This window comes from Nuphar pumila, chromosome 10 (genome assembly GCF_984573655.1).
Source record: "Nuphar pumila chromosome 10, dmNupPumi1.hap1.1, whole genome shotgun sequence".
Classification (NCBI taxonomy): Eukaryota; Viridiplantae; Streptophyta; class Magnoliopsida; order Nymphaeales; family Nymphaeaceae; genus Nuphar; species Nuphar pumila.
This window is the reverse complement of record NC_143258.1, coordinates 81265594-81337682: the sequence shown is the minus strand read 5'-3', so window position 1 is coordinate 81337682 and position 72089 is coordinate 81265594. Positions and strand designations below refer to the sequence as shown.

The 72089-nt window shown below is 38.2% G+C and overlaps 2 protein-coding genes and 1 pseudogene across 4 annotated transcripts; 2 read left to right on the top strand and 1 right to left on the bottom strand.

The window, feature by feature from the left end:
* The first annotated feature begins 40505 nt into the window (after window positions 1-40505).
* LOC149827020 (uncharacterized) lies at window positions 40506-54774 on the top strand. Its single transcript, XM_090020201.1, has 17 exons — window positions 40506-40565; window positions 40839-40969; window positions 41862-42058; window positions 42229-42314; window positions 42407-42502; window positions 42690-42819; window positions 43907-43965; window positions 44113-44226; window positions 45291-45358; window positions 45451-45547; window positions 46313-46387; window positions 52908-53006; window positions 53276-53419; window positions 53496-53525; window positions 53628-53690; window positions 54134-54211; window positions 54599-54774. Exons 2-17 carry the CDS (start codon window positions 40851-40853, stop codon window positions 54641-54643), a joined length of 1500 nt encoding a protein of 499 aa, XP_089876327.1. The 5' UTR covers window positions 40506-40565; window positions 40839-40850; the 3' UTR covers window positions 54644-54774.
* An 8417-nt stretch (window positions 54775-63191) lies between these two features.
* On the top strand, window positions 63192-68009 carry LOC149827019 (HECT-like ubiquitin-conjugating enzyme (E2)-binding protein). Of its 3 annotated transcripts, none has more exons than XM_090020198.1 (6): window positions 63192-63743; window positions 64311-64392; window positions 64523-65575; window positions 66034-66297; window positions 67178-67333; window positions 67630-68009. In XM_090020198.1, exons 1-6 carry the CDS (start codon window positions 63293-63295, stop codon window positions 67658-67660), a joined length of 2037 nt encoding a protein of 678 aa, XP_089876324.1. In that variant the 5' UTR covers window positions 63192-63292; the 3' UTR covers window positions 67661-68009. The 3 variants fall into 3 exon arrangements, with proteins under 3 accessions (XP_089876324.1, XP_089876326.1, XP_089876325.1); XM_090020200.1 differs by having other exon boundaries at window positions 67178-67409; XM_090020199.1 differs by having other exon boundaries at window positions 67178-67480.
* A 1724-nt stretch (window positions 68010-69733) lies between these two features.
* On the bottom strand, window positions 69734-71524 carry LOC149827018 (pentatricopeptide repeat-containing protein At4g21065 pseudogene; annotated as a pseudogene).
* Between the last annotated feature and the right edge of the window lie 565 nt (window positions 71525-72089).

The window sequence follows — 72089 nt, the reverse complement described above, 5'->3', positions numbered from 1 at the left end:
GACCTGCACGTTATCGGTATTTCAAATATAACAATATATTATTTCTGCGGGGTAGTACTGTCACAACAATTCAACTCAAATAGACAAATATTTCCTCCGTATATATCTAAAGAGAGACATCGAGAGAGAAAAGAAGGGAATAACCCACGACAGCTTACAGTGAGCGAAGGGGGGATTACGAGTTGTTTTCCCAAATCTGATGCAGATGCATCCGGCATGGTCGCTTTGCTAGGAAACGAAACTTGTATCGAGTTTTTATTGATAAAAGTTATGATTTTTTAAGCCTTGAATATTTATGTAATTTATAAAAAATTTACACCATCAATTTTCAAACCTTATAAAATCCTACCTGTGCATCGGAATCGAATGATGCAAGATTCTATTCCTATAAAATCAAACATGTATATGGTCAAATTCAAGAAAAACATAAAAAAAAAACCTTCAAAAACCCCATAGGCAGTGGTAGGTATAGATATAGGCAGCTTCTCTCTCTCTCTCTCTCTCTCTCTCTCTCTCTCTCTCTCTATATATATATATATATATATATATATATATATATATATATATATATATATATATATATTCTCACATCTAACACCATAAATGTGATCTATAGGTTTTGTTTAGTGGGAACCAGCTTTTGGATCATCGGAATCTGATCTGTATACAGATTTTTCCGTTGATCTGAAATCAATGGATATGAAAGCATCAATTTTTTGGCACATAAAAATACATTTTTTATTAAAAAAAACATGACCAAAGAGTTGATTCTCACTAAATCGAGCATGTTTAACACATCTAACTATTCAAATCTATCATAAAACACTTCAAACTATGGGGCCTAACAGGGGATAAAGAGAAAAGAGGACCTAATATATATGTGAGTAATGTGTTCCTTGAGCCCTTTTTTTCGTTAGGTCTCATTAGGCCCCTTTAAAAATCAGGGTTTTAGGTATTTTTTGTCACGTCTAACACCGTAGATGTTATTTATAGGTTTTATTTAGTGGGAACTGACTTTTGGATGTGTGGAGGTTTTTCTGGTGATCCAAAAACAATGGCCATGAAGGTACCAATTTTTTTGGCTCATAAAAATATGTTTTTCATCCAAAAAACATGATCCAAGAGTCGATTTTCACTAAATCAAGCATGTTAAACACATCTAACGGTTCTAAAACTTATGGGGCAGAATGAGATAGAACAAGAAATGGAGCCTAATATGTTTAATTTTCTCTCTCTCTCTCTCTCCCGGGCTGGATCCCCAAAAATGCTTTATGGACGAAGGGACCATCTCCGAGGACCAAAGTATTGGCTTGGTTGATTCTTCATGACCGGATACAAACCCATAACAATATCAAGAGGATGGGGTTTCAGTTTCTCAGTTGGTGTGTGCTTTATCGACAGGTTGAAGAAACTACACATCTATTTTTGTCGTGTGAAGTGTTTCGAGAATTATTTTCTAAAACTTGAAGGACTCTATCAGTTGTTGTGCAGGAGGGCTGCTTTGTGTTAGATCTTATCCTAGGCCCTGTTATAATTAGATGCGAAAAGAAGTGGAGGACTATTTGGAGAGTTTGGTTATTTATAGTGCGGTGGTTCATATGGATGGTCAGAAATGATGCTACTTTTTGAGATATCCCGTTCAACCTTAACCGTTTGACTCATAGGGTCTTGGCTGATGTGTATGCTATATTCTACATATATCTCAAAGACCTACCTCTGCCACCAATTGATCCCCATCTAGATGTCAATGGTCCTTGATGAGTTTTTTGTTTTGTGTTCGGGTTTTTTTTGTTTTTTGTGTAATTGGTGTTTTCACGTTTTGTTGTTGTGTTTGTGCTTGTGCTTGTGGGACTCGACGCTTTGTTGAGTTTCACTTTTAAGTAACGTTGGTTGATCGCTTTTCAGCTCTCTCTCTCTCTCTCTCTCTCTCTCTCTCTCTATATATATATATATATATATATATATATATATATATATATATATATATATATATATATATATATATATATATATATATATATATATATATATATATATATATATATAAGCACCCTTTAATAAAATACCTTGACCTTGGATGAAGATGTGCTGTGGCTCATTATAGCATTCCTTTTGCTTCACTCCCTTTGGATCCACCAACCATCAAGTACTTGTACTCCACTTCCTTGAGATCTGTCCACCATTAAGCGAAAGAATGAGTCAAAGTCAAAAGGTTCATGGCAATAAATAGTGATAAATATTGGTAGTAATATGAATAAGTTTAACAAATAATAATAATAATAATATTATTATTATTATTATTTGATGATGGTGATGATGCAAAAGAAGATAGATACAAATTTTGTTTTTTTGACAGTATAAGATGAAGCTTAAAACAGGCACAACTATTAGGGTAGCATTACGCCAGAAAGCTCGTTTGTTTTTCGCGCTCTATTGCCTCAACTTGCTTTTTGGCTTGCTGTAATTGGGCGTTCTTGTTCATATTACTCCTAAAATTCCTCCTTTTTACCAGCTATCATGAACATGCTTTTTCTTTTGGTTTGTGTAGTACCTTTATCATTTCTCGTGCTTGAAAAGCAGAAGCAAGAAGCACCACCTCTTACCAATGGGTGCTCCGCGTGGTTGGTAGGAGCTGCACGTCTCCTTGTGGTGGGTGGGACGTTGCAGGTTCAAAACCCAATGGTCCGTTCAATAATGATTGGTGGGGTCTGCCTAACTCCAGCTTGCATTAAAAAAAAAAGCACCACCTCTTGCAAATTAATGAAGAAAAGAAAACAAATTAATATTCGAAAAAAGAAGGGCCTCTTGTGTACATACACAAATACATAAGTACGTATCAGTATTAATTTGTTTATTTCTAAATCCAAAACCGAGATATATGGCTCAATTAAAGAATTGAATATCACGGGCCATAAGGGCTCTGCTCATCTGGTAGGGACAACTGGTGAATGTCTTCAAGTTGATGGGACATCACTAGTTCAAAACATATGGACAGCTTTTGCTGCAAAGTATCATGGCATGAAAAGCCTCAACGGTTTTATCAATCGAGGGCTTGCCAATACGCAGTTGGTGATTTGAGGGTTTTTCCCCTAGCCTAACCACAGAAAAGAAAAAAAAGAAAACTCATTTGTAGACAGAATATCTTTGATGGTATCTTTGTTCAAAGAGTATATTTCTTATTTTGATGTTTTGCCGTTTCGTTTTATATTTTTATATCGTTTAATTGAACCATAAACCATTTACTTTCGATATTTTGGCGTAAGTACTTCTTTGTGTTGTCAGGGTAACTGACATGTTTACCAACTAAATATGATTACTGGTATAAACCAAGATTTTCATAGGTTTTTTTACTCTTTTTTTTTTTCAAACATTTCATCATACTGATGTGATCTAGATGCTTGGTTTTATAGAAACGGACTCTTGGATCATCCAATTACGATGTATAAGAAAGATCTTTTAAAGGTTGAGGATCAATGGCTTAGAATGTTCATAAACATTCACGAATAAAAAATCGCATTTCTTGATCGGATTATGATGATATAACAGTCGATTCCTAACAAATGGACTATGTCGAATGCATCTGCAGGGTTAGATTTGCAAAAAAAAAAAAACTATGAAAACCTTGATTCATACCAACAAACATATGATTAGTAAACATATATATTCCAGTTTTCCTGTGTCATCATACCTAAAAATTGGTTATAATGTCTATTTCATGGGAACTAGACCCTCATGTTTAGGCATTTCAGTCTTTTTTTGGAGGTTGGAGAGTCCTTTTCAGCGCAAGTTGTCAAAGGGAAAGAGCACATACGGAGCCTTTTGATGAAAAGAATACTGTTGTTCCCTAAAATATGCAATGAGAGTGCACACATAATAGCGAGCGAGACAAGGAATATAAGAGTGATTACAACATGTTGGGACCCTAGCTGTATTGATTAATTCAAGCAAAATGACCTTATAAATAGCTAGTGCTTGGAATTTTCATTGAAGACAAGGACATGTAACCACATGCCCATTATAGGACAATAGTGGGGAATAAAGAGATCCACTTTGGGTTTAAATATAGTGACTTTGTGAAGTGGGTGCTTTATAATTCATGATACCAATTAAAAACGGTGAATGATGCCATGAGAAAAGGTGTTGATAAACCCAATGTACTTGAGATTTGAGCTATCAATCTTGAAATCAAAAGCCATGTTGATGCATGTTAGCATGATGAAGGGCTAAAATCACAAGCTCATACTGCGAATAGTTTAGCCAATGCTGTAGAAATATAAAATAATAATAATAATAATAATAATTGATCGCTACACTATTAAGCACTATCACCATCAATACAACTAGTGCCTAAGATTGCGCAAGATGTGCTGATGTTCTTACGACATGTCTTGGTAGTATCTTGTCAAATTATTATTATTATTATTATTATTATTATTATTATTATTATTATTATTTGGATAGGCAAGCTGGGGTTGGGCAGACCCCACCAGTTACAACGTACCATTGGGTTTTGAACCTGCAACGTTACAGCTTCTACGAAACAAGGAGAGCCCCGTTTGTAGGGGTGGCAATTTCTGACACGACCCGCCAACCCGACCCGCCAACCCGCCTCTTAGGCGGGTTCGGGTTGGGCTGAAGCCAACCCGTTTAATAAATGGGTCGACCCGCACAACCCGTTTATTAAACAGGTCGGGTTCGGGTTGGGGGTATGCCAACCCGCCAACCCGGCTGACCCGTTTAATAAACGGGTTAGGTGGGTGGGTCAACCCGCCAACCCGACCCGTCAACCCGTCAACCCGCCAACCCGTCTGCCCGACCCGCCAACCCGCCAACCCGACCCGCCTACCTGCCAACCCGATCCGTCAACCCGCCAACCCGACCCGTCAACCTGACCCGCGAACCTGAAAACCCGTTTACCCGACCCAACCCATTTATTAAATGGGTTGGCGGGTCATGTCGGGTTACCCGTTTATTAAACGGGTCGGGTTCGTGTTTGCCACAGCCGACCCGTTTAATAAACGGGTCAGGTTCGGGTTGAGGTATGCTGACACCCCAACCCGCCAACCCGACCCGCCAACCCGACCAGATTGCCACCCCTACCCGTTTGGTATCTTGTCAAATTAATTACTTTATTAACATCCTGTTACTAGTGGACACTGGACACCAATGAACCCAGATTAAGCAAGATGTTTGAAAGTTAACCAATCACATTGGGAAGCGGATCAGGTCATGCTGAACATGAGCGCTTTTGCTCATGCTGACATCGTGGCAGTCTGTTTGCATTTTGGATGAATGCCACGTGGTTTTGTTGACTTTTGAGCTTTTTAAAATGCAAATCGGATGGCCACGATGTCAGCATGAGCAAAAACGCTCATTTTCAGCATCACCTGATTCGCTTCCATCACATTGGGTATTCAGTGATATAGTTGGATTGTAAGGTCGCATATCATAACTGAGGGTCTTGGGATTGAACCAGTAACAAATCTCACTCATATATTGAATTTATCACAAAAAAACAAGATAATCGCAAAACAAAATATAATAAAAAATATCGCTAAAACTGAATATCTCGCAAATTTATCGTAAATTTTTGAAAAATGCAAGAAATACACGCCATCTTTCGATAACGTGATTTTGTTTCATATAGCAGTCATTCAAAGTTTAGAAATGCATGGTAAGAAGCATTTAACGCCCTCCCTCCTCAACTCCCTTCGATATGGGACTATTCAAATAGTCCATTAAACATTACATGTTGCATATTGTTTCCTGTAAGCTGGTCTTTCATAAACGTCACACTGTGTTATATAATATTTTCTAAAACCACTTGATATTTCATAAAACACTCTTTACCTTATTGTCTAAATCAGCCTATGTTATATAATATTTTCCTAAACGCCCCTTTGTCCAAACCAATCTCTCTCTCTCTCTCTCTCTCTCTCTCTCTCTCTCTCTCTCTCTCTCTATATATATATATATATATATATATATATATATATATATATATATATATATATATATATATATATTCAACTTACTGAGATTTAATTTCCCAAAATTTTCCTAAGAAATGCTTATTTTTTAAAAATCTCCTGTGATATTCTTTTGCCGAGAATATCCCAAGAACAAAATTTGTGACTATGGTTTGAATCACATGGAGGTTATCTCCCACTTGCCTATAAAAAAACAAAGCAAAGTAAAAAAAAGAAGAAAAGAGGGAAAAAAGAAAGTCAGCCCAGTTGTGTTACAACTGCGAGTTTTTATTTTTGGATAACCCAAGGAAAACCCCCCATCACCAATACAACATCGGCTGACCTCTGGTTGGTAAAACCCTCGAGGTCTCCCTGCCAACCAGGGAGTACACCCAGCTTTCAACCTTATGACAAGGGATGCCACCCATAGGTTTTGAAGTTGTGATGTCTTTTCAACTTGGTGATATTCACAAGTCACCCCTACCAGATACAACTGAGAGGTTTACTATGCTTTATTTATGTCAAATAATCTGCCAAATTTTCGTATTTAATTGTGAAAGTTATTTGAGTTTTTTTGGCCATGTTTGGAAAGTATAAAACCAACTTGGTGGAGGGACCTTCACTGTGACATTGAAATGTAGCGTCATGGCTACGTTTTTAGTTGTTGCAAGAGATATGACACGTTTGCAAGTAGGAAAATAGTGGGGAAAAAAAGTAGAAAAGAAAACATCGTAACTTTTTCATTCATTTTAAATGATAAAAAAAATTGAAAAGATTTTTTCATAAAAAGTTTGATTTTTGATAAGAAAAATTCCTCCCTTGTTACTCTTTTGCTCAAAAAAAAAAGAAGGAACGATCAGCGGCTCCATCGTCCAGTAACAATGGATGAAAAAACAGTTCTCTCTCTCTCTCTCTCTCTCTCTCTCTCTCTCTCTCTCTCTCTCTATATATATATATATATATATATATATATATATATATATATATATATACTTTTGGTAGGAAGCTTATACTATCATTATTACGAGAAGACAAACAAAAACACATTCCTTTATATAATTAACATGCTTGGTCCTCTTATTTATCTTATTTTTAGTTGGTTGACAATGAATTAATAGGATCTGCCTAATCCCATGCTTGCAGGTTGAAAGTCATGGAGGAACTACTGTCATGGTTCCTATATCAGCTGACTTACCATACACAAAACTAGTGAGCAATTTTTTTTTAAGGCAAGTTGGGGTTAGGCAGACCCATTAATTATTATTTAACTTATCAATGGTAGTGTAACACCTCGGATTTTCAAAACAAAGTTAAGTTAAAATTTTCATAATTTTTTTTTCTTTGAAGCAGATATTAGAAAAGCTTTTAGCAACAGAATCAAACGATAATGAGTCGTCAGTTTTAGAATACTTTGGGCAAGTCACAGATATGTGGCCAAGTTCTTCTTAACCACCAAAGTGTTCTATTTATCAAAACAATTTGTTTATTACAAATATCATTGCTTGAAAAAATAGTACTTAGTTTTAATAAAGAAAGTAGTACAACCCTGTCTAGAGAAACCTTGAAACTCAATGCCGCCTTGCTCCGCATATCGCAATGCAGGTCCAACACCTGAAATCCTCATTAAACGAGGTAAGAACTACTGATGGTCTGGTAAGAAAGCAATCATCTACACATCTATTCAACTCAAGTAAATGCATTGACCAACTAAAGGTCACAGTTCATAATAACGACGCTCAAGTCTCCATGACTTAGCGTATATCACAAGAGTTTTCTTTAGGCTATAAGTTGAATACTTCGCTAAAATCTTCATGACTTAGCATGAGCCTCTTCAGGCATGTGATTGCATCTCTCACTCAAGTATGCATGACTTAGCGTAAGCCTCTTCAGAGTTGTGATTTGAATCTCTCGCTCAAGTCTACACGACTTAGCATATGCCTCTTCAGAGCTGTGATTTGAATATTGTGCTCAAGCCTCCATGACTTAGCGTAGACCTCCTCCGGGTCTTAGTTGAGATGTCAAAGCTCAAGTCTTCATACTTGACACATCTGTATCCTATGAATCCAAGTGTGAGTTCATCGAGCTTAACCTGACATATGGATACAACATGAGTCTTCGCCTAATCGGTTCAGTAGTATATCGATCAAGACACCTTCACTAAGGTTATGCAGGACTTGACACAACAATGTTCATTTACTCATACATTCAATACATCGTTGAACATAGAGCTAATGCATTGTTTCGATATTAGCATTTCACCCTCTGATACGCGGGAGAACTTTTATTCAGGCATCAATATGATGTTCTGAAGGTTGATTATTTCATGTATTTTAGATACCCTAGAGACCTGTTGACTCCATTCATGTTAGGGTGGTAAACTCAATACTGAGAGAACCCTAACAGACCAGTTTAGATACATCCTCTACTTGTAGTAGTTGGGTTCAATCCTTAGATATATAAGGATAACCACGACCTCAAACCCCTTGAGTAACTGAGGTCACATTGAACTCTGTCAGGTTCATAATCAAATACATGTCACTCAGGTTGTACCATCATCGTCTGCCATGGTGAGCAATAGTTCTGAAGGGGTTTGTCAGTCTTACGATTACTTGTCGAATATGTTCTTGCCATTCGGACAAGCCAGTGCATTACGCATTGAGGATATATGTATCCGGCCCCATTCAGTAATCCCCCTAACATGGTCATCAACCACGGGGTTCATGAGATATTTAAGTTTTATTCATATGCATGCTTAACTGAACTCTCAACACTACGGCCATCACAAGCACCTCACCTCTTTTGGGTGGACAACGTACTCTGGCTCTGCGGCCCTTACGAGTCTAGTTGTATAACAATATCTATGAACATACATATGACCTGATATCAACGGATCGACTGCTCGGTGTGAATCACCGCAACAAGTACCTGACCTAGTTAAGGCGCAACAACTACTCTGGCTCGACGGCCCTTACGAGTAAAGTGCCCTTACAGGCAAACATGGAAATGAGCCACTTTGGCAGTGTTTCGATAACATGATATCCTCATGCCATTCAACTGGTTCCAACAACTCTTCTGCCAATCATTTCGACAACACTTCCCCTACTTTGACGACAGAAGTGCGACGAACCTTTCTACATTGTAAAAAGTACTTGACGAAATATGGGTAGCACCTCCTCTGTATGATGGAGTAACATGATATGCTCTTTTCGAGCTTAGTTGAGCTTCTTCAGAATTTTTTGTAGCACTTCATTTTTTTAACCGAGAAAGTGTGTGTTTTTTTTAAACTCAGTGAGCATTCTTTTCAGAATTTCTAACAACACTTTCTCTCTTTGATGGGAAAATCGCTACGTTTTAACTCAAGAATGGATGTACACCATTGTACGTACTTCACATCCATTGAGATTTGATAAAACCTTTTGCCATATCTAGGTCATACACAAGTGACTTATGTCTTTACGAAAAAGCAGTTTTGTGCAAAAGCGAAGCCTTTTCAATAGGAGCTTCATTCATCAAGCAGAATCTTGATTGAAGTGCAGTAAGGGAATCACATTGATAATTTAGAGTTGATCTTCATTTGAACGCTCATTTATGTGCACTATATGTAGTATAAGCAGAAACTTGTGCTTTATACGGCGATGACGTTAATGAGTGCATATACATATTGTTTGGAGGGTGAAACCGAATGAAATATCTTACATATATAATTATAGAAAGCAGGAGCCTTGGCATCATTCGATGTGATGGCAAGACAAAATACCTAATGTAAGTACGCAATATAAATTACAGAAAGCAGGAGCCTTGGCATTATATAACGCGATGACAAGACAAAATATAATATACACGAGAATCAACATCCAATGATAGTCATAAGGCGAGCACGTGAACACCAAAGAGTCCTAGAGGGCTCAACCAAAAATTAGAGAGAGGTATCATTTTAAGAACGCATATACTGCGCATTCAAATATATATATCTGATGATAGTCACAAGGCGAGCGCGCAAACACCGAAGTGTTCTAGAGGGCTCAATCAAGGACTAGAGTGAGATACTACTTCAGAAGGTACATGATATATATAAAAAAGCAAATACTTGAGAGAGATGAATCAATGAAGCAAACTTACTTCTGATCGGTGAAAAATGGCTCCAGAACACTTTGACTGCTTCAAACGAGGTTCAATCCTTCCTTCGAGATATCAGACTAGGTCAGATGAGTTTTACTTAGTTGAGAAAGAGGAAGAGCAGGTCAAGCTGTTAAACATAAGTGGTTTGAACCAAATTGGGTTCGGTCCAAGTCAACTGGGTCAAGCAGGTTCAGACTTAGCCAAAGTAGGTTGGGTTTGTGTCAAGTGAATCAAACATGGTTTGGGGACCAAAAAAGACTTTGACTTTGACTAAACCCAACTAAGTTCAAGTCAAGTGAGTTTGGATCAGGTCAGGTGGGTTCAGACCAAGTCAGGCAGGCTAGGCTAGGTAGGGAAGGTTTAGGAGAGAGAGAGAGAAGGCAAGAGAGCGGGGTTGGCGATTTTATGAGAAGAGAGAGATTGGAGAGGGTTATTTATAGCCCAAGCCTACCTCCTCTTTAGATTTTTCTAAAAAAATTCAACCCTTTTTTCCCCTTCTTACCCTTGGCTTTTCAGAATTTCCAAGAGGTTCCTTTCAGGTGGGGCCCACATGGAATATTCTGTAGGTCCCACAAAATATTTTATGAGGAATATTTTTGTAGGTCTCACCAACATTTTTGTGGGTCCAGCAAAAAAAATGGGTTTTCGGCAAATTTTTTTTTTTAAATTCTGAGTACGCCATTCTCTTCGTATTCACGTAACTAAGAAAGTTGACTCATACAAATCTCTTGATTTTATTCAGAGAGAAAGTTATGACTCCCTGACGGTTTGAGCATATATTCGCGAAGAGATGAATATCCTATGTATATTTGGTTCGTAGAAATCGATTCATTTTGCATTTCGAGTTTAACTGTTATTTTTACCTGAAAATGCTTCATGAATTTATTCAGAAAGATACTGAAAAATTATGGGTCTTACAGGTAGGAGTGTCAGCTGACCTGGTGTACCCGAACCTTGACCCAAACCAAACCCTATAGGGTCTGAGTATGGTGATAAATAATAGGACCCGAGTTCGGACCCAAAGGTCTGATTAATACATGGACCCCGATATAGTTTGTAATTTTTATACCAGACTCTGACCCGAGTTTCGATTAAGATCCACAAATTTTCAATGTAAAAATGATAAAAAGTATGATTTTACCGAGTATGGTCAGAGTCTAGTTCATGTATTTCTTATCGGGTCCGGGTATGATTTTTCTTATAGTAAACCTGATTAGACTCGAGTCCAGACCCGATACCATACCCAAAAATCAAGTACAAGTCTTGTATCACCTGAAGCCAAACCAAACCCGACCCGTTGACACCCCTAACCACTGGGTTTTAAACCTGCAACATCCCACGACAAGGAGGCGTCCTACCAACCACGCGGAGCTCCAGTTGGTGGAGCAGTGAGCACTTGCAAGAGGGAAAGCATCAACCCTTTCTATTTTGACACTAATGAATGTACTTGACATGTTCAAAGATCACTTTTACTACCTTTCTTCATTTTAGAAACAGACACACACACTCATATTGAAGTCATGAGCCTGACCCTAATAAGCCGAGTTGAGTTCATTTGAACTTGATCAAAGTCCAAGCCAAGATATAAAAGGACAAAAAAGGTAAACTAAGTCTATAAGGGAGTGACTTAGACATGCCTAGAGCTCTTGAAGGCTTAATTTAGCCATATCTTTTTATAATCCATATCATCCTGTGCTTGCAAGTTGGTCCCACCCGATTAGTTTATGGGTAATCTTGTTGGGTCAAATCATGATCCAAATTCAGATTCTCATGCTGAGCTCACTTTAAGAGGATATAGACCTCTTCTTTTTTAAAGTTTCTTACTAAAGGAGGTTGCCAAATTATTTGAGGAGCTGAGAACTGAACCGAACCGCTCATGGCTTGGCTTGTGTTAAACAGGTTATTCAAACTTGTGAAATAGGCTTGGCAAGCCAAACACGAACAATAGGTGTTCGGCTTGTCTTGACCTATATAAGCTCGTTAAATAATAATAATAATAAATATATTTTATATTATAGAATATAGATAAAGTGTTGGCTTGCAAGCAATAAGTTTTAGACTTCAAATTCAATTGTTTATAACTTTGAAACAAGGTATGCATTTTGTAAAAGAGCAAGCTTAATCTGGATTAGTAGGTTTAGTGTCCAAATTTTGTTATTTTAATTTAAAAAATGCATTTTTCTTGTTCCCAGTTCAAATTTGGCTTATTTATCTTGGGCTTGGCAGTTGCTCAAGTCGCCACAAGATCAAGCTCAACCTGAACAACCTCTGCTCAGTTTATTTACCTATCCTAATTGTTTTAGACCTTGTTTTGTGGTTTTCATGGGGTCTTGGTTTAACATTATGGTGTTTTATAAGGGAGAAGGCCCAGGCTTGTCTCCTTATATTGGCCAGTTATTCAGATCACAATGGACACTTTCTCGTGTTTCAGACAAGGTCATCGGGTGGAATGTCATCGTCCATCAGTCAAAAAAAGTGGTATCCGATCTGGAAATGGTGGATCTGGATCTGCTCGGCCTGGTGGAGGTTTTGGAACAAAAAAACAAAGAATATTTTGGTATGCTGCAATCTCTCTCATCCATCATGAGGTCGAAGGTGACATTTTTCTTTATTTGTCACTGATGTGCTCTCATGCCTACAAGGGCTTCGCTTATCTAGTAGGGGCGAGTTTTGAACGTCACCAAGTTGATGGGACGTCACAAGTTCAAAACTCACATGTGACATCCATTTTCGCAAGGTCAAAGCTGGGTGCACTCTCACATGGGAATGTATGGTCAGTGATTAGGAGGTGGGGGTTCCTTTGGATTATCAAAAAAAAAAAAAAACTGACATGCTTCCTTCCTTGAGGGGTTATTTGATCGTGAATCCCATGAGTCGCGCGGGATGCCGCGGCCGATTAGATCATGTTTTTTAACAAACGCGGGATGCAGAGGATGCGCAGAACACCGTCCGCTGCATCCAGCTTTGGGGGTAAGGGTTGTCCTCTCTCTGTCTCTCTCTCTCATCCACTCCGTCAGCTCGTCGGCCGGAGCTACTGCGACCTTATCCACTCTGCCAACTCCATCCTCCTCATGAAAGCCTCCTCCCAGTCTATCTCCGCCAATCCCGGTCGCATCGACGCCACTATCCGTCCCTTTCCATCGAAGATAAGGGAAACGCCGGAGAACATTTGGGGGTTTCTTGATGAATCTATGTTACTCAATGCCGCTGGTTGCGCCATGCCTTCTTCCGTAAAGAAGAAAAAATAGGAACAATAAGGAAAAGAAAAAAATGACGCCGATTGAAGGAGAAGGGAGCCCTATGCTGTCGAAGGTAGGGAAGAAAGAGAAGGGAGAAGGGAGGAGTTGGCTGTCGGATGTGAGAAGGGAGAAGGGAAGGATGAGAAGGGAGAAAGGAGGAGTTAGTTGTCAAAAGAGGGGAAGGAAGAGAAGGAACACTTGGTAGAATCTTTTTTCAAATTGTGATTTCCTTAGATGTAAAGGAGTAACTATGTGCATTTTAGATCGTTGAATTGAAAGCATGTCCTGTCTGATCTGAAGTTTTGCTTTGTGAATTTCATGCAGTGTAAAATCGGCATTTTTGGAGAAAAAAACGGAAAATATAATTGAAAAAAAAAACAGACATTTTTCTCTTATGCTTCATGAAATTTGGATGCTCCGGACTTCTTAAATCAAATATGATGAAATATCATATGTGCCTCTGAAGTTTGTATTCCTTTTGACATTGACATCTTCATAGTTGGTGAGGTAAAATTTCTTATCTGGCTAGGTTTATTTGTTGGTTTGGAAAATTGCTGTGGATATAATGAGTCTGGGTCCAACCCACACCCACAGGATGACCCGGTTTGACAGCTATTAGTGGGTCACATTAGTGGCCACACAATGGGGTTAGTGGGTGAGAGTTACGTGAAGGTGGAGAGACCACAATCTCCCATTATATAAGGGGATAAGATGCTACGGAGATGATGAGAGATTCGTAGCTGTAATCATACCCAAATCTCATATCCAGTTTATGTGGTATAGGGTTCTGCTCATTGTCGATGTAAGGTCTGGGCTCATTGTAGGCATCGATCAGTTGAGGAGAACGTTGAATTTTTTGCACGCGCTCTATAGCGAATACATGTACGCTTTTTGTGTTTGTTTTACAAAAAATGCCAACATTGGGTTATGGGCCCACGCTCCACACATTCTGCTATGTGTGCTGGCATGTAGGGCCTTCCAGTGTTTTGTTGTCATTGTCGCCCTGGGGCAACTTAACTCGCAGGTTGATGGCGAGAGTCACCATGAGGCGACTGTTAATTATTCCCAGCAAACTATCGCCATGAGGCGACAGAGTTTTCGGCAGATTGTCATGGGGCGACAACAGAGTCATTCTAGTCGATGACTATCCATCGCCATGGGGCAACATTGGTTGCCAGACGACGACAATTGTCGTCGTGGGGAGACATCCATTCACGACAGCAGTTGGCTCAGGCAACCCTCTATATATAAAAAAAAATATGCAAAGGGTCGAGGGTTTAACCTGCGTCGTTGGGTAGCAGGGAAGTCTGTCGGCACAAGGAGTCGTCGGGGGAGGGGGTTTTGCCGGACCGTTGGATTGTCGGCGGAGTGCAGCGAACTCCTTACATGTTGCGCTGGTTGCCGAAAAAAGCAGGGTTGAAAACCCCCCATTTCACCAAAACCTTCAGCCGTCGGGCTGGGGACTTCAGTCAATGATTTTTCGCTGGGGAGGTGAAGGGGCAGTGGCGGCCTTGCCGGCACCGCTGGCTGCCAGGCGACATCGTCGATTTACCGGTTGTTCTGGAGGCAGGCCCATAAAAAAAAATAGTAACCCTTACCTGTCGCCGGGGGTGAGTTCATCGGTGGATCGGGTTGATCGTTGTGGGGCAATATGTCGGTAGGGGCGGCCGTCGATCATCGGCGGCTTTGTCGACACCGCTGGGGTGTCGTCGGGGGGCATTAGTGATCCTCTAGTGCACTAGCTGTCGTCGCCATCTAGATCTACAAGTGTCGGGGGTGTTGCCAGCGGTACATCGCCGGGGGGAGGGGACCGTCGTCGGCTGGTCACCGGTGTCGATCGTCGTACAGCAACGTGGGTCGCCATGGGGCGACGAAGGGGAGAAACCCTTCGGTTTCTCAGTAAAACGAAAACAGAAACCCTCGATTTCTATTTTTTTTGTTTTAAAGTTGTTAAGGCCGGACCCGGGTCCCTTGTTCGGACCGGGTCTGACCCGGGACCACCGGGTCCAACCTGAGACCACCAGGTCCAACCCGAGACCACCGGGTCCAACCCGAGTCCACGTGGGATCGGGTCAGAATCGAGTCCTTGTTCGGATCAGGTCAGACACAGGTCCCTTGTTCAGACCGAGTCAGACCCGGGTCCCTGTGCGGCCCGGGTCCACCAGGTCCCTTTTTGGATCAGGTCAAACCTGGGCCCATTTTCGAACCGGGTCTCTGTTTGGATCGGGTCCAACCTGGCTCCTTGTTCGGACGGGTCCAAACCAGGTCCACTTAGGACCGTGTCAAACCCGGGTTCGGTTTAGACCAGGTTAGACCCGGACCCTATTTGGACCGGATTGGATCCATACTTTTGTAGGATCCATACACTATTTGGCCTGAACCGGATCATGTACTGATTCGGCTCTTTTCGGGATCGGTTCGAAGCCGTTTTTGACAGGTTCTTTCCAATTTTTCACTGATTTCGAGATGCTAAGACAATGTTTTCTTAAATATAAGGAGGTAAAGGGATTTTGGCATACAGTTATAGGGTTTATGAACTTTGTTCATATTTGGTACCGGTTCATAAGGTTCAAAACCGGTTTGGACCCTTAGATGATCGGTTCAGGGTTGTTTCAGACCAGTTCAGAGTGTTTTCAGACTGGTTTCTTCTTGAGGACCCTGAGTTTTACCCATATGAGCATGTTTTTGTTATTTTTCATGTTTTATAAAGTGTTTATTTTAAATTATGCATGTAAATTCATGTATTTTATGTTGGTTAAGTTGTGCATGATGGTTTTAATCATGAATTGTAACTAAATTCATGACAGATAGTTTATGTATATTAGTTGAAGCATGAACTTGTATTATGTCATGAATATACATGCATTAAAATGTGTGCATGGGCGTACTCCAAAATACGAATAGGTTTTCGGTAAAAGATCTTGATTAATCGATTCATGTAATTACCAAAGTGATCTGAGTTGTGTTGATTAAGGATTTTTTGGACCATATTAAGATTCGTTATTATGATTGTGTGTGAATTTATGAAACATTGATTCTACCCAAAGGTAGGTCGTTCTGTTCATATGTGTTTTGGCATGCTCATATGTGTTTTAAGGTAGTCAAAAAACTGAATATGTGATTATAACTTGCTCATATGTGTTCTCAGGCAGTCAAAAAACTCATGAATATGTGATTATAGCATGCTCATATGTGTTCTAAGGCAGTCAAGAAAACTTTATATGTGATTCTATCATGCTCATATGTTCTCTAAGGCAGGAAAAAAATTTATATTCGATTATAGCATGCTCAGATGAGTTCTAAGGCAGCTAAAAAAACTCTATATGTGATTCTACCATGCTCATATGTGCTTTAAGGCAGGCAAAAAGTTATATATGTGATTCGATCATGCTCGTATGTGTGCTAAGGCAGTCAAAAAATGGAATATGTGATTATAGCATGCTCATATGTGTTCTAAGGCAGACAAAAAAACTCTATATGTGATTCTATCATGCTCATATGTGCTCTAAGGCAGGCAAAGCAAAAAACTTAATATGTGATTCTATCATGAATGATATATGTTCTAAGGCAGTAAAAAAACTCTATATGTGATTTTGGCATGCTCATATGTGTTTTAAGGTAGTCAAAAAACTGAATATATGATTATAACATGCTCATATGTGTTCTCAGACAGTCAAAAAACTGAATATGTGATTATAGCATGCTCATATGTGTTCTAAGGCAGTCAAAAAAACTTTATATGTGATTCTATCATGCTCATATGTTCTCTAAGGCAGGAAAAAAAAATTATATGCGATTATAGCATGCTCAGATGCGTTCTAAGGCAGCTAGAAAAACTCTATATGTGATTCTACCATGCTCATATGTGTTTTAAGACAGACAAAAAACTATATATGTGATTCGATCATGCTCGTATGTGTGCTAAGGCAGTCAAAAAATTGAATATGTGATTATAGCATGTTCATATGTGTTCTAAGGCAAACAAAAAAACTCTATATGTGATTCTATCATGCTCATATGTGCTCTAAGGCAGGCAAAGCAAAAAACTTTATATGTGATTATAGCATTTTCATATGTGCTCTAAGGCAGACAAAAAACTCTATATGTGATTCTATCATGCTCATATGTGCTTTAAGGTAGGCAAAAAGTTATATATGTGATTCGATTATGCTCATATGTGTTCTAAGGCAGACTAAAAACTGAATATGTGATTATACCTGAGAAGGGCCTGCAATCGAAGATCCCCTGTTCAGCATAAGATTGTTGATTTCATCTCGGAGAAAGGGGGCGACGGTGTCATGGAAGTAGTCATTCAATGTGTCCTTAATGATCTGGCGTATATCATCACCGAAAAGAATAGGTTGCTGCTTGGAGCTTATGTCGACGGAAGAAGTTTGTGAGCCGTAACTGGAAGAAGCAATAACTGGTGAAGTGTTCATATTACTCCCAAACCCGAACATGCGACCTTTTTTGGGTTCACCTGCTGCAGTCACCCATGCTGTAGGATCAAATGATGGATGTTGAGTAACATCATCGCCATATCGCTCTACCATCTGTTGCTCATATGCCTCCTACAAAATAATGTTTACAGTATGCATTAATAATTAATGATAACATTATAATAACTTGCATATTGCAATGATTATTAATAGAATAAATACATACCGTTGTCGTTCTCGCCTTCTTTGATACGAAGACTCCCGTGGTCTTCTGTTTATGTGTTTCAACAAACACAACATTATATGGTACAATGCCTCCTTTTTCTGCTTCCTACGAAGTTAAAGGATAAAAGATTTATTTCACAAGTTTGCAACAATACTTATAAAATTAATATTATATATTAATGAGTTACCATTTTCATTAGGTGACTCCCAAATGTCTTAGATCCACCTGTGTGTAGATGGGCTTCAGGCATTTTCGCTCGATTTTGTGCAGCCTTCGCAGAGCGATTTCAAAATGCATCTCCCGCCCACTTATCGCACATTTCATCCCAATAATCTCTCCTAATAGTAATAGGGTCATGGCCCTTCCACTGTAGTGGATCATCTATTACGCCAGATGCTTTTTTTGTTGCAGTCTTCATATTGTGCAACATGTCTGCAAATCGATTGACAGCCACCTTCTACCACACCTTCTTTGCATCATTTTCTTCCATCGTAGTTGCGAAGCTATTCGAAGCCTACAAATATTTTCAGAAAGTTAGTAGACATTACTTAAAAAAATTAAATATGAAACATATTAACTATGAGGAACAACTGTATACCGTGAATGAGGATCACAATCTGTCTAACACCTCATTTGGGTACTCTTTCCATTTAGCAACTGGTCCTAGTAGATGTTGAAGAAGTGAATTTCTAATCTCCCGTACTACTTCTTGTGGCTCAAACCTCGTGTTGCACATGAATTGGTACACAGTAAATATCAATATAAAATATTTATAAGACATGCAATAATTGAAAACGAATTACTTACGGTCGATTATCGATATACACTATTCGAATGAGTCTTCTTGTGCCAAACTGAGAAGACCCTGCTTCATGTGTTGGCTCATGACTTGTGTGATCAACTGGTGTAGGTGGGTCGTATACATGCGAAACATCATCTGTAAAAAAATACGTTATAAATTTTCAGAATGCACATTTGAACTAATCAAGCTTTCAATTAGTTAAATGATATACCTATCACAGGAGCCCGTGAAGATGAAGGTTGGGTCTGGCTACTACTGGATGAGCGACCATTGTAACCTCCATGAACCATATTCTAACAAATAACATATGCCATACAATACATTCAAATAATTTACATCAAGTATTACAATACATTCAAGGCATTCACATCAAGTATTATAATAATTCAAATCATTCGCATCAAGTATTGCAATACATTCAAATGATTCACAACAAGTATTATAATACATTCAAATCATTCATATCAGTACTGCAATGCATTCAAGTCATTCACATCAAGCATTACAATGCATTCAAATCATTCGCATCAAGTATTACAATGCATTCAAATAATTCAAATAAATCACATCAAGTATTACAATAATTCAAATCATTCGTTACATAAATTACAATAATTCAAATAAATCAAATCATTCACATCAAGTATTGCAATGCATTCAAATTATTTGTATCAAGTATTACAATACATTCAAATAATTCAAATCATTTACATCAAGTATTGCAATACAACTCATTCATTCGCATCAAGTATTACAATATATTCAAATAATTCAAATCATTCACATCAAGTATTGCAATGCATTCGAATAATTCGTATCAAGTATTACAATACATTCAAATAAATTTTTTAATCATTCACATCAAGTATTGCAATATAACTCATTCATTCACATCAAGTATTACAATACATTTAAATAATTCAAATCATTCACATCAAGTATTGCAATGCATTTAAATAGAGGTTTGTATTACAAGATTTTGCTCACTAACTTAAGAATTCTTCCTCGTCACTTGTTTGACTTTCTTCTTCTTTTTCTTTTTCTTCTTCTTCTTCTTCTTCTTCTTCTTCTTCTTTTTCTTCTTCATTGTTTACCCATCCACTTGGTACATCATTTGGATCACATTTCTCTCTGAATGTTTCATCGGCCAATGGAGATATGACATGCATATCATGCGCAACATCGTGACCATAAGCGAAGTCATAGACATCATCTGATTGATAGTAATCGCTGTCTTCAGCTAACTCATCTTAATGTAACTGATCATACTCAGGGTATAGTTTGGACTTCACCTTGCAAACTGCCCACCATTCATTTCTATCTGACTTTTTTATACTCATATATGAAGTATAATAAACTTGTTGAGCTTGCGAGGCTAATATGAATGGTTCATATGTTCCAAACCTGGATTTCTGATTCACCTCCACAATGCCTGAAGCTTTGTCGAGTCTTGTTGCAGTTGGATCAAATCAATGACACTTGAATAAAGTTACTCTGTTATTTATGCCTAAGTAAGTCAACTCCATTATTTCCTCTATAACACCGTAGTAATCATATTTATTTTCACCGTAGCTGCTACCCTTGACACACACGCCACTATTCATCGTTGATTTGTTTATACCGTAATCTTTTGTATGGAATCAATAACCATTTACGATGCATCCGTTGTAGCATTGCATAACTTTGGTCGGACCATTTTCTAAATCACATATTCTTTGATCTTTAACATCACCATGGCAGACCTACGCACAAACATAAACAATAATTGTGATCATGATCAATTAAGTAACTTAGTGTTGTTTATAAGTACAAAATTTATGTTAGCTTCTTTACCAACTGTTTCAACCACTCCACAAACTTAGTTTCACGTTCTTTTTGTACTTTTGCATTAGTGAGATGTGAAACTTCTCTTTGTAACTCCAGATCAAATCGTCTGCAAACCACAAATATTTATATTACCGAGCCATGTATCCACATATAGAACATAAAAGGATTTATAATTGTGTTGCGTCTACATATACTTACTCGATGTATGGGTCGATCGCTGAGCAATTAAAAAGAATATAGATGTGTGTTGCGTCTTGCTCTCAATCTGTTAAGAGCCTTGATCGGCAACTACCAAATGCATGCCCTAGTGGTTGAAATATCGATAGCTTGTCAGCTACAGTTACTTGTTCTCCATCATCGTTATGGGGCTGACATGTGTAACGTGTTGGAATATGCGGTTCGAAGTACATAGATGAGAAATTTGAAATCTCTTTTAAAGTGTACGCCTCACAAATAGAGTCTTCTACTCTTGCTTTATTACGAACCTTTTTTTTTAGGTCGAACATGCATCTGGAAAAAATATACATTTCAAATTTTAAATATATGTCATTAAAGAAACAAATATAAAAAAACATATACCTTTCAAATGGGTACATCCATCGATATTACACAGGACCACCAACCCTTAGTTCATATGACAAATGTATGATCAAATGTTCCATAACATCAAAAAATGCTGGCAGAAATATCTTTTCTAGCAGACAAACAATGGTGATGACAGAGTCATCGAGATTCTTTACATTTGATACTACGACCTCTGATGCGCACAATGTTCTGAAAAATCCGCTCAACTCAGACAATACCCCCCATATAGGTTTGTCTAACATATCATGGAATGCTAGGGTTATCAATCGTTGCATAAAGATATGACAATCATTGCTCTTCAACCCATATAATTGTTCATCGTCAATCTTCACAGCCCGAGCAATGTTAGAGACATATCCATCTAAAAATCTCAATTGTCTCAACCATTGACATACATGTTTTATTTGATCAGGTCCGAGCACGTACTTTGCCTTTGGTTTCAGTATTTTGCCATTATACTCTTTGAGTTCCAATTCTGGTCTTTTACATATTAATTTTAAATCTATACGGGCCTTCGGATTATCCTTCATTTTTTCTTTAACATTCATTACTGTATTGAACACATTATCAAATACATTTTTCTCTACATGCATCACATCCAAATTATGTCGTATCAGTAGGGTCGGCCAATACGATAGTTCCCAAAAAATAGATTTATTCGTCCAATTGTGATCCTTTTCAAATCCACGGAAGGGTGTAGGACTGCGGGTATCTGTTAATACATCTGGAAAGTATCGCAATCTTCTTAGAATCTCTATGTCAGACAATCTTGAGGATGAACCTTCTGTTTCAGTTGTGTCTGCTTTAAATGCATTCTTTTATCGTCGGAACGGATGGTCGCTGGGTAAAAATAGACGATGACACTCAAACCAGCAAGACTTCCTTCCATGCCTCAATATAAAAGCTTTGGAATCCTCCATGCAGTACGGACATGCCAACCTCCCATGTGTGCTCCAATCAAATAGCATACCATATGCAGGGAAGTCACTGATTGTCCATAGAACAATGACCTTCATGTTGAAATTTTATTTTTTATGGCCATCATACGTGGTAACATCGTCATCCCACAATACTTTTAGTTCATCAATCAATGACCTTAAATATACATCAAGATTTTGGCCAGGTGAGGTCGGACCAGCGATCAACAGAGACAAGAAAAGATTTGGACGTTTCATACACAAGCTTGGTGGAAGGTTGTATGGAGTTACAAATATTGGCCAACATGAGTATGGAGTTGATCTACCCCCAAATGGATTAAATCCATCTGTTCATAGACCGAGCACTTCCATTGTGAAGTTCTGATAAGTACGATCAAAGTGCTTCCAAGCTTCAGCGTCAACAGGATACGTGATCTTGTTTTCATCGTGTCGAACTTTATTTGCATGCCATCTCATGTGTTTAGCTGTCCTTGAAGATATATACAATCACTGCAATCTAGGAGTGATAGGAAAGTAGCGGAGCGACTTGTATGAGACTTCCTTTGATCTCGTGCTACCATTGCCTCTTGTCTTTGGCTTGAACCGAGAATGCCCACATGACGAGCATGATATGTTATTTTCCTACTCCTTGAAATACAACATGCAGTGATTATTTCAAGCATCAATCTTTTTGTAACTCATACCTAGAGCGTTGACCATAACTTTCGCATGATAGAAATTTTTTGGCAATTTCTCATCTTTGGGCAACATACTCTTCACAATCATGCACAAACAGTCAAAACATGATTGACTCAAATCATACTCGGACTTCAAATTCATTAGTTGAAGAAGTGCAGACAAGATAGTGTGACTCTCGCAATCGTTCCAAAGTGGCTCATCAGCATATCTAAGTAAATCATAAAATCTACTAGCTGCATCGTTTGGTGATTCTTCATCTACGGCAGTTCTTACATCACTAGAACTCATAACAGAACCCAGTTCTGTTCCTGCGGCATCAAATATCAAATTTGTATATGGATTATCGTGCACCACATTCACCCGTGCATCAAAATCGCTTCTAAAATCTTCTCTATGAAACATCTAGTTCTGATAATCACTCACAAAACCCTTCATGTATAGGTGATGTCTAACGCTATAAGGTTCTACAAATCGATTATTCTTACAAATCTTGCAGAGACACCTAATCTGACATGTGAGATCCACTGTACTGACACTTGTCATTACAAATTCAATAAAACTTTCAACACCACCCATATATTCATGCGATAACTCATTGTCCACTATCCTACGATACATCCATTCACGGTTTGCAGTCATTTTCTTATGATGTTACGAATAATAACCTAACGAATTAAAAGAGAACAGTCAGAATGCTACGATGAAGAAAATATCAAATTTATCATGCAATATATAATGTCATACAATAACAAGAATTTTGATGCATGCATTGATAACTTAATATTTTCATGTGCAAACTATTAATGGCACGATACAATCATTTGAATCATGCTTTCATTATACAATTTCACATTAAAGTCATAATCAAATTGAAAGTAACTATATGCAAGCATGAATACAATTACATCAAACATTGCAATACGTCGTAATCATTTATATCAAACAAATGGCAAACATGTATCTGCAACAAACACACTTCAATATCTTACTAACTACTACCATGCCTAGCATGGACTCTATACTCCAAAAATAACAAAACTTCCATATTCATACATTAAAATCATGCTCAGCATGATCTCCGAACTTCAACAAAGCAACCCTAAATATCAACAACTAAGTGAGTGTGTGAACAATAAAGTGTTACATCTAATAAATTAAATAACATGTGATACGCTTGCATCACTTACTCACCACGGGTATTTACCCGATTTGCATTGTTTTTGTTGCTTACTTACCACAGATGGTTGAGCATGAGCTGGTTCCGTTGAAAAATCTGCACAAAAATACGTTGTTTTAAAATGAAGTCACCACAAAAAAAAAGTTGTTCCGGCAAGGGGTCGACTCCCCTGCTGTTCCGGCAGGGGGTCAACCCCCAGCCTTTCCGCCAATGAGTCGACCCTCCTGCCGGAATAGCAAGGGGTCGCCTGCCTGCCTGAGCAGGCAGAGGGTCGACCCCCTGCCTGTTCCGGCAGGGGGTCAACCCCGAGCCGTCGTTTACCTGTCTTTGGGCGGCAGGGTCTGCGGACGGTGAGACCGGCGGACGGTGGGACCGACGGATGGTGGGACCGGCGAACGACAGGAGTGGGACTGGCGAACGGCGGGAGCGGCGAACGGTGGGAGTGGCGAACGGCGGAAGTAGCGAAAGAAGAAAAGGAAAAGCTGTCTGGGATTGGGGTTATTCGAAAATTAGCGACAGATTAATTCTGTCGCTAAGCCAACACAAATCAAATTTACGAAACAAGTGACAGACTATATTTCGTCGCCAAGTCCGTCGCTAATTAGCGATGGAACAACTTTTGTCGCAAACATCATCGTCAAATGGTGCGACCGTTGGTTATAGCGACGGATGTTTTTCGCTCGTTAAACCATTGCTAACTATTCCGTCGCTAACGTCTGTCACTAACAACACATTTTCTTGTAGTGGCAAGGGCCAATACACTCATGTCCAAATTGGTGTCTATGAAATATACTGGTGACAGTCACATCCGACAACACATTTTAGAAATGAGAAATATTGCGACTCAATTGAATGACATGAAGTTCGTCATCTCTGACTCCTTCTTGGTTCATCTAATTTTAACCTCATTACCTACTGAGTATGGACCCTTCAAAATCTCCTACAACAATAATAATGAGTGATATTTTAATGACCTCTTAGCCAAGTGTGTTGAAGAAGATGAGAGATCGAAGGATGAGAGGGTGCTAAGTGCACATATGGCATCTCATAAGAATAAACAGAGGTCGAGGCCAAAGAAAATCTCATTAAAAAAAATAGAAGAAAGTCATTGGAGAGAGTTCAAACTCTCAGACGAAAGCTAAATCTCAGTCAGAAGGCTCTTCTATAAAGTGTTTCTTCTACAAGAAAAATGGGCATAAGAAGGTAGACTGTTTGAAGTAAAAGAAGTGGCTAAAAAATAAAGGTAATAAGTCACTCATTTCTCATGAGTGCAGTTTAATCGATGTTTCATTGCATAGTTGGTGGATTGATTCTGGTGTCACGGTACACATTACCAACACTTTGCAGGCATTTCTGAACAAGAGGGAACCAACAGAGCATGAGAGAATCATCTTTTCTGGAAATAGGATGCGTTCGCATGTCAAGAATGTTGGGACCTGCAAAATTGTGTCGGAGTCAGGATTCATATTGGATTTGGTCGATACATTCTATGTTTTATCCTATAGTCGGAATCTGATTTCAATTTCAAAACTTGATAAGTTTGACTTTGTATTTAAATTTGAAAATTTCAAACTTATTATTATGAAAAATTCAATGAATATAGGTTATGCATATATGTGTGATGGTTTGTATCGATTAAGAACCAAATTTCAAATTCGGGAATCTCACTCCATTGAGAACACAATGATTGGCAATAAACATAGCCTAAAGGAGGATCAATCCTATCTGCTTTAACATCGAAGATTAGGACATATCTCGAAAGAGAGAGTCCAAAGACTCGTGAAAGTGGAAATCCTCTGAATCCTTGATTTTATGAATATAGAGCCATGTGTTGACTGCAAATGGCTAAGCAGTCTAACACATATAATAAAGACGTCAAACACAGCAATGAAAAGTTAGAAATAGTGCATACGAATGTGTGCGGCCCTTTTTCACCGTATTATGTGGGTGGAAAATATTTTATTACCTTTATAAACGATTACTCACGGTATATGTATCTCTACTTATTATCTAAAAAATCAGAGGTCTTACAGGTTTTTAAGGACTTCAATAAAAAAATAGAGAAACAAACTGATGAAGTTATTAAGGTTGTCAGGTCTGATAGAGGTAGCGAATATTATGGTCATTTCACTGAGATGGGATAAAAGGAAGGTCCATTAGCACGGTTTCTAAAAGAGGAAGACATTGTACATCAGTATACCATGCTTGGTAGTGCTTACTAGAATGGTGTAGCTGAAAGAAGAAACCATACTCTTAAAGAAATGGTTTGAGCGATGTTGAATCACTCAAACCTTCCTTCGACCTTGTGGGGTGAAGCTCTTAGGACAGCAGTGCATATTTTGAATAAGGTTCTTACGAAAGTTGTTCAAAAGACTCCTTACGAGTTATAGATAGGTAGAAAACCTTCTTTGTCATATATGTGCATATGAGGATTCCAGCAGAAGCTAAATTATATAAACTACATATAAAAGCTTTTGATCCTAGGACAACTAGTGGTTTCTTCATTAGTTATCCAAAAAGGTCAAAAGGCTTTATGTTTTATTATCCATCTCATACACCAGAGATAGTAGAAACAGATAAAGCAAGATTTTTTGAAAATGATTCTGTTGGGATAGATGCGTCTCAAAATATTAATTTTGAGAAAATGTAGGATTCAGGTTTCACACCTACTAAGGATAAAGACCCAATTTTTTCTATCATTGTCCCTTCGGGTAATATAACAGAAAGTCCCGTCAATAAACATCAATCCCAACTAGATTCGGTTGTTGATGAGGATATACAACAACAACATGATAAAGATGCTCATTTTGAACCACTTGTAGCACATGTATGGAGGTCCACCAGAATCAGAAAATCTGCTATCCATCCCGACTATGTGATGTATTTATAAGAGTCAAATGATTTCATAGACATTAATGAAGATCCTTTCACATTTGCAGCAACCATTGAAAGTGAAAGATCAACACATTGGATCAATGTCATGAAAGAAGGCTTGACTCTATGACAAAGAACCAAATGTGGGATCTTGTACCTTGACCTGATGGAGTTAGACCTATTGGTTGTAAATGGGTTTATAAGACCAAAACAAACTCTAAAGGTCATGTGGAGAGGTATAAGGCTAAGCTTGTTGCAAAAGGTTTCACACAGATAGAGGGCATTGATTATAATGAGACCTTTTTTCATGTCTCAACTAAGGAATCATTGGGGATAATCATGGCCCTTGTAACTCATTTTGATTTAGAGCTACATCAGATGAATGTGAATATTGTCTTCCTGAATAGGGATTTGGATGAGGAGGTATACATGCAACAACCTCCTGATTTTAGTATAGATGACTCGAATAACTTAGTTTGCAAATTGAATAAGTCAATTTATGGACTTAAACAGGCCTCCCGTCAGTGGTATAAGAAGTTCAATTAGGTAATTATGAACTTTGGATTCACTGAAAACATTGTTGATCATTATATTTACATTAAGACTAGTAGGAGTAAGTTCATAATTTTGGTTTTATATGTTGACAATATTCTTATTGCAACTTATAATTTGAGTCTATTATATGAAACAAAAGATTTTCTTTCCTCTTATTTCAATATGAAGGACATGGGTGAGGCCACTTATGTCTTAGGAATCGAGATTTGTTGCAATAGAACTAAGGGTGTCCTTGGTCTTTCTTAGAAATTCTATATCATTAAGGTTCTTAAAAGATATGGGATGGAGAATTGTTCTTCTGGTTTGACACCTATAGTGAAAGGGGATAAATTGAGTTTAAAGGACTGTCATCAGGATGATATCGCGAAGGCTCAGATGGATGTTGTTCCATATATTTCAGTAGTTGGAAGTTTGCAGTACGTGCATACCTGATATAACATTTGTCGTGGGAATGCTTGGTAGCTATCAGAAAAATCCAGGCATTGCATACTGGAAGGCAGCGAAGAAGGTCATGCGCTATTTATAAGAAACACAATATTATATGTTGACCTACAGGAAAGCTGACCACCTAGAGGTCGCTGGATACTCTAATGCAGACTTAGGTGGGTGTATTGACAGTAGAAAATCCACTACTTGATAGATTTTCCTACTAGCGGGTGGTGTTGTCTCATAGAGAAGTAGAAAGCAGTCTACCATTGCTCATACCATGGAGGCGGAATTTATTGCTCTATACGAGACTTCATCACAAGCCATTTGGATAAGAAACTCCATTATAGGTCTTAGTATTCTGGACTCTATTGAGAGACCACTAAAAATCTTTTGTGATAATGAAGCAGTCGTGTCCTTTTTAAATAACAATAAGAGCTCAACATCGTGTCGACACATGTAGTTAAAATATTTTGTTGTTAAAAAAAGGACTGAGAATCATCTGGTATGTATTGATACAATTGGGACGAAGAAAATGACTGTGGATCCCCTTACTAAAGGGCTAGCACCGAGATTGTATTCTCAACATGTAAAGGGGATGGGTCTTTTTGATTTCTTCTGATGTATGACAATACATTAAATGATCATATTTGTATATATGAATTTGATTCTCTATGACTTTGTATATTGTTGATTTTGCATAAAGGATCTCTCATATGGGTTAGAGAGAATAGCAGAATAACAATATTAAAGGACCAATAGAATAGATGAGAGACCAACCTATTCATAAAGGTAATTTTCTATATGCCTAAGCACTGAAGGTGAATTGTAGTGTAGTACATGAAAATATGGCATTTCATAAAAGAGTATTCATATCCATAACTCATATGATTCATCCTTGTGATAAAGAGTGGCATGTGAACCCACATGAAGAATTAAATCGAGATAATGGTATACACCTCGATTTAGTACACTTTTGGTGTCAATGGGTCAAGTGAGAGAATGTTGAACATAATGAGTCTGGGTTCAACCCACAGGGTGAGAGACCACATTCACGTAACTGCCTATTTTTCCCATTATATAAGAGGGTAGGATGCTACGGAGATGATGACAAAGTCATAACTGTAATCTTACCCAAATCCCACATTCAGTTTACGTGGTATAGGGTCATGCTTACCGTTGACCTAAGGTCTGGGCTCATTGTGGGCGTTGACCGGCTGAGGAGAACGTTGAATTCCTTGCATGTGATCTATGGCGAATACAGGTACGTATGCTATCTGTGTTTGTTTTACAGAAAATGCCAACAAATCGATCTTTGCACGTCAATGTTTTACAAATTTAAGGCAGTCCAGAGAGATTCTTAAGCAATCCATACTTGAGAGTCCTAGAAAGCGCTCTCTCTCTCTCTCTCCTGTTTATGTTGTTCGTCTATGGTGTAAAACAAATGTTAGACTTTGAAACATAGCATTCGAGTACCGTCCAATCGAAGCTTGAACTTGATATAGTTGTTACAGAATGAACAAAACTAGTGTTACGTTCATTTTGTTCTTTTGTTTAGTAATTTCATGGACAAGCCATCAAACGTGCCCTTAGGGTGTGTTTTGACAGGCAAAATAAAATTTATTCAGCTTTTTTGTATGGGCCCAATATCTTAATCAAACACGGGAGAAATAATATCGGACTATTTCCTCCAGTTTTATTTGATTATCCTAAAAAAAAAGTGAGGATAACTAGTCGGAACCCTGGGGAGCGACTATTTATCCAGAATAAATAGATACTTAGATAACTTGTGGCTGACCATTTATCCCTACTGTCTTTTTTTTAAAAGAAAGACCATTTATCCCTACTGTCAAACACACTCTTATTGGTTTTTGTTTTTTTAAAAGCAAGTTGGGATTAGGCAGTTACACTATACCATTGGGTTTTGAACCTGCAACGTCTCAAAACAAGGTGAAATGCGCTAGCACCTATTGGTGACTTACTAATTTCTTTCTTTCAAACACGTTAGTGTAGTTGGAAGTGAGCTTGTTGGTCCAAGTGCCAGCCAAATAAGCATGTTAGTGGCAATTCCTTTCAAAGTTCACAGCAATCTTGTAAATGAAAAACATTTGAGTAAAAGGAAGAAATTGCATAACAAGTACAGCCTGGCCATTATGTTGTCCCAGCACGCGCGCTATGCCATGCACCAATCTTCTAATGATTTCTTTTTTACTTTTAACTCCACATTCACACACTCGCCACTCGCAAAAGCAATGACATTTGGGAAATACATAGTTAGCTTTAATCATAAAGAATTTTTGTTTTTCAAATTCAAAGATTTAAATTTCAACTTGTTACTTTATATATATATATATATATATATATATATATATATATATATATATATATATATATATATATATATATAGGTCGGTGCTAAACCGCATGCTAAATAAGTTTTTTGGGCTTTTTTTATTTTATTTTTAAATTATGACCTTACAAATGTGATTTATGAACTTGACTTTATAAGGATCAGCTCTGAAGCCTTTGATTCCAACACATGGGTGGGTTTTTATAAAGTTCAAAATATCAATGGTCTAAAATCTTTATAAATTTTTTAAGCTCCAAAGACTGTTTTTTTCATCCAAAACACATGATCCAGGTGTGGATTCTTAGTCAATCGATCATGCCCAACAAATTTATAGGGCCAAAATTGCATAAAAACCACAAGAAAAGCTAAAAAACCTATTTAGCATGTGGTTAAGCACAAACCCATTACTTATATATATATATATATATATATATATATATATATATATATATATATATATATATATATATATATATATATATATATATATATATATATATATATATATATATATATAAAGAGAGAGAGTGAGAGAGAGCAAATTGTGTAAACCGGTATGAACAAAGATTTTCATAAGGTTTTTTGCAAATCTAACCCTGTTAGTATGGTTCATTTGCTTGGAATTGACTATGATCATTGTAATTAGATCAAGAAATGTAATTTTATATGCTTGAATATTTATGAAAATTTTGAGTTGTTGATTTTTAAGCCTTAAAGAATCCTTCTTATACATCGTAATTGGATGATCTAAGTGTGACGCCCCAAACCCCGACCTTGGAAAAAACCTCGGATTTTCTATGATTTTTTTTTTAAAATGATTTGACTAAAAACAGCGGAAACAAAGGGTAAATAGAGTGGCTAGGTAACAAGGCCACAAGCTGGAGCGGGCCACAAGTAAGTAAAACATACATGACTATTAAACTAATTAAGGGTACAATCACGAGTTTCAACGGGGTATACAACCCAACAATTTTAAGATTACAAAATGTGACAATACAACAAATCTCCAGAATAGGGAGGAACATCCCTACAAAAAAACCCAAAACCAACAGGAGCAAGATCTGCAACTAAGTATGAGTCCCCAAGCCTCCACCGTGTACCGTCACATCAACACTGTACCTATACATCACCTGCATCCCCATAAAATGGGGTCAGTCCTCTTGCGAGGTGGTGAAGAAACAATAACAATATACATCTCATCTCTATGAGGAAAAACAGGAACTAGTAACATGAAATAACAAGTATATGTGTTTGTGTCAGGTAAGTACATATGTGACAAGTGCTAATCAAGTGAAACAGGAAATTGAACTAAAACAACTGCAGAACAAGTAACTAAGAGCGGTAAAGAAACGTAACAAGAACTAATACAAGGGAGCAATTAAAGTAACAACTACAATATGTCAGCTGTGATTGGTTAGTCTTTAAGTTCTTCTTATTACTTCTTTGAGTATGCGAAGAAACCTCGCATTCTGTGAGACATGCACCCGACGTCTGTTATTCAATTTTTAATGTGGTAACCGAGGATGCTACAGACCGAGTAAACCTTATGCGAGCAGCACACAGCTGAGAGAAACTCTCGCATAGGTAAGGATTGCAATTCATACTACTGCAGTAGTGAAGTCTTAAAAAGGTAACCTCGACCACCTTGACTCTGAGTGACTGGAGGTCAAAGGACGCTACATCTCCTGTCAAAACATGTGTCGTAGTAACGACAAGTCACTCAGGGTTGTACCATCCACCCTCTCTAAGGTGAACCATCTTGTGAATGGGGCGAAGCAGGTTTATCTTTCTTAGGCTCATTATTCAGTCACACCTTCTGATAAGGAATTTATGTCTCGTGGTTCCTGCAGGGTACGCAAATAAGGAGTGCCCATCCACATGCTCAACCTCACATGGCTAACAAGAGCATATCGTTTGTGAAAGCAATCATAACACCATATTATTTCTTTCATCATTTGGGTATAGTCATAATTAAGTTCGCTTGCGAACAAGGGTCATCGCTCAGAGACTCCAACAGAGTCCAAACTATAACAGTATTACTCATGCCTTATGATGTTCAAGTTTTGTGTATCAATCTTTTCATTTCATGAATTAGGTACACTTCATGCACTCATCAATGCCTCAAGCAATGTATCAGTCGAGGTACGCACTACTCAGTACGAGTGTCAGGATGTACTGCGTGCAAAGTGCAACTAGGTTACATGATTTTTCATCAATTGCACAACATAAAGAACAGAGGCATGATACAACTGCATAACTGAGAAACATGATGCAATGATAATGTGCATGTGAGTGTATAATTCTTCAATTCTAAAAGGCATGCATAAGCTATGAACATATTTGCAAATTCATTAAGCCTGTAAGTAGATGGCAAAATTCTTTAATTTTATCTACGAAGCTCGACACACTTACGTGTCAAGTGTGGAATCTAAGATATTCCCAACTTATGGGAATAACATTAGCATTTCCACGGTTTGGGTGCCGCGCCTACGGACCCGCTACAAAGGTATGACAAGTCGTCAGCAACTTGTAACAAAAGTAGGGCTTTATATAGGTGGGGTTTTGTAATCGTGCTTACCCGCTTACATATACTAGTCAACTGAAACGGAAACCAATGAAAGTACGAGGTCCACTACGGATTCATAGACAAAAATTCTTTGAGCCATCCAATTGGACAGTCACAAGGTAAAACACCTATGTGGCACAACTCACTTTGGAGTGTAAAGGTCATCGGGGGAACACTTCGACAAGGCACGAGGGTGCCATGTGTCAGACTAGTTTTCCATAGGTAAACCCGCATTGCCCAACCCTAAAGTATATATATATATATATATATATATATATATATATATATATATATATATATATATATATATATATATATATATATATATATATATATATATATATTTACACGTTACACCAGTATGTGCCTCCCTATGCATGTGTGTGCAAGCCAACTCGCGGCAACCGCGATCCACACCGTCTTAAACCCTAACTAGTTTGCAAGATGGTGCGGGGCAAAGAAGGGGAATTCGGGTCTGGTCGTTGGGACCAGACCAAAGCTGTTGTTCGGCCATACTCAAGGGCCTCGTGCTGGATTAAATAGTCACCAATGGTGACAGCAGGCTAGTGGGACACCAAAATTGCTGGGGATCCGGGTGCCAATGGGCACCCGACGATTATTGTGGTCACATTGCAAGGGGGTTAAGGAATATGTAGGTCTGGTCCTCCGGACCTGACTGCTAGGACCATCAAGAGTTTTGGTCTAAACTCACGGTTCAGACCAGACCCTTAGGTAAATCGGGTGAGCCCGAAATGGGCTACCAAGGTGGCTAACACCCGGTAGGCAATCATGGTGCCAAAGGAAAAAAAAGGGGGGGGGGGGGGGGGTTAACGTGGGTCTGGTCCTTTGGACCAGACCACTCAGGTCTGATGGTGATAAGGTCTAAACCCACGGTTCAGACCAACCTCAAAGAAGTACAGAGAGGTTCCCACAACAAAAAAATAAAAATCTGGAGCGGCCCCACACTTGGGTGGCAGCCTTGGTAACAAGGCAGAACCGTCCAGATTGGGACTCGAGTCTGGACCAAACCAAAAAGGTCCCGACAAGGGTTCTGGTCCGAACCCAAGGTTCAGACCAGACTACCAGTCCGGTGGCCAACCCGGGTGCCCTTGGCTCCAGGTGACCCGATGTGCCAACACAAAGACAATAAAACAAAATCAAAGGGCCATGGGCCCCTTTCCCAGGTGGGACCTGGTCACACCGTGATCCATATCAGGGTGGCAAGGGTAGATATGCCAGTCCCAGACCCCCTTGAGACTGGGTCTGGGCACAACTCCCCGAAGTCACCTTCAGGCCTTAGCACCCCCCCCCCCCCCCCGCCCCCCCAAAAAAAAAAGAAAAGAAAAGAAAAGAAATTAACCCTATCGGCGGGGCTTGGGACTTTGGGTCTGGTCTGTTGGACCAGACCACTCGACCATCTAGTACCAAGGATCTGAGCTCATGGGCTCAGACCAACCTGCCAAAAGGATCGTGTGCCTGCTGCGAAAATGAGTAGACTACCAACAGAATTTGTTAAGGCTACAACGACAAACAAATTAAATGAAAGCGCTTAACATTGTGGACATGGCACAAACAAATTAGATAAAGAAGCTTAACCTTGTGGACATGGCACAAACAAATTAGATAAAGAAGCTTAACATTGTGGACATGGCCATCAGCCCACGGTTTAAAGGGGCACCCTCGACGTCCATGGCTGGAACGAGGGATGCTTCACAAAAACAAAAGGGAATGCAATAATAAAAAAAAATGAAACAAAACAAAGGTAAAGAATGAGTTATCTAACTCCACCAAGGGATGTGCATACATGGATGCCAAGAACCCCTTGGCTTCATGCATCCACCATACGCACAAGCGTACATATAAATATTCATTTTCCAACGAGAACGAAGTATAAGACATGTTGTTGAGACTTCACCTCGCAAGTCCGGAAGAAGAATGGAGGTCACAGCTGCAAGGACTCTCCAAATGGTGGATAAGTCACACCACACGGCTAGAAGGAGCTGGAGAGTGAGAGAGAAGAGAGAATGGGGGAGAGAGAGAAGGAGCTCCAACTCGTTAACTCCAAAAGTATGCTTTTTCTCTCTCTCACTAAAAGTTTTTATATCCTAAAGCATAAAAACCAAGGGCTAGGATTTAGGCCGCAGAAGATGGGTGGTTGGGGTCAAACACGCCCCACCAAGCTCTAAAGAAGCAATGAATGGCCACCCCATTCAGCCAATGCATGTCTTCTTTTCAAAAGGGTCTAACATTTTTTTTCAAGAACGCCCCTCAAGGGCCTACACACAAGCCATCAAAGTTCTAAGAAAATTACGTGGGGAGCCCTTAGGCTGCCGCCCACTCTAGCAAAACGTTGAGCACCTTTCCAGCTACAAAAGAGGATTTATAAAAGTGCCATGGGCTGCCGCCCACTCTAGCAAAACGTTGAGCACCTTTTTAGCTACAAAAGAGGATTTATAAAAGTGCCATGGGTTGCCGCCCACTTGGCTAACCCATGGCCGACACCTCAAATCGAAATGGAGTATTACCTCCATGCCACCGCCCATACCTGGTCAGCCCTTGACCAGCTGGTCCTCATGGCCACAATCGTCCCTAAGGGAATTCCAAGTGGTCGACCATGGGCTTGGTCGACCCTTGACCAACAAAAAAAACATCTTATAATTCTCTTTTATTAAATGAATTTTTAATTGTTCTACATTATATATATTATTTTTATTTTATATTTCTAATGCAATTAACTTTTCAAAGCTTAACCAAGAGGAAAATCTCCTCTACAAACGAAATGGTTCTTGTTTTGGGCCCTCGCTAAATTACTAAGCAATTCCCCGTAAATCACATGCACTAACGGGGTTTTTCCGTCGTTCAGGCCTCAAATTTGGGGTCAACCCAATTATACGTATTATAAATTTGCCCTAAAAGTTTCGGAGGTTAATTTGTCATAGATTTCCCTCAATTGCTATTTATTGTAAACTTACGCGATTTTCGACTCGTATCTTCGCAAATGTATAAATATGAAAGAGTGTAAATTAAACAAGAAATTTCCAATTACAACACAATTCGCGTAATATTACCTCAAAATTATCATGGACCTTACACTAAGAGTCAGTTTCTATAAAACCAAACATCAAGATCGCATCCTTGTGGTGAAATTTTAGAAAAAATAAAACGAACCTATGAAAACCTCGGTCTATACCAGTTTATATATATATACACACACACATGCTACAGTTGCAAGTTATTTTGATTTAATGTAACCTCATAGATGTGTACATCATAGCGATTTAATGGGAAGGGTTTTTCTAATGAAAAAATTGTATTTTTAGTCAAAAAATTTAACGCGTATAGAGTTGTCATTTTTTACATTGCTCAGAAACTAGTATACACAAGTTGGATTCTAGTGATTTAGAAGCTGGTTCTTACCAAAAGAACATATAGATCACATTTATAAATTTAGTCTTCACAAAAAAGGATTATTTACTACCCTTGTGGGTAAGGTACCTTTTAGTGAAGAACTTTATTTTTTATTATTTTATTATTTTTTTTTACACATTTGTCCCATTAGATGTGATCTACATGTTTGGTGCAGTAGAAACATGCTCTGGGATTATGATTTTACAACGTGTATGTTGAATTTTTTAGGAGCTGAAAAATCAATGGCCTACAATATACCAATTTTTTAACCTTCAGAAAATCATATTTTTACGTAAAAAAACTATGATCTAAAGGTCAATTTCTATTATTTTGACCATGCTGAACACATCCATGTGAACATATTTGGTTAAAACAACCTCGCTGTATGGGTTCCAATCTTACCTAGGAGGGCAACAAATATATTTCATAAAAAAACAAAGAAAAGGGATTTGCTCTTTCTCTCTCATGGGAAACTCTACCTACACATGAAAAATTCGCTTCTTGTGAAACCGTTTTCGAAACTAGAAACTATGCTTTTCGAAACTTGTGGGAAGCTTTTAAAAAAACATGTAAAACCGATTTTCCATTGAGTGAGAAATCCATTTCACATCACACGGGAAACCTACTTTATATAAAAAAATGTTTCCGTTATTTGGGCTATGTTTCTATATATTTTTTTGCAAGTTTTTCTTAAATAAGATTTTTTTTAATAAAAAGTCAAGACATGTGTTATTCAAAATTGTATTTACTTATTTAGTTATAATCAATATATCATATATTTTTACAAAACAGTTTATTAATCCTTACTATTTATCATAATATAATTAAAAAGTAAAATTTATATCAACTTATAAAGTTTTTCGTCGCATTTGCACTTTTGCTCCGCACACTATATACAAGGGAGGGAGTAATGTCAGACCCCAAAAAATCAGATGCAAGTAGGATGTGCAAACACGCTCTAAATATTTTAAAAGGTGCCTTCTAATGACCATGATAAAAAATGACCTTCAGCAGTAATCACGATCACCAATAAAGTTTTTTTTTTTTTTAATAATGTGCATACACCGCTCATTGCACTGATGTCATCTCTCTCTGTAGAGAGAGAGAGAGAAAGAGAGAGATGCGAACCTAGTGAATGGACATGATGCCAAATACTATGTGTGGCAATCTGGTCGGGGTTGGCGGTCAGAATACCTCAACACAAACATGACCCATTTATTAAACGATTAACCCGACGACATAGTTAACCCGTTTAATAAACGGGTCAGGTCAACACGACACGGCAACCCATTTATTAAATGGGTCAACCCGATAACATAGACATGATAACCAACCTAAGTAATCCAAACAACCTTTCTAACCCGAATAACACAATTAGAAACACAAAAATAAATACATATTATACTTTTTTTTCCAGCAAATCTCAATATGAAATTGTACTACCAACATCAACATAAAGATAACATCAACATAATTGTCTTACAAGTTACAACCATACTACAAACATATCCACCAAGTTGTCTTACAATCATCAAGATAAACATAAATAATTAAATGGGTTGACCCGCCCCCGTTTATTAAACGGGTTGGCGGGTTGGCATACCCCTAATATGACCTGTTTAATAAATGGGTTAGGCGAGTTGACCTGTTTACGACATGAACCCGTTTAAACTAAACCTTAACCTGACTAAGAAGCGGGTTGGCAGGTCAGGTCAGATTTTTCCACCCTTAACTAAATACAACATGCTATTGGATTTCTGTTATTTTTTCAAAATTTTGACCATACATATGTGATTTGTATGTTTGTTTATATAAGAATAAGTTCCTGTAGTATTTGATTCCAATGCATGAATAAGTTTTTACGGGGTTTCAAAAATCAACGGCCTACAATTTTCATAAATTTTTAAGGCTTCAAATATCATTTTTTTATTCAAAATGTACGATCTAAGTATCCAATTTTAGTAAATCAATGACGCCGAATACAATTATGGGGCTGAATTTGTGAAAAAAAAGCACTGAAAATCCAAAAACATGTTTAACTTGGCACCGTGCCCATTTAGTCGGTTATCATTTCTCTTATAAAACGGGATAGCCCATAATATCAAATGTGGGTGATAATCAAAATCTAAACTGGCCTGTTTTACTTTAATTTAAAAGCAATGGTGTTGATTAGACCTCATGCCAAAAGGTTCAGACCAGTCCAGGATCCAAGATACCTGAGTAGTGATTTACTTAAAATGGAAACTCAGGTCAAGCATGGCCGGACCCAAACACAACCCATTTGCAAAAAGAGAGAGACTATGGGCACGTTTGTTAGCGAGAAAGAGGTAGGAAAAGTAATGCAAAATAAAAAATCCTTCATATTGTTCGACCCTTCCAAACAAGAGAAAATTTATTTTTATACTCCCCACCACCCATCTCACTACCATCCACCATCTCACCACCACCCTCCTCCTTCACTCTCTAACTTTTTCACATTTTTCACTCTGTTTTTCTCATGCTACACAAACAAGCAAAAAACTTTTTTTTGGAAAACTTCTCGTATAAAAAACTCTCGTAGGCAAAACTTTTTTTCTTATGAAAGTTTTTATCTCTTCCAATCATGCCCTGAACCAAACCTTGCCTTTCTTGGATGTAGAGTCAAAGCTGATAGATACTAAAAAATTTCCTTTGGACCCAATAAGACCAATCGTCGCCTTTACGTTTGCACACTCAGATCATTAGTCATTCATGAACCCAGAGCTGGTTCTAGAACCAAACCCAAAATGAAACAAACATTTAGAGTGCGTTTGTCTCATAGCAAACATGTCGTTTTCATACTAAAGAGGACCATTTTCTCATGGCATGAAATAAACACGCCAAGCAAGATTGAGGCTCATTGTCAATGGGATGCAGATTTCCTGTTGACCATGAGATTCTTATGAAACTTGTTTCGTACCGTTCTCTCAGGGAAACGACTTAACCCATTCTCACCTTCTTGACAACTTCTTACCCACGGAAGTCATACTCCATCACTAAGGGTGTCAATGGGTAGGGTTTACTTGGACCCGACCCAGACCAAACCCTATAGGGTCTGGGTATGGTGACATATAAAAAGACCCAATTAAGACCCGGGTCTGGACCTGAATGTCCGATTAATACATGGACCTGGGATATAGTATGTGAATTTTTTTACTAGACCCGGGCCCAACCCAAGTTTCGATTAAGACCCTCAAATTTTCAATGTAAAAATGATAAAAAATATTATTTTACAGGGTATGGTCCGGGTCTGGTCATGTAGTTTTTATCGGGTTCGGGTATGGCTTCTCTTATAGTAGACCTGATTAGACTCAGGTCTGTATCCGATACCATACCCAAAAATTTGGTCCAAGACTCTGAGTCCGAACCAAACCTGACCCGTACCATCACTATTGCTCTCTCTCTCTCTCTCTCTCTCTCTCTCTCTCTCTCTCTCTCTCTCTCTCTCTCTCTATATATATATATATATATATATATATATATATATATATATATATAGGAGATGCGAAGGAGGATTCCTTCCTCGGTGCCTTCATCTCGCTTTCCCCAATCCCTCTATTTTTTCATCTCTTGATAGGGAGTGCTTGTTTCCTGCCCTTTCTTACTAAAAAGGTTATCTTTATATCTTTCGGAGGAAAGATGTCCTCTTTTCTAAGGTGGATGAAACAAACATCTCCATAAAATATATGTGGTGAGGTCCACATAAAACCATCTTTCTTATCAAAATGGGTTCAAACCTCTTTTCATAGGAAAACACATACCCCCTTGGTCTTCCCTTTCAAAGGAAAGTGACTTCCCTTAGGCGAGGTGCAACAACCCCCTTTAGGTTTTTGCTCTTATTCTCCTTCTTTTATTAATGAAAGAGTATAATTGCTGCTAGAATCTCTGGTTTTCTTTTCTCCCTCTTTTTACTTGTGATTTTGATTAGTGATTGAAGATTATGTATGGTGGAATCTGCTATCGTTTTCGCTTGAGAAATCGTGGTTTATGCTCCTATGTGTCATAAACAAACACTGCACCCCTCTGTTTCTCACAAAGCACCTTTCTCAGTATTTCACTTTCCCTGCTCCTTCGCACGAAAAAGTGGAGCCCACGCTACAACGTGGGCTTTATGAGTGTTTGTCTCACATATGATGGGAAAATTAACCTCATTTTAACGTGAAAATGGGTACAACAAACAGTCCCTTTAGTCCCTTCGCGGGAAAATGGAAGGCAACATCATGATTTTAAAAGATCTGGATTTTACGGGTTGACGTGTTTACCTCTCTCAGGGGCAGACCGCGAACTTAAAAGGTCGCGATTTTAGGGTTCTCTCTCTCTCTCTCTCTAGGGTTTAAGGAGGCCGGTTCGAACTGAGGAGGCGTCCCTGGTAAAACCCTAAAAATTCAACCTCTGTTCGCTCTTAGTGCTTCCCGTTTCGTGTTTCTTTTCCTGGTTTGCCTGTTCTTTCGAGATCATGTCCTCAGAAAATTCGGGTTTGAGCTAGAATTTCCGTCGTTTTTGTTGTATGTATCACCAAGAACTGTTACAGAGATCGTTATTGATGGATATTGTGTTGAAGAGGGCTATTTTCTCGTCTTTATGGTCAGTTTGTGGATTGATCGATCGATATTGACGCGTTCTTGTTGGGGGCTATTGGCAGGGCTTCTTCGAAATGATTTCGGCGGTATGTTGGGTGCCGAAAGGTGTTGCTAAGGCGATTGCCGATACTGCAGAGCCGCCGACGAAGGAAGAAATCGAAGAGCTTCTGAAGTCCGGTGGTTTAGCGGCCAGGTAACTCTTTGCTTCGCTATCAGTTCATACTTTGATAGTTTTGGTTCTGATTAATTGGTTTTCTTAATGTTGAATATGTTCATATGAAACACAGTGCACAATTTTCTGGCTTTTGGTTTGTCGATGAGTGCTGCATAGTAGTTCACAATTGAATCTGTTTGGGTGTTATTGTTATTTTTTTGCTCAATTAGCACAGGATATAACGCTTTGAAGCTTTGCTCTTTTTTTTTTTTGCTTGGTAAAGTTTGCAAGACCATGACATTTTTTTGCTGTCCAAAGTTCCAAACAAGAGTCTATTTTGCTATATTTGGTATCGATTGATTTTGCATTTGGGTGGTTCTTCTCGTTTTCTCGCTGACCTTATGGCATGGCTTTTGATGATATCTAAAATCTTAGTGGGGATTTGAATGCAACCACTTATCCCACTTGTTTGAGTTCTCTGAATAAGTGGGTGCATCCAATTCCTGGCAAGAAAGTAATTGTTCGTGTGAACTATGGCTTGCTTCATGGGAACTAATTGTATCGGCAGTTTTTGCAATGCTGCTGAAGTTATGCTAAGTTGTTCTGTTAGCCTTATGAATTGATCCTAGAAGTTCTGTCTTACATTTAGTTTCATCTTTTGATCACATTTTAGATTTATTTAACTGAACCAGGGACACACTCTCTTATGCTGTCGCTTAATGTCTACATTTAGGTTATTACCTTTGATATTTTGTCAATCCTTGTGTCACAGTATCTATTATAAGTTTAACCGTAATAGCCTACCTTTCTTTTTCCTCAAAAAACAGCTTACCTTTCTCAAAAATTATGAGCGTGCAAGATGAAATGGATGGGTGGTTTTTTATTTTCTGTTGTCTAACATTTATGCAATTCTGAGAGTCTGTCCGTGCAGTGAGGGAAGTGAGGATGGAGAAGATGAAGATATGAATGTTGATGAGACAAAGTGCACTGATGAGGTTTCCCATGCATTAGCTGCAGCTGATGCTGTTGGAAAAAATTCTGGCTGCAAAGATTCTAATGGAAGTTTTCAAGACATAACTGATTGCCTAAGAGAGCTTGACATGGATCACTATGATGATGAGGATGAAGGTAACTTATGTGATAGCTTCCTCTTTGTTGATGAAATCTTTTTTCTCAAGTGAACGAAACATATGTTGTCACAAGTACCTACCTGTTAAAGAATCCAGCATTGTTATATCTTCTTGTGATGGTTTTGTCTGTAAACATTTAATTTGAGGGATATTCAATGTGTTCCTCAGGCATAGATTTGTTTAGCAGTGGAGTGCTGTCTGGGAATCGCTATTATTCAAGCAATGACATGGATCCCTATCTGCTAGATAAGAATGTAGATATGTCTCTGATGGATTAATTAAGTTGATGCTGCATGTAACCTTATCCTTTAATGCATTGAGGAAAGATTCTTGTTTGATTCTTTAGGATGATGATGAGGAGGAAGAAGAGGACAGAAGAATATTGCCTTCAGATGGTGTTATAGTTTGTGCTGGTAATGAGGATGATATGAATCTTCTTAAGGTATGTGGCAATGTGCCATATTTGTTTGATTTAGCTTCATTCTTTTGTGAGAAATATTCAGTAATTTGGTGAAAATACTAGGTCTGCAGTCATAACTTGCTTCAGGGCAAATTTGGACTTCATTGTTGTTACTTTATTGGTTGTCTATTGGGAAAGGTACACCTTATTTGAAATTATGTACATGCAGATATATATACTTGAGGAAGATGCGGAAGATGGCAAACCAAATTTGTTTGTGCATCATGAGATATTTCTGCCAGCTTTTCCCCTTTGTACAGCCTGGCTTGATTGCAACCTCAAAAACAGTGGAGACAAAGGTCAGTTGCTGCCCTCCTTTTTGGAGTTGATATTCCTGTGGTCCTAATGGTTGCTTCAATTTGTAGATAAGAAATTGGTTCACTTCAAGCATCAGTCTCAGCTTTACATAGGTTTCTTTATTTTTTGTTGTATTGCCTAGCATGAGCACTTAATTGGTATTAAAAGTCCAGAGGGTCTCACAAGTGCTTAATAAAGAAAGGTGTCCCTTTTTGCAATTATGATGAAGCATGATGTGTGATGTCCTTTCATAAAAGTAACATGAACATTAAATTCCATTAATTTGGAAGAAAAAGGTAGGGCTTCAAATATTAGCTTACAGTTTTTCTTGTCAATTTAGATGATCAGGTTTCAACTTAAACAAGCTGTTTTCCTATGGTTCTTTTCTTCTATTTTAGTTTTTTCTTTGTGTAGTTTTATCAGATCCAAACATATTTTTCACTTCACATCTGTGAAAAGAACAATGATTAGATGTTAGTAGTTTGTAATTCTGGTTGAAGTTGTGGCAATGCTGATGATGGCCTTTGCCAAATTGTAGGTGACCATAGTGATCTATGTTTCATTACAGCTTCACTCATTGTTTATGGAATTCACTTCTTATTAACTTCAATTCTTTAGCTGTTTGGGTCTTGAACTTCAACAGTTATTGACTACATATGCATCCTACAGATAATTTTGCAGTTAGTTGATTTGTTCTTTTAGCTATTTTGAAGGTATATGATTTGTGTGTTGAAGGTAAATTTGTTTTATTTTGTTTTGCATGGGATTTAATTAGTAATGATCATTTTTTTTTTGTTTTAGCATTGTATGCTATTTTCACAAAAATGTTATCGGCACTTCCTGCATGTTTGCTATGCCCATCTGATTGATTGTAAAATTATTAGACAAGCTTTGCTGGATGGAGTACCTGGAAGAGAAGCTTGGTGAATCTCATGCTACTTGATTATTTATGATTTTCTGAATGTGCTTTATTTCTGTCTTACCTGTTGCGTTCACATATTTATTCTTTTTATTTATTCTTTTTTTATTAATACTTTTTGGTCCTTTGCTTATCAAAGCTGACTGACTATTTGTTTTGTTTTTCAACAGGAAATTTTATAGCTATTGGTTCGATGGAACCAGGGATTGAAATTTGGGATCTTGACCTTGTAAGTGGACCAACCTCATTTTTTAGATGACAGAATCTCTTGCTGAATAATATACATTTTTTTACTTGTTCCGCTATTTGAATGTTCTCCTATACATTGTCTGTGTGTCAACAATGCTATCCGGTGTCTTATTGTATTATCTTCTAGGTTGATGAAGTCCAGCCATTTATGACACTAGGAGGGACATTAAAGCAATCAATTTCTGACAAGTCTAGTAAGGACAAGAAGAAGAAGAAGAAGAAGACGAAGAAGAAGAAAGAGGTGCAATGAAAGTCTTTTCCATTATATCATTTGCCATAAAAGATTATCTACAACTTGAGCCCACCATTCTTATTGTATGGGATCTTTGAAAGAATTGTTTCTTATCTTTGTTCTTGGATATTGGTATTGCTGTTCTTTTACTTTTCTTGTTTGTTTTTATGATTTTTGTTCAGCTTTTGTTGTATACAAAATTCAGCTTTCATTACATGATGACTGTATGTGTTCACTTCTCAATGGTTTAAAGGCTAATCTATATCTTCTTATATGCTTGAATATGGGATTCTATTAACAGTGGGTAGCTGTGTGCTGTCTAATTGGTTCAACAATAGGTATCATAGTTTGTCATTGTATGAATAGTTCCACCTTCTTCCTTACACTGACTGTATTTTTTGTTTTCTTACTAAGATCTTCTCTTCTGGACTTAAAACATGCCTGCATCCTGTATCTTGAGAAACTAGTTATATCGATAGTTTTATTGGGCATTTTCTTTGAGGTCAAAGTCTTGATGTTGTTGATGATCATCTCTTCCAATCCTCATGAATGTATCCATTGGTCACTCTTTCTGGAATTAAGGTTCGAGTCTGATTCATGGCCTGCTTCAAACATGCAAAGTTGTATAAATAGTTGTGGCATGATATTGAATTAATTTTCAACTTTCATCTCTCTCTTCTTTCATGCTTGTATGTGCATGCATATGCACTTGCTCGTATGTAGATATTACTGGTCTCATGTGGCCTGGTCCATAGGTGTATTAACTCAACTTCTTGAGAGAGGAGCAGGTTTGACCTCAATATTCTTTTATCACTTCCCTGTCATGGGAAACATGTTTTAATTGATTCTCCTTTCAATATGTATCTTTTGGTTTCTCCTATTGAGAACTCTCAGTACCTGAAAGCTATTTAGACCTCCGAATTAAGTCTTATTCAAATGATTAGGTTATCAGATACACGTACATCAGGATCCGTTATACCTTAAGTCTCTAGTGCTCATTTGGTGAGATTTGTATCTGTTGAATCTAGTTTTTGCATCTTGTTCTTTCAATTTCTCTTGTTGGATGCTTGTAGGCAATTACTTTCAAAGACGATAGTCATACAGATTCAGTCTTGTGTTTGGCATGGAACAATGAATTCAGGTGGGTGATTTATTGTTTTCTGACATCAAGATAAATTGTTTGTCAAATTCCATAACAATTAATTAAGTGTTGAAGTTTCTTCCGTTTATCAGGAACCTCCTAGCCAGTGCAAGTGCTGATAAGTCAGTCAAGATTTGGGACATGGTCTCTGGAAATTGTGGACACACATTACAACATCATTCAGATAAGGCAGGCATTAGCATCTCAGTCCACATCCATTATAGATACCATTACATAATCTATCAATTCCATATTGTTAGCTCTTTTTCTTCAATTACTTCTATGCTACACAATACAGCATAGTTACCCACTGTCACCGACACACTTAATGGATAGGACACAAGCATGTGTAGTACATGATTGACACAGTAATGTCTTTTATGTTTTTGAGTCTTGATTTTGTTGTTAGTTACTGTTTTCCTTTTTGTAGTTTCTCATCAATTTGTATTTCCTAATGATCTTGAATCGTCATAATTACATATTAAGGGTTTGGTATTTTAAATTTTTGTTACGTGTGCTTAATAATTTAAAATAATTAATATGCAAACACAGCCATGTTTCCTGCTTAAAATTTGGTTTCCTATATCCGATATTCTTTTTATATCGGTTCCTCTGTCAACTGACAGTATACTTTCTACATGTTGTAGTTGATTGCTAATTGTTTGTTTTCTTTTCACAAACATGCATGTATGTATGCAAGCAAACACCATGTCTGCAACTGCAAGCAGTCCAGATGATGACCTCTCCTTATCTGTTTTTTCTTTTTACGATACACAAAAGCACGAGCATGATAGAGAGAACTAGGTATTTATTTCAAGTTTGCAAATTTTGACTGTAACAGATCATGAAATGGATGTCTTGTACTTATTGTGAGCCTTAAGCTGTACTCATTGTCAGCCTTAAGCAAGAATCTTGAATGTACTAATTCTATTATCTGTATGCATAAAATTATAGGTGCAAGCTGTTGCATGGAATTGGCATCAATCAACTGTTCTTCTAAGTGGTTCTTTTGATCACACTGTGGTCATGGTAAGACAATAGCGTACATTAAAGGCTCTGGTCCTGTTGTATGCTCAATAAATTTCTAATAATGCTTTTCACTTGTTGACATGCTCTTGCTGGCATTTATAAACTGCTTTTGTATTGAGTAACATTATGGAGAGCCGTGGGCTGATTCAAATTTATTATGCTTGCTGGCCACACCATGGACAGAGATTAGCAATATTCCTCTAAAGGAGGGTTATTTGAGGGTTCTCGAGGCTCCTTTTATTTCACCTTGGAGTGGGCATGAAACAAGAGGCAAGTGGTATTTTGTACCTGATGACAGTCTTAGGCACCTTATTTGGCCGTGCTGTGGCTGGAAAAGCTGTGCCATTGCGCAGCTGGGCGATGTATGTGTAATGTGGTGATGTCCAGCTTGGTCTAAATATCAAGTGACCAATTTCTGCCAAATGTGCATGGTCTGGTGATGTTTTTGGGAATTATCAAAGAACAAAAGGAGATACATGAGAAATTCCCCATTCATCTTGCATGTTGATGTTGGAGCATTCTTGGTGGTGGTGTAAAGATGTATGGTGTAGTTACCGATACCAAATCAATTCTACACATGCTCCATGTATGCCTTATGTGTGAATGGAACAAATTATTATTATTATTATTTTGAGAGATGCACTAGCCCATGCTATGTTCTTGTTACACAGAGAGTTGCTAGACCATCTGAGATCAGATAAAAGTTAGCACTGTCAGTCTTTTGCAACTGTAAAGTGTGTAAAGATACAGGATGTCTTCGATTACGAACCAACTGTCCACCAATGTTTAACTTGAGTGAATAATAAAAGTGTTCTCCAAGGAACACGCTCACAAATCCCACAAAAGGGACACTCACAAGACACACAATATAAAATATATATTTTTATTCAATGAATAAAATGTGCCAAAAGGCATCCAATACAAAGGGGAGAACACCCCTATTTATACAAGGGAAAGGAGTGAGAGACTAAAAGAGAGAGAGTGAGAGATCAAAAAGGAGAGGGAGCTATGCTCCCAATGGCTAGAAATTCTAGCCGTTGGGAGCACTCAAACCGAGTTTGATCGTGCTCAACTATTAGAATTTCTAGCCATTGGGAGCAGTCAAACTCAGTTGGATTTGACTCTCCCTAACATATATATTTATGTAATATATATTGTATATATGTTCAAGTATATATATGTATATTTATACATGTACGTATATAATACCATATATATATACGTATATATAAATATATGTATAATTTAACACTCTCCCTCAAACTTATGGTAGGATAATTGAAAGTTTGCCTAAAAAGAAGTAAAACCTAGGAGCAAAGAGAGGATTGGTAAAAAGTCCGCCAACTGATACTCCGATGTGGCATAAGGCAGATTGATAGTTCTTTAAAGATACTTCTCTTGAACATAATGACAGTCTATCTCGATGTGCTTCCTTCTTTAGTGAAAAGTATTATTGTTGACAATGTAGATATCACTCTTGTTGTCAAAGAACATCTTTGAAGCTCCTAGAATCTCGATTCTCATATCAGTCAACAGCCTTCTCAGCTACACTACCTCCATTGGAGTAGTAGCCATGGTTTGGTACTCGACTTCAGTTGAAGAAAGAGAGACCTTCTGTTGCTTTTTGCACCTCCACAAGATCAACAATTCACCTAAGAAAACACAAAAACCTGTGGTTGAGTGTCTATTATTTGGATCACCTTTCCAATCTGCATCTTTATATGCAAGTAAATCTAATGCAGAAAAGGAAGACATAAACATGCATCTAAAAAGAGAATTTTTAAGATATCTAATAATACACAAAACAACTCCGATGTGAGCCGATGTGGGAGCGTGCTGAAACTGACTAGCTATGTGTACAACATGTGCTATATCAGGTCTAGTAATAGTTAGATAAGAAAGAATTCCAATAAGCTGTCTATAAGGAGTTGGATCATTCAGAGGCTCTCCATCATGAATTTTCATCTTGACATTTGTTACTTCATGAGTGTTAACCTTTTTTATCATCTGATATTCTAGATCTGAGAATAATATCAAAAGCAAACTTAGACTAAGATAACAAATACCCTCTAGGAGAACATGCAACTTCTATTCCTAGAAAGTAACATAAAAAATCCAAATTAATCATTTTAAGATTAGTTTTAAAAATATTTCCTGTTTGTCGCCTTTGGTGATTATCATATCATCTACATAGAGTAGTAAAATGACAATACCTACATTAGAATTCTAAACAAAAAAACAGTATCAGTCAAGCAAGATCTAAAACTAATATCAAACATAACTTTGCTGAATCTATCATATCAGGCTTTGAGTACTTGTTTCAACTCATACAATGCCCTTTGAAGGTGAATAATCTTTTCTTGAGAAAGACTCATACCAAGTGATGCCTCCATGTACACTTCTTCCATAAGCTTTCTATTTAAAAAGACGTTTTTAACATCCATTTGATATATAGATCAATTTTTAATTGATGCTATTGCGATAAGAGTTCTAACCGTGGTCATGCAGACAATCAGAGCAAATGTTTCTTCATAATCAATGTCATGTTCTTGTAAATATTCCTTTGCAACAAGCCTAACTTTATATCAATCAAGAGTTCCATCACTCTTGGTTTTTATTTTATATACCCATCTACAACCTATGAGTTTCTTTTTAGGTGAAAGATTTTGAATGGACCAAGTTTGAGCATTTTCTAAAGCTTCAAGTTCTATCTTCATAGCTTCAACCCATTAAGGTCTTCTTTGGCCTGAGCATAAGATGGGGGTTCTACATATGAGTGAATTAGGGCTACACATGCTTAATATTTTAAAGAAAAAGAATCATAAGATATAAATTTGGATGGGATTTTTGATATTCTAGATGATTTCCTAATTTGCAGTTCATCTTTACTAAGGTTAAAATACTTTTCAAGTGCACATGGAGGGTTTTGATTTCCCCTTATAGAATATTGTATACAAGTTTGATCATTGTGAGGCAATCCATCAAGTGATTCAAAGTCGCTAGGTTCAATGACGTTCTCCAAGTCATGCTTGCAATCACAGTTGTCGATATCTTGTTTGGAAACAAGGTTAAACAAAAAAAAATACTCGGTTACTTCCTTCAGTTGATCCTTATCAAATAAATTTTCTTTTTCCAAGAAGGTAACATTTTGAGAGATGTATAATTTCTCATTTTTAGAATCATAACACCTATATCTCTTTTGGTTGTTGGCATAACTAAAGAAGACATAAGGAATAGCTCTAGGAGAAAACTTGTCATTCTTATTGGTAAAAATAAAGCATTTGCAACCAAAAGTTTGCAATCTTGAATAATCAGGTGAGAGTTTAAAGAGTTTTTCAACCGTTTAGATATTGTGTAAAGAAGAAGATGGCATTTTGTTTATAAGATAAACAAACATTCATGATAACTTTTGCCCAAAAAACCTTAGGCAGATAGCTACCAATAAGTAAAGTCCTTGAAGTTTCAATAACGTGCTTATGTTTTCTCTCAGCCAGGCTATTTTGTTGTGGTGTGTGGACAAAATTTTTGATGTGTGATGCCATGTGAGTAGAGATAGTTTTTAAATTCTTTTGACAAAAAATTTCTTCCTAAATCAGTTTGAAATATAGACATCATTTTCAAATTGATTTTTGACCATTTTATGGAAACTTTGAAAATGAGAAAAAACTTTATATTTATGCTTAAGTAAATCCAAGTATATCTAGTAAAGTCATTAAAAAAAATAACATAATATGTATATCCCAGAGTTACCGGATGAGCCTAGGTAAGTGGGGAAGTGCGCTTCTCCGAAGCGCGCTTTGGAAGCGCGAAACGTCGCGCTTTTCAAATGCACGGGGAAGCACCTTTTATGGGAAGCACACTTCCCATCACACTTCTCCCTCACTTCCCCCACACTTCCTTGCGTTTCCCTCTCGCTTTCCTCATTTTTTTCATTTTTTTTGTATTTTTATTTTTTATTTTTTTTTGCTTCACCCTCGCTTCCTAGGTCGCTTCCGGTTCACTTCCTAGGTCACTTTCGAGATGATTTTTGATTTGCTCCTAAGTCGTCCCACGCTTCCCGCTTCCTAAAATTTTGAAAGTGCCTCGCTTCCCGTGTCGCTTCCCGCTCCTGCTTCCTGAACTAGCAACCATGGTATATCCATCCTTAGAAATAATTAGTGCTGGACCCCAAAACCAATTCAAATGGTTTAGAAGAAATAAAAGTTCTATCTTTAAATGTCAATCGTTTCATTTTTCTAAGAATGCAATCTTCACAAGTGAAATCATCAATATTACAAAATTTTTCTGAACTTGAAAAAAAACTAGATTTTAAATACACTGGGATATCCTAATCTTTTATGCTACAATTTTAAATCTATTTTTTGGACATTACAATAAAAAGCGTCTTTCGGTGTCTCTAAAAAATCCATATAGTAGAGACCTCTTTCTCTATAGCCTTGCTCAATCAGCTTTCCTGACAGATGATCATGTACCAAACATTCATTTAAAGAGAATGAAGTATTACAACCATAATCGGATATTTGAGGTACGAATAAGATATTCAAATTTAATTAAGGAATGTATCTAATTTTTTGGATTTTAAAAGATATTTTTCAGAACTTCATATTCCTTTGATTTCAGGAGGCGTACCATCAGTCGTAAAAACTTTTGCCACATTTGAGTTACTATAGCATTCAAATAAGTTGTCTTTGTTTGGGATCATATGAAAAGATGCACCGGAATCAAGAAGCTAAGGAATCTTACCTGGATCCGAATAAGATGATACCACGGCCTCAACTGAGGAAGAAGACCCTCTAAGAAGAGGTTGAAGGGCTTCAACTAGTTGAGCTAGAGACATGCTTTCAATAGATGATTTTTGAGATGTAGGAAAGTCCTTGTCCTTTGACTCTTAAAGAAAGCCAACCGAAACAACCTTCTTTTTAAATGTCTCTTTTAGTTTAGGACATTGGGGCTTAGTGTGTCCCGGTTCATGACAAAAATAACAAATGATTTTCTTTCTTTCATAGTCATTTCCTTGTCTTCTATAGTGAGGTGACTTATATGCACGAACATAGTTTTTCGGTTTAGAAACGGCTAAAACCGAGTCATCTTCACTTTTTCTTACATGCTTTTTCAATCTATTCTCTTCTATACTCAACTCTTCTATAGTGTCTTCAATAGATGACACTTTTCCTTTATAGAGAAGAATTAATTTGGTAGATTCAAATTTCGGCCTTAGATATTAATGAATTGATAAAAGTGTTCATCTATTTGTCTTTGACAGAGTTGTATGTCTTCGAAACAATGCCACTTTGACTCTAGAAAAGCCAATTCTCGTATGTGTGTAATATTTTTAAGAGAATACATTCTCTTAAGATAATCACAAGCCTTCTTAGCATGCTCAAATTTGGCAAGCCAAGACATAATCTTGGCATGTCCTATCCTCCACTCCTTCTACTTCTTCTCATAAGTGGTTAGAGCTTTAATTTTTTTATTTTCGGTTAGAGGAACTTCTTTTTCACCCTCTACCTTAGTAAGAACTAGCTTGGGTTCCGGATCAGATTTATCTACTAGTCCCCACAATTCCTTTTCCCAAATAAGGTGCTTCATGATAGAAGCTCATGTTACATAATTGAAATTATTGAGTTTTATGGGTTTAACGGTGACATTATCATTGTCATCCATTTTTACAAGGTCTTAAGAGAGAGAAAGAAAAAGAAAGAAAGAAGAGAGATGAATAAAACAAAAGAATGGAGCACGAGCACTTGATTTTTCAAATGATGTACGATCACATTTGACAAGCATACTTGAATGAGCAAAAAAAGAGAGCTAAGCTCTGATACTATGTAAAGATACAAGAAGTCTTCAATTACGAACCAAGTGTCCACCAATATTCAACTTGCGTGAATAATTTAAGTGTTCTCCAAGGAACACACTCACAAATCCCACAAAAGGGGACACTCACAAGGCACATAATATAAAAAATATGTTTTTATGCAATGAATAATGTGCCGAAAGGCATCCAATACAAAGGGGAGAACACCCCTTATTTATACAAGGAGGAGGAGTGAGACTAAAAGCGAGAGTAAGAGATAAAAAAGGAGAGGGAGCTATGCTCTCAATGCCTAGAAATCCTAGCTGTTGGGAGCAGTCAAACTGAGTTTGACTGTGCCTAACAGCTAGAATTTCTAGCCGTTTGGAGCAGTCAAACCCAGTTTGACTCTCCGTAACATATATATTTATATTAAATATATATGTAATATATATTGTACTTATATATACAAGTCTACATATGTATACTTGTACATGTAGGTATATAATACCATACATATATAAGTATATATAAATATATGTACAATTTAACAAAGTGGTCACTTAAGCACATTGCAGGTTCTGTTCAACTCTTTTCTAAATGATTTGAGTTTCAGAAACAAAAGTTTAAGTATCTGCCATAGAATTAAATATAATTGATGGATCTATTTTACTTATGCTTTTTAATTTCTTTCTAGTTGCATTAAGTATGTTGTTACATTATATGCAGATGGACATGAGGGCACCTTCACATGCTGGTGTCCGGTGGTCAGTGCCAGCTGATGTTGAAAGCGTTGCATGGGATCCTCACACAGCTCACTCGTTTGTGGTAGAACTTTGACCTCATTAACACCATCTTACTTCTCAGGCAAAAACAAGGGATAGCCAATGTTCTTCTATCATGATTTTTACATGTACCAATCTTTTTTTTATTCCTGTGTTGTGTCACTGGAGAACTGCACAATAATAGCAGGGTTTTACATGTCCATGTTACATAGATTGATAATATTTTGCTTTAGTTTTTCTATTTAAGTTAAAAATAAAGCAGCAAATCTTCTGTATTTTGTAATGGTATCATATTGTGAATTCTGAGTTCAGGTTAGTATAGAAGATGGTACCGTTCAATGTTTCGACATTCGAGCTGCTGCAGCTAATTCAGATTCTGGTCTCAAACCAATTTTCACCCTGCATGCTCATGATAAAGCTGTCTGTGCAGTGTCTTACAATCCATCTGCAGCTAATGTATGTTATCCACTATGCTAATTGTATCTCTTTGAAGCCTTAACAGAAATATCTGATGTTGCTGACTTTGTTGCAGCTACTGGCAACAGGATCAACCGATAAGATGGTACATCTATTTTCTTATGTTTTCATTTCTGCATTTTGCTGAAATTTAGGAGATAAAGCATGGATTCTCCATTTAGTAATAATTCTATGTTCATGTAATTAGGTGAAACTCTGGAATATAGCAAACAACCAACCGGCATGTGTTGGATCCTGGAAATCAGACGTTGTAAGTGACAAATTCCTGTCATGATCTGCAATCTTGAAATATAATTGTTTCTTTTAAATTTAAGCCAGTACATCCCCTGGTCCTAACATGAAATGCTAAGGCATCATTTGCCTCTTGAACACCGATCAAATCAAAAGGCAGAGGGATTTCTATGCCCTCTATCAAATTCAAGTAAAATATAAAATGTTGTGTTGGGAAATATTTGAGAACCTTTTGCTTGGCAGAATTATTTTGGCCACATTATTTTCTTTCCAGTTCTATATTTCTGTGCAGTTGCCCTCATTTTCATTCATTCTTTGTCTAGATTGTCAGTTATCATGATGCCTTGCCTTATATTTCTCATTTTCATTATCTGTTGATTCAATATGGTACTTGATTTTTAATATATTGTGATGTGATGATATCTGGGTCGGCTATCAACTTTCTGGTCTTAAAACTTTCAGGGAGCTGTTTTATCTGTTGCATTCTCAGCAGATAGCCCTTCTTTGCTGGCTATCGGAGGTTCCAAGGGTAAACTCAAGGTGAGCAAGGATTCTATTATTGGCAAAGACAAGATAATCAATGAATGTAGCTCAGCTCCACTGTGTGACCTAGAGACGTTCTGAAAGCTGGCGCTTCATTCTGGAAAGCACCTATTCATCAAGGAGGGAAGAGCAGGTCATATTGTAAAAAGCCAATTCATCGGTTCTATTCAATTCCCACATCTTTCAGTTAATGAAGATGTATGTAGTCCCCACTCTTACAGTTCCCAAGTGAGGTGCGCTGGGGATTGAATGACCGGTTATATACAACATGACCTTATCTGCCATCCTCATCAAGTGTTTGTTGAGCTGCGTATAGCTTTCGTTACTTGAAATTTGTTATTTTCTTTTCAAGCTGTTATGTCACATATCACTTTGTGCCTGCAGGTGTGGGATACATCTTCAAATACTAGTATTAGCAAGGCAAAGTGAGCTTGTTTATCTTGGTTTTGTGTTTCATTTATTTATCGTTGTAAACGGGATCTCGTTGAAGGGGTCCATAAAATTTTGTAGCGTGTAACTTGTCAGAAAAAAAGGTAAAGTTGCATGCAGAGGTTATCAATCTTGCTTTCAATGTCACAAATCTCTGTATCTTGCTTCTTTTTTTTTCGGTCAGGGAAACCTCACAGCAAACTAAAAGGGCACAGCTCAGCACTTTCCCATGAAAACTACATGAAACAAACGGCTCCTAAAACAAACTGGGTCCTATATTCATGTAACTTGTTTGTTTCTTTCTTTGCAATAAAAAAGACAAACCTGGTCCTGTATTCATGACTTTTTAGTTATTTTATTTGCAAATAAGCATTTTGATTTTCGAGTTATTTAACCAACGATGGGCAAGAAAGTAATGACTTTTGCTTCAGGTTGGTTCTTTAACTAAAACATCAGGTTGTTAAATGTAATAACCAAGAAGAGTGGTTGTTAATTGTTAAGTCCGGCGGCTGATTGTATCTGTGTGGGAGAACATTAATACCTTTGAAGAGTTGAGAGATTATATTTCCTCTTCTCTTCAAATAAATCTGTCCTTAACAACCATCGGTTTCGATAGATTTGATGGAAATTGGCTTCTTACAGGCCATCTGAACGGAACCACCAACTTGGGAGATTTCCCATTAAGTAAAAACTATGACAATAAAATAGACATTAGCCTGTCTCCAAGGGTAGTTGGCATAATGGGATGGGGCATTGGTCGCTAGATGGGTGGTCAAGGTTCCATTCTCATGGGTGTCGCCCCTTCTGCTCAAGCTGATGCCCAGCATAGGCTCTGGGAAATGGGGGGTTCCTAGTCTTGAAGTTTTATGATGACTGTAGGTATGGCAGGCTGAGCCAGTGCGACCAGTCTCTGTACTGGGTGCGGTTTTTTCAGGTTATAAATCGGAAAAAATCAGACATTAGCTTAGCCCCTTTGTGTGATATAACGCCAACACTCGTGGGTTATGACGATGGAGAGAACCATCTAACCATTAAAGCCAATCACAAGTTAGTAGATGTGCCAAAATTGTATCAAAATTTGAATCGAAAACCATGAGGCCCATCTGTTCAAGAAGCACACAATGACAAAATCAAGAGCCTATGTGATACCATACATTTGTATGAAATCCATGGGGAATTCATTTCAGCACCATCCATGGTTTAAAAGTGTTCAGCTTCAAGATTTGTGTTGACCATTTCTCAGTTGAGTAAAGAGACAAGTGGAAATTCAATCGCAATCAACCGACTTTCACGAGAAAGATTACTTTCTTTAGGCCAAGACATTGATAACGAGAACTCGGATCAACTTATTGCTCTAAAGATATATCACAGTGTGGAAGATAACGACAGGGATCTCCAGGAGTAAAGTCGAGACAAAGCAGGGACTCGATCTCTTCAAAATGGAAGCTGGCTTGCTTACTGAAAATGCGTTTTGCCGTTCACCCAAATAACCATGCCATCGAGCCTGCGTACGGATGTGGGTGTGGCAGGCTGGTAGCTTGACGTAAAGAAATTTAAAGTAGTTAGCTCAAGAAAACAGTGGTTGATCTTCATGATTTCTTCATCAGGCGAGAAGGCTAAATATTATCTTTCGAAACCATTCATCAGGCAAAAATTTGAGTTACTTTCAACTTATTATTAACACCAGTCACACTTTCTCATAAGCAGGGGAATTGGCAAGAAGCAATACAGGCCATCATCAATCAAAGAACTCCGGGGTCAGCAAATTACAGATAGAACAGTATTCAAGCCATAAGCAGTTCCTCTGTTTCGGGAAAGTGAATCACCAATATACTGCCATGAAAGTTACAAGGATACGTCTATCTCTCAATGACATCACTCACTTGAACATGATGCAGTAGTGGCAGTCTCATGTCGCAAACTACTCTCTCTAACATATAGATCTTTTGCACCCTGTAGAAAACACTATACAAAAAAATTCATTCCATTGAGCATATATATGTTGTGCATGCATGTGTGTGTGTGTGTGCATGTGAACGTAACATGGTAATATGTTTCTACAGACATTAGATCGCAGACTTAACAACCTAAAAGTTGGACGACCATATAAAAGCGTTCCAAAACACCTAACAATAACTTTTACCTTGTATTAACAAATTCAAGTTCCCCCCTTTTTACAGCTGTCAAATTTTTTAAGTGGATCTATGTCTGTTAGATTGAAGAAGCCAAATGGTAGTATAATCGTGTGCATGATATTAACCATTACACATTGGTGCTCCAACACTCTAAAGATGCAAGAAACTATACCAATTTTGCTATGTCACAAAGTACAAGGAAAAAACAAGAGCAACTTCCAAAACAATAGCAAAATACAGCTCCTCAAAATTGCAAATGGAAAAGTTGGGAGAAACTATTCAAAGATTTTTATTTTGGTTGATTACATCATTTGGTTCCATTAATATCATGAAATAAGGGGATGTTGATTGAGTTTGCCTAAAAATGGCCATATTATAAAGACTGGACATTCAGTTGCTTCAAGTATTTTATTCTTGATAAATGAGCACCCTACAATGCGAAGGCATAGTGATATCATGCAGGACGTAAGCAATCAGGGATCTTAAGTAACATGGATAAGGATACATCTCATAAAGTCATAACAATCACTTGTCCTTTAGGAGATTGAATTGACAGTTTCACCCTCCTTTGTGCCTTCTTTTGAATTTATTATAATAAACTCACTTTACTACATGAATATATATATATATATATATATATATATATATATATATATATATGTGTGTGTGTGTGTGTGTGTCTGTGTGTGTGTGGAGAGAGCGAGAGAGGATGCCAGATTAGCCTAAGATTAACCAAAGTCCAAAGATAATCAGAAAGCACAGATTATGCTCAATTCAAACAATGGAATAGCAATTAAAAAATAATCAAGTATCATTGGCTTAATTGCAAAAACACAGACGCATTGACTACATTAGAAAAGAAAAAAGAAATGTAAAAGTGCATATGAACCAGTCATACCTGGAAAACTGTTCCTAGTTTCTTCAATGCTTTAGCCCGCAACTTTAAGGCTTCCTTAGGAACGGTATTATCATGGAGAACCTGTAAGGTGCAATTAACAACAGTATCCGAAGCTAAAAAAGCAAAAGCTCACTCACCTGAAGAATAAAAGCAAAAGCTCAATCATTCCCCATCATTAATGGCATTGGTGCTTCTGGCTTACCAATCATAGATTCAATCAGATTTAGGAAATAATAAATTGTGATCACACATATTACAGCCAAAATTTAAATTCATAGCTTTGTCCAAATTGAACTTGTGGAATTGCATATCATGTCTGGCAGCAAAAGTTATATGGTGAAATGAGAAGAAACACTGAAATGATGGTTTTAGATATCAAGCACTTAAAAAAGACAATTATTGCTGTTTCTATATATATGTTTCTATTTATATATTTATATGTGTATAATATATAAATACGTATATACATAAATGTTACACCAACCTGGTGAAAATTGAATTTCTGAAAAGGGATTTCAAGCCTAGAGGCACGTTCTTAAGATCGCTATCTTTAGAACTTCAATCGCCCCACTCCGGAAATTCCGAAGATGCGAAAAAGGGTTTTGTTACGACTGAGTTCCCAGGATACAACTAGGCTTGAACCTCAAGAGAGTCACTGCTTCGCAAGAACAGATGACCTCTACCACACATGAACTCTGCAAGCTAAACCGAGAAGAAAGAAAGGAGAAAACTGGAGAGTCAGAGATTCTGATGATCTTCAAAAGGCGAAAATAGAAGAATTTATAGACTTTTAGAGAAGCCAAAACGTTTTGCGATAAATGACCATAAATCTGACGGTTTGAAAATAGGACGAAAAGATACCTGAACGGTCACCCTCCTTTGACTGTTAATCAAAGGCCTCCAAAACCGTCCAACAGTCACAAAGCGCCTTAAACTCAATATAAATGATATTAAAACTTTTCAAACGGCCAGATATCTCAAAACCGAAAATTCAAAACGGATATTTGCGCCTCATATGCACCTCGCACCTCGCACCTCGCACCTCGCACCGCTGCGAGCGTGCGAAGTGCGCCATCAAAATGCCACATTGCGTGCGCGTGCGCTTGAGGCACAATGTGGCATTCCGTTGTTGCACGATGCACAGCAACGTCCGCAAGCCACCCATGGACACAAGGCTTACCAAAGTAAAGAATAGAGAACAAAGTCTGTATTTAAACAACTAGAAAAACTGATTTCTCTTAGATATGGGACTAAACTTTTTAAAACATTGTTAGTGGAAAGAAATCATCAATTTTAAAACTTTCCTAACAATAAACACACATTGATAAAAAACTTGTATAATATTTGATCAATTAAGTCATCAGAAATTTGTATTAAATAGACTGATTAGATCATCTAGAGTACTTGGTTTATGACCAAAACTGTCAGTTGACCACAGGTCATGCAGTTCATTGAATATAAAGCAGCATGGTGGAGACCTGTGTTTGCTGAATAAAAGTGGAGAACTCAACAACCATGAGTAAATCATTAACTACTTTGCCTCCCCAACATTATATTTTGTTTCCTTCTAAATCACATTCATATGTTGATGCTTTCATTTACTTATCTGCCAATTCTCTGCTAAGTTTTTAGGGTGTTCAATCTGGTGCTAGAATTCAAATTACAAATTTCTTGTATATTACCTATTTCTGTCACATAGGTATGGTTGCGGTAAGGGGTATGACAGTAGGAAACCAGAATTTCTAGAAGGATGGGTATGGGGTGTGTGTGTGTGTATGTGAAAATGCACAACTATACTATATTTTACAAAATACTCTACATAGGAAGTTATAAACTGTCAATTATGAACTGAAACTCTAACTAAAACATGTAAAAAGTATATAAATAACTGAAATTTAATGATTAGAAAATATATAATTAAAACTGAATGCTTTTGATCACAAGCTATATAGTCTAAAAGGCCCAGTCGGGACTAGTCAGCCTAGTAGGAGCGAAAAAAGATTTAAGAAAACACAGAATTTACAATAATATATGATTGCATAAGACTTAATAGAATCTACACACACATATATATATTCACCTATATCATAAGGTAGTTTATGGGTCAGGGTTTTTTTGGAGATATTTTCAAAAAGTGTTTTTTCTTAATTAGAAAAATCTTAGAAGCTTTAAAAATTGAAATATATAAATAGTAATAAAAAAATAGGAAATAATAGGTTTTCTATTATTTTTCTTGCAAAAAATATAAAAAAACAATTGAAAATTTTTTTAAAATATAAAATAAACAAAAAAGATTCTTAAAAAAATAAAAAAAAGATGTTTTTTGAAAATATTGGGAATATCTCAAAAAAATATCAGATGATAATATCATGATATTTTCAAAATATTGGCAATATCAGTGACTATATATATATATATATATATATATATATATATATATATATATATATATTGGTAGAGACCTTGCTTCACAATTAAAAAGTGTAAAGGCCATCCATTGGGACTCCCCATAGGGGTTATTGAATAGTATAACTTGAGACTTACCCTTATTCATATGTAGGCTCGAAATTAGAGAGAAGCATTTAAGAATCATCCAAATAGTCCAGTTTCGATGTTTTCCTAAAAATCAATAAGTCGTCCGCAAAGAGAATGTGTGATATTGTGACCGAATCTGACAACTTACATCCACGAAAAACCCATTCCCTTTCAGCACTATAAATCATCATCGAGAGTACTTCCATAGCCAATATGAACAAAAGGGGTGAAATGGGGTGGTCACCTTGTCACAACCCTCTTTTAGGCTTAAAAAAGTTCTCATTTTCCCCATTAAGTGGCACTGATATCGAGGCAACGAACAATAGCCCCTCGATCCAATGCCTCCATTTCTCACCAAATGCCATCATTTGCATACATCCCAACAAGAATCTCCAATCGATGGAGTCAAACACTTTTTCAAGATCGATTTTTAGTACAAAAGATTTTGTACACGCCATCTTGATGGAATTGATGGTCTCATGAGCAATTATGCAAGCGTCACGAAGGCGATGTCCGGGAATGAAAGCACATTGAAAATCTGAGATAAGGTGCTCGATTACTCCTTTGATTCTTGATGTCAAAATTTTGGAAATGATTTTGAAGAGAGTGTCCCCAAAGAGATTGGCCAGAATTGACCAATATCCTCGGTTTGTGCATCCTTAGGAATAAGAATAAGCATAGATTTGCCCAAGACTCCCGATTTTTTTGCATTTCGCAATGCATTTTGATCTAATTAAATATTTGAATTTCCCAATGCATTTTGATCGGCTTCATTCAATGAGTTTACCTCTCACATGACACACTAGTTCTTCTATCCACCCGATCCATTTGAAGTCAAACCCCATATTCAAAAGAGAGTTTTGATAGAAAAGCCCACGAAACCAAGTCAAATGCCTTACACACATCCACTTCGATCTTGAAGGTAGGTCTTTTATTTTTGGAGATGCAGTGAATCGATTCATAAACCAAAGCAATACATTATTGGATGCGATGGCCCGGGCCCCGGAATGAATGCACGTTGCTTTTGATCCACAATTTTACCACCAACCAAACGAAGATGATTTGCGAGCACCTTGGCCACCACTGTGTAAACTGTCCCTAACAATGAAATCGGTCTATAGCAATTTAAATCGATAGTCGCCCCTGATATTTATGAATGAGAATGAGGATAGATTTATTAAAAGACTTGAGAAACTTTCCCTGAGAGAGAGTGAAAATCAGCACCCAATTGCATCAGATCAGCCTTCATATTGTCCCAGAACCACTTGAACCGGTCCGGCAAGAAACCGGCCCAAGAGCTTTCAGTTTTGCTAGGGACTAAACTGCACTCTAGATTTTCATCCCACAAAATTGGGCCATGCAGCACCCGTCTGTTATCTTCCGAATCCACCTTGCCCAAGAGTGAAGCTGATGATAGCAGGAGGCAGAGTTGAGACCCTTAAAATGATTGGAAATCCCACTCAACAGATCATTTCCTTCAACTAAGTGTTGAACAATTACTTTAATATTATTTTTACAATTTCTTTTTTCCACAGAGAAAGCTGCGGGTTAAGCAGACCCCTACCAGTTATACAACTATACCATTTGGGATTTGAACTTGCAACGTCCCAAACACTAGGTTTGTGAGCCCTTATTGCTAGCAGTGACGACAACTGTGATAAAATCAACTGATTTGGAAACATCATCCTCATGAAGAAGGTTTTTAAAACCCTACCATTTGACACCCATAATCAACTCAAATTCAAACCTCCATAATCAACATCAGAATGCCTTGTTCTCGAACTTTCTTCATTCACTGCATGTCCAACCACACACCCAGAGCCGGACCTGCAAAGAGGCCAGTGAGGCTTGGGCCCCAAGGGCCCCTGAGCCCAAAAAAAAAAATTTAGGGGCTCATTTTTAAGGCCGGAGCTCCTCATTTATTTAGAAAAGGTTCGGGTAAAGGATCAGACCCCGAACTCCTACTATTAATAAGAGGGCCATTTTTTCCCTCGGCCCCATAAAACACAGGTACGGCTCTGCACACACCAAAGTCCAATTTTCACTGTGAAGAGGTGAGGATGGTGCAGATGGTAATGTCCACTAAAACTCATGTCACTGCACCACATATGTGATTTGTCATCTCCATTTTAACCAAAACTAATCTTCATGAACAAGGGAGCTGAGTGGAGACTGCAATAGTGAAGGGCGTTCTTGAATAACAGCGATAGGTAGACCCATCTTGTTAATCATCGATAACAGTTCGGTTCCTAGAAAAATCTCGCATTTTTTTTGGCAAAATCTTGAGAATAAAAAATAAATTAAAATATATAAAAAAATACAAATAAAACATTTAAAAATAAAAAATCTTGAGAGTTTTCACAATAAATATTTCTTAAAATATAAATATCACGATATTTGTCACTATTTGAAAATCTAGTGAGAAATTGTTATTTTAAACTTTCAGGCAATTTGTTACAATATGCGAGATTTTTATAAAAGCTTGCGATATTTGTCACAGAGATGCCTGCTCTCAACTAATGTTGTCAGTACCGGCCGATTATCAGCAGAAAATCGATATGATACCTGAATCAGTTAATTTTTAATAAATATATAAAAATACTTAAAATTGGTTTTTTTATATTATTTCAATATTATCTTAATAGTTATAACACGTGTTACATGCTGATTGGCACAAAAATATTTTTAATTGTTTTTTTTAGCAGATTCAGAACGATTCACTTGAGAATGGCCATCGTCCGAACGATTGAGGACCGATACCGATACAACATTACCCCCCAAATAGTGAGATTCAGATACAACTAGTTTGGATTAGGTTTTATGGATTTTACATCCAAATCCAATTTCGACAAAAGATCCAACTAGCTCCGACCCTGATTACACGCCAAATAGGGTCCAATTAGGTACTTAAACAGTTAAACAGATCCAAATATGGCAAGGGTTTAAGTGAAAAGTGCAGAATTGTAATTTTCGTACAGGTTTCTAGGGCACAAAATATTTCACAGGTGGAGGAGGAAAACGATTTCCGGGTGACTTTGAGAGGAGCCGTCCTTAGGAGAGACTGAGAGGTGCCACCAAAAAATGAGTTCCCCAAAATGGCCTCGCCGGTGGGACTACACATGGGAGGCCCTCTCCCACATCGGAACCCTGCGTCTGTTCCTCTTCTGCCCCTTCCTCTCCCCATCGACCCACTGCGAGCAGCTCCACGCAACCCTCGATCGCACCCATCTCGGCCGCTGGGCCGTCCATCTCAGATGGGTGGAGACCCGAAATCCAGAGGGTGCTGCTGCTGCCGTCCCTTCCTGTTTGATGGTACCCCTCCCTCGAGTTCTGGTGGACCCCAGCCTTCCCCTTCACTGCGTGGCCATGGACGACCACATTCAGGTCAAGCTGGTCCTGCTCCTCCCCGTCGACCACCCTCTGCTCGCCGACCTCGCGTCGCTTTCGGACTCCGTCGACCCTTCCGGCGAGGTTCCCGGCGAGAATGGCGAAGTGGGTGCCGATCTTCCGACGCCTCTCAGTTTGCAAAATGGTGAGTTTGGTGACTTTGGTCCATAATGAAGGGCTAGGGTTTAATGGTCGGGCTGGTAGGGTTTAACGCTTTTAAGGGTAGTAAAGGATGGATAAGTAGCTTGACAAAACACACATTTTTTTTGTTGCTTGAAATCACCACCGTCCATCACTTCAATCACCACCATTCATTATGCAGGTAGTGAGATCCACAAAAAAGTGCTGATGTCATCATTTTACAATGAATGGTGGTGATCAAAGTGATGGATGGTGGTGATCCGAGAACACAAAAATTTGTGTTTTGTCAAAAAAATAAGGGTGAGTGGTCCTGGCGAGGGACTGATATAAAACTGAACTTGGTTATGGACAATTGATTTCACTTGACACAAAGGAAGCTAAGCCGTGTCTAAGTCTCACACTCGGTGCGGCACTGGTGCGTTGCCCTGTTAGAAGGGTCTATGTTACATAGGTATAGCTTAAGAGGTGGTGAAGCTGGTAGTACTTTCTAAGATTCCTAACAATGCATGCGTAAATCTAATTGCATTTTTTACTCTGTTTTATTCCTTACTTTGTCAATGACTTGATGTAGATATCAAAGATCTTTCATCTATAGGAGAAGTAGATTTTTACTGTAAGAATTGCTCTGCCAAACTGACAAAGAGACCTTTCAGGTATCAAACTTCTCTTCAACTCACACATTTCTCCAACTAGTAGTTTATAATTCTTCTTCCCTGCTTAGACAGTTGTGCAGATGGGTGTGTGATTATGTTAGCCATTGTATATGCGTTGTGACTCTTGCAGATCATTTGTGGATATACCTTCTGTGAACTGGCGGGAGGTTGCTGATAATTGGTTTGGAGCATGTTGTTGTTCATTTGGTGGTGCAAGTGAGAAATTGGCAACTGCATATGAAAATTCTTCTGCCTGTCAAGTGGGTGTGTGTGCTGTTGATTCCACATCCGTGATAATTTACATGGAAGATACTGCAGGATTTGAGATCGATAATTGCAGACAACAGATCATGTCATCGAAACCTGAAGATGATCCAGAGGACTTTAACGATTCGACAGTGAGGGGAATGGATTCTAGGACTACTAAAAAACCATGCAGTCAGATTGCATCCAAAGAAATAGATGACACTACTAAAATGTATGACTCTTTGAATATTAATGAAGGGAGCTTCTATGAAAATCTAAAAGCAGAAACCAAAAGGCTAGATGCTAGAACATGCGACTTTTTGACCGTTGATGAAGGAAACTTATTTGAAAATACAGAAGCAGAAACCAAGAGGCTAGATGCTAACCATCTGTCGCTTTATCCAAAGCTTGCTAAAATAGAAAACTTTAGTAGTTCAAAGTGTGAACTTCATTTAAATCAAGAATCAGTTCCATGTCTCAAGCAGAACGTTGAGGTTGCTTCTGGTCCTGAGAATACGAGTATTACTGCTTCAGATCATGCAGATAATCTGGAGAAACATATCTCCAGATCACTGGATTGTGCTAGCTCTCTAGAGTGTAAACAATATTGCTGTGCTTACAAATCATGTGGAGAATTAAGCAATGGGAATTCAGGTGCACATGCTGCAGAGTTCTGTAGTTATGAAACCAACTTTCAACTCCAAAACAAGAATAGAAGATTCTACAATGGCTCGCTTGGAAGTGGGTTTGTAGTTAGAAGCTCCAATAGTGCAAATGCTGTCGAATGGGTTGAATTCCTATGCTTTCAGTGTTCATATGTGGTTGGATCATATCCTGCTGTCAGGGATCAGAATGTGCCTGTGGATGGTGGAATACGGTTGTTCAAATGTCACATTTCCACTAGCAATATTAGTGGTGGGCTAAAAGACTTATTCAGGTCAAACAAAATTTTCATTACATACATACTTCGTATGGATTATGACATTATTTTGTTACCTCGTTTCCTCCATTCTATGGCGTGAATTTGCATTGGAATTATTTGAATATATTCTTCTGGTTAAAATCCTTAAATTGTTTTCTTGAACAATCAGGGAATCCATTCAAACTTGGCTAATTTAACCACCAGTTTGATCCCATTCTAGATACTCCTACTCAGGTAACTTTGATGTTGTGTATTTTAGGATGAAATTTGAGCTCATTCACGAACCACTCAACTCACGACCTGTTCAGACCTCTGTGGAGCCTCCTTTTTGAACTTTCAATCACTGTCATCATGCAAACACTATAGATATAATAACTGCAAAAATGATGAATTTGGCTGCTATGTTCATAGTCATCTGAGTGATATTGGTTGCAACGTGAGCTTAATTAATTTACTTCTGTTCTCTTGAACAGGAAGCACACTCTTCCGGGGATGTTTTCAAATCAATTGCTAGAAAGTGCTGCAGACGAACTATCATTTCATACTGTAGTCAGGGATGTGAAGACAAAAGCTCCAATGCTGCAACTCATCCTTTTAAACTCGGAAGCTTGGTGCTGTACAGGTTATTTATGGGATGCAGAAACTGAAACCCAAGGACCTGAATCTGTGCCAGTTCTGCAACCTATGGTAAAAATGTTGTTTTATGATTATACTGATCCAGGAGAATCTGATTCAAGGTGAGCCATTTACCACTTGATTTCAAATGAGTTGATTGCTTCATTTGTTATGATTCCACATTCTTGTATTCTCTTTCCAGGAATGAAGGTATGATTTGGAGGCACAACTAAGTTGATCGCTCCTTTTATTTACTGTCTAGAATCTTAGATGTCATTCTGTAAATGGATGTGAGGGGAATTTATCAATACTGAAATATGTCTTCTTCTGGCTAGTTTCTTTGGGATCTGACCTGCAGCTCCTAGTCTTAATTTATAATGTTTAAAAATTTGTCTTTACCGCCTTCTTTTCAGATGAAGTTTTCTCACGATCCTGCAAGCTGCCCATTCCCTTCCTGCTTTACCTTCTGCCAAATTGAAATTAGATCCTTAAGACCTGACAGTTTTCAAAACAGGGAATTGTCCTTCCTGTGTTTGTACGCTCTCCATTCCATACAAATGATGCAATGGTCAGTTGATCTTAGCGCAATCCAATAGGAGAACTTTGGACAGTCTTCCACAAACTGGAAAGGGACTAAGCATATGTCAAGGTGCTTCAAACACGGATCCCTGCTGTTATTTGGCCATGTAAATTTATCTCCATACCAAATCATTATTTTCACCAAGTCCTTCATCATCCTCATGCATCTACTCCTAAGATCTCTGTGCCCATCCTCTTAAAAGAGTGGAACTGGAATCTGCTCCCACACACCAGGGCATGTTGAATTGCTGCTGGTTTGAAGTTAATTCTTTACAAAAGAAATTTTTAAATAAATTTATTTTATGTTCCTGGCCTTCCTTAAAATGCTCTCTCTCTCTCTCACTCACACACACACACACACACACACACCTATATAATGCTCATCGACCACTGCATTGTCACTATTATACATGACTAATGTAGGATGATAGAGCAGTTGGCAACAAAGAAGCAAGCAGAGGAGGTTTACATGTTAACCAAAGAAATTGAAGGATTGTCCAAGTCCTTGAAATCAGTGCAGGCAAGATTGCCGTCTTCATGTTCCTCTTTACAAGGGTTATCAGTATCATTCATGGAAAGGTGAATGAAGGACACGTGGGACTTCTTTATATGTCAATCATAGTTATGTGCACCATTGGAAGCATTGGACTTCATCGTAAGCATGATTCTTGTGTGATTTCCTTTTCACATAAAATGATACACCTGTGCTTCATGATTAACAAAGAGGTGTGCTACACCTTTCCTTGTACAGTTCTCTTCATTTTGCTCATTTCATCGTGTTTGCTTGATTTCTGTAGCAACTACAAGTTAATGATGCTCTTTAATATTATTATATCATATTGGTCCATACTGAGCATCAGTATTCTTGTTACCAGAAATCCTCACAGGAGCAGCAACTATTCCTGAAATGGACAAGCCGAACCCTATGTTGATGGCCATGTCACGCCCACAGATCTGTGATGTGAGTTTCTTTGGACTATGGCAATCTTCACTAGATGGTAGATTCTTCACAAATTCTGGTCTCTGGGTTTGTACTGATGTGCCCAAAAGCAATGGCCAAGTAATCACCATTGTTGTATAGATATGAAACATCCTTGATATCAAGAATGATCTCTGAGATTTTGGATGGTGATGTTCTAACATCATCCTCTAGGTTATTTCGTTCCATTTTTCGTATGTAAGTTTTTGTCTGATAATCACCTGCTAGAAACTCATGTATTCTACCATTCATCTCTATATTGCTTGTTCCTGGTGGTTTATCAATCTTTAATGGCCCTACTACTATGTGCAACTCTAATTGAAGGAATAAAATTAGGATTTTGCTGATGTTTTAACTACTTTGAGTTTTTTCATTCATTATAACAATGATTTGCTGGTCATTCAGCAGGGCTGAAAACGTATCTGATATGGGTCGTTTTGGTGTCAGTCCACATCTGCGTCCATATAAGATTAGCAAAAATATTTTTGGATCGAGTAAACTTTAGATATCCGCTTTCGTGTTGATCTAGGCCAAACCATATGATACGTTGCATAAGTATTACGGGTGCATACGAGCCAAGCTTGAAGAGCGATTGGGATGTGACTTGGATCTGTCATCTCTTGAATAAGAGAATTACCTAACTAGTGCACCAAAAATTACCATGAGAGGCTCTAAACAATTTAAAAATTAAGCTTAGGTTTTGCGCTCAACCAGTTTAAGCAAATGATCAAATCCAGCCAAGCCCAAGCTTCTCATTTCAGGCTCAGCTCATTGTGCAGCCCGAAGGTATAATTCTTCTATAATATAAACATGTGAGTTGGATACATGCAGATACCATATCCAGCCGGGTGCCGCATCTCACATTCATCATACCCATTTTTATATGGATGCTAGTGCAATCATCCATGTTCTTAAAAATGGATATGGTTCAGATAAGTCACGAACCTTAACTACCCATTTTCAGCCCTACATATCAGCATATTATGCCTAAACAACTAAGGTCCTTTTTGTTATGTTAGTGAAGATACATGGAATGCGTAGTATTATTGGTGCATGCAATTTAATCTAGACCAGGAACCATGATTCAAAGGCTAGCGATTGACTTGAACCCTAATAGGGGCTATCAACAGGCTTGACTATCCAAAACAAAAAAGGGAACAAGGAGGTTACAGTGGTAAGAGAATATATTCACTAGAATGCAGAAACAAGTGATCCGTATACTGATGATCATAAAAAAAAAATCATATTCATCCAAAAAAACTGCCACTGATGAATCTAAGGGCTTGCCAGGTTCGTTCTCATGCAGTTCCACAACTTAAGTTTCCAATCATCATATTCAATCCATAGTGATTTACAGATTATAAATAACAAACTTGAGCACCTAATTCCTGCACAAGAATTCCTACTTCATGCAGAGCTCGCTGTGCAAGTGAACTGCACTTCTGATCCAGCAAGCAACCAGCAAATTTACTCGAGGAACTGGCATGGTTCTTCAGTCTCTTCCTCAGGTTTACACCAATGTTCCACAGAAGCATGTAGTCACAAGCAGGGGAATTTTCATAAGCACCATTAGACTTGTATTGTAGTAGCACTGCGTAAGACATGTCTAACAAGATCTAAGCATGATTGAGTTCTCATACTAGATGTTTCTGGCCATGTTACTGATGGATACTTGGTACATGTTAACAAATTAGTTTGGATTTTGGGTATGTTACTTTAACATCACATGAAACATTAGCAAGTTCATGATCTCTTAACAATTCCAGAAAAGTTCATGATCTTGATCAGGTTTCATACAGTACCCAATAACACCATTAGAATTGTAGGCTGGCACAATGTCTAAGCTTGTGAACTTGGTCATGTTGCATTCATCACCCAAGCCTGCCCTAGTGAGTGGTCACTAACAAACACTAGCAAGGCGAGTTTTGGTCATTTAACAAAGAAATCACCCAACTCTACAGCAACTCCATGGGATTAGAAAGAGCCTTCAAAGACTCATTTCACCAATAGTCTCCACATGAACAAATTCCTCCCTTAAAATGGTGAAACCGGTTTCGATCCCGAACTGTAATTTCTCGTTCATAAAGAACAGACAGAAGCTTCATTGCAGAGTGACAATCATCACAAACTCGCAGATTCTTCACTATGCGAAGCAGCGTTCCAGGACTGGTCTTAATGAGCCCAAATGCAAGTGCCACCTTCTCACTATGGTAATTCAATGAGTTCTCTTTTTCTTCCTCATCCATATCGATCAATACCAATGATGTGTTCGGTACATACCCGGCTGATCTCAACCTTTTTGCCATTTGATCTAGCATCTTGTAGATCTCCTCCGAGTGTCGATGTGATTTGTCTTTCACAATAAAAGAATGTATTTTGTTGTCGACTTCTATCATACTGCATCCCGGGGTCTTAACAATTCCCCTGCCATTCATCACTCTCCTGATCTTAGCCACATCCTCCCATCTCCCTGCTGCTGCATATATGTTTGAAAGAAGAACATAGTCACCGTGGTGGTAAGGCTCCAATGCCATGACCTGCTTGAGCACCAACTCCCCCAACTCAACATTCTTATGCACTTTGCATGCACCAAGCAAAGTTCGCCAAATAACAGCATTGGGCTCAAATGGCATGTTCTTCACCAATTCATATGCTTCTTCGAGGCTGCCGGACCGGCCCAAGAGATCAACCATACACCCATAATGCTCTACCTGAGGCGCGACACCGTATCTCTTCTGAAGATCACGGAAGTACCGTTGCCCAGACTCGACCAACCCACTATGGCTACAAGCACAAAGAACACTAATCAGTGAGATCTCATCGGGCTCGATACCAGCCTTCACCATCCTATCAAAGAGTGCAACTGCACTTTCCCCATGGCCGTTAACAGCCAAACCATTGATCATCGCGGTGTAACACACAATATTCTTATCCGGTATGCCCTTGAAAACCTCCACGGCCCTCTCTATGCACCCACACTTGGAGTACATGTCTATGAGTGCGGTTGCAACAGCAATTCTCACTCCGAGTCCCCGTCGCCGAATATAAGCATGCACCCACTTCCCCAGCTCAAGGGCACCCGCATGGGCACATGCAGACAAGAGTCCCATAATCGTCACCTCATTCGGCTCGGTACCCTCAATCTGCATCGCTCGGAATGTTGCAAGTGCCTCCGAGGACATCCCGTTCTGCGCATAGCCAGAGATCAAGGCGTTCCACGAGACGACGGTTCTCTGAGGCATTTCGTCAAACACCTTGCGCGCGTCACCCAAGCAGCCGCAGCAGGCATAAAGGTGGACGAGTGTGTTGCTGACATGGACGTCGGGCTGCAGGCCCCACTTGACGACGTGGCAGTGGGCCTGGCGGCCCTCCTCCAATCCGAGGAGGCGGGAGCACGCCTTGAGCAGCGCCGGGAAGGTGTAGCGGTTGGCCGGGAGGCCGAGGGCGTGGGTCCCGCCGTAGAACCGGACGGCCTCGCCGGGCGACTCGGACTCGGCGAGGGCTCGGACGACAGTGTTGCGCATGAATCCGCTGGGGCTCTCGGACCGGGAGAAGACCTCGACTGCGTACCGTAAATCGGATTGGGCGCAGGAGGCGGTGAGCCGGTTCTGGGCGAACCGGTTCTCCGAGAGCCCCGCCTTCACGAGGCGCGCGTGCAACTGCCGCGTCAATCCCAGGGTGGTGCTCCGGCGGAGGAGCTCGGCCGTTTCCAGGAGGTCTGATCGGTGGTTTTCCGGCTCCACGCCGGCAGTTTTAGAGTTTGCCGGAGGTGGCGGTGGGAGGGCGGCCATGGTGGGGTTGGCGACGGCGCGGGAGGTTCGGACCTCTTTCGTTTGGGAGGTAAGGGTTAAGAGGATGATAGGGCAAATAGAAAAAAAAAAAGTGAAATGGATCGGATATGGGCCGAATCATGACTGATCCAAATTCAGTTTTTTTTTTTTAATTATTTCTTTTACTTTTGAGAAGATAGTCCAAAGAAAAAAGCCCATCCTGATAAGCTTGTTAGGTAGTAAGAAATATATTTGAGAAAGATTTTACATGTATTTTTTTTGTAATCCTATTTTTTCAGCTTCAAAAGACAATGTATTTTTCTTCAAACAAGTTAGCTCCAACTCAGCTTGTTTAACTCGGGTTGATTATGAGCTCGAACTCGGCTTGTGTGGCCACAAGAGAATGAGCCAAGCTCAAAAAGTTCGAGCTTGTTTATCAGCCCTATTTGTAGGGTTGAATTTAGGGCGGACATTAGGTTGAGTGCCCGATCCGAGATGGATGAGTTTGGGCTGCCACCATAGCCTGAAGCTCGACAAGCCGGATTAGTAAATGAACTGGGTGCCAGGTAGGGGTAAAGTAGCTCCT

Coding starts and splice junctions, on each gene's coding strand:
- LOC149827020 (XM_090020201.1), top strand. CDS start 40,851: ATGATTTCGGCGGTATGTTGGGTGCCGAAAGGTGTTGCTAAGGCGATT. Junction 42,315..42,406: donor CCTATCTGCTAGATAAGAAT/GTAGATATGTCT, acceptor TTGATTCTTTAG/GATGATGATGAGGAGGAAGA. Junction 43,966..44,112: donor AAATTTGGGATCTTGACCTT/GTAAGTGGACCA, acceptor ATTATCTTCTAG/GTTGATGAAGTCCAGCCATT.
- LOC149827019 (XM_090020198.1), top strand. CDS start 63,293: ATGAGTTCCCCAAAATGGCCTCGCCGGTGGGACTACACATGGGAGGCC. Junction 63,744..64,310: donor GCCTCTCAGTTTGCAAAATG/GTGAGTTTGGTG, acceptor GACTTGATGTAG/ATATCAAAGATCTTTCATCT. Junction 67,334..67,629: donor TCAGTATCATTCATGGAAAG/GTGAATGAAGGA, acceptor TCTTGTTACCAG/AAATCCTCACAGGAGCAGCA.